Raw genomic sequence first — 60,948 nt, 5'->3', positions numbered from 1 at the left:
ACGATCGCCCACCCATCCCCTATGCTTAAAATTATCACTGTGACGTTTGAGCGGTTAGAAATTTGATTATTTAAAAAAAAAGAAATATTTGGCAACCCTGGTCACTTCTGAACTGCTACACCGGCAAATGCATTAGTTGTTCTGCGAATTCTACTGACGTTTCTACTATCTGGGGCAAACGAAGCTTTTCTCAGCTGAAACTTATTTAAAGGTATGTACGTTCTACAACGCTTCAGTATTGACATAATGACTGAGCTACGATATCCCTTGAGCCGGATAGCGTTTCTGCGCTTGTAGTGGAGAAAATCGTTATATACAAAATTTGCAAAAAAAAACACCAAAAATGGGAATTTGATGCAAGCTGCATTAATGTATATTGTTTATTTACTAAAGTAATATGTGACGCAATAAGCAAAACAACTTGTAAAAAAAGATACTTTTTCAACGAAATTAAATTTTTTTTATTGAATGAATTTTTCAACGAAATTAAAAACTGAATTTTTTTTAGCTCGATTTCAATAGCCAATCACAAAAAATAGCTTTACAAACAGGCCAATTTCAACGTAGATCATGCCAATCATATAATCGTAGTCGTAATTCAACCCAAAACTTAAGAACGAAGTTGTAATAAGTTTGCATTTGAAGCTAGACTACGTTGTAAGCAAGTCATGTTCAGAAAAGAAAATTGTTGAGGTTCATTGGTGTTATTTTGCTCTTGGTTGAACGCCATAAACAAAACACAGTTATCCACCTCATCGGAATTACATTATAGCATCGACAAAATTTCCTAGGCACAGAAGTGAGCGACCAATCGCAAAACTGAATTACAATGACGAGTGTTTAATAAGGAATATGACAACGGCTAGCTTAAACTATAATGTTAACAAAGTCCTTCATATTGGTAGCACTTTCCGACACAAAAATTAGTGTGAAGACCTAACTTCAGTTGATGTTGAATTAATAAAAGCAATTGAACATGAGCGAGTTTATTTAAGTTGGCCTCCGCTGGGTGTGCAATGGATATAAAGTTACACAATCGATTGACTAAGGCAAGTGGAAAAGGTTACCAACAACAATACTGAAGAGTTTGGCGATTGATCGAGACTCAATATTCAGACATTTGTCGCATAACGATATCAAAAATAAAGGACAGCGATATGAAATACAGTAGAAAACGGTAAATTCACAATAAATTCAAACCACCTTTTCTTTAAGGCGGTATTTGAGATAGTGTACAGTAAATTGCACTTATTTTACTACGAAGGTTAATAAATTCAAAATGGCTAAGGATGAAGGTTAGTTTTAATTTAAAAAGCAAATTCAAACTACATATCTTATTAAATCACACTGTGTTGAAGCTTTGTCCATTGTCAAAAATGTCATCATAGTCCTTTCTCATGCCATCAGATGTTTGGCAATAATCAAAAAATATTAAGAGTAAGAAAAATATGCCATAACATGGCGATGAAGAAGTGTGTTGGCAAGCCAATGCAAACAAAAAGTAAATCAACAGTATGGGACTTTCCAGTGAACATCACTTGCCTGTGGTTGTTACGTATTAACAACTGCTTCCACGTCACTTGAATCATCAAAACTGAAAATAAACAAACCGAGTTCAATGATTTAGCATCCTTGGAAGACTAATTAAAGGTAATATGTTTGTGCTAAGGTAGATGCTGCTGAATTCAGTCGATTCATTACCAACTCCAGCATAAATATTGCCTTTTGTTAAACAATAATAATGCTTGTTTTTATATAGCGCTGTATCCACCGCAGAACGCGTTGCTCCTCAGCGCTTTACAAAGCAGACAGTGTCAATGCAGCCGTATAGAGGCGCAACTGAAAATACTTGAAAGCCATTGAGTGAAATGAAAGCACAGCACACCCTTCGTTTGGACCACAGTGCAAAACAAAAAGTAGACACAAATGAAGAGATCGATTACATTGTGACAAAACAATGACAAACTGTTCTCCTCAAAGGTCAAGCAATGTTTGCATTGATTTCAGCCTTGTCAGCAGGTGTAGTTTTCATTCCTACACAACTAACTGCACTGTTTTTGTTATACAGTATCTGTTTCAGGAAAATTTGGATGTATCCTTTCAATTTGCCCTAATGAGCAAAACTTCGGTCGGTCATGTATTCAAGAAATATTTTAACCCCTCACCGTTTGAACTGGTGGAAGGGGTAGTATGCATAATGTTTGCGATGTGATCAGAGTAGAGTTGGAAAACACACAGAGTTGTTTATCATGAAAGCATGTGACATTGAGTTAAGTGCTACATAAAAGTTAAGTGTTAGAAAAGTTTCATCACTTTAAACTTCATCATATACTTTAGAGACCTACGATAAACAAAATTATCATAATTTATAACACTACTCACTCAGGGTCATCCCCATGATAAAGGCAATAGCAACAATAAATGTCGCTAGAGAGCTCATATTGATGGCGTTCATCCTCTTCCGTATGCTCAGCTATGAACCTCTGGATTTCAGTTTGAGGCGGAAAGTCGTTCTTTTGCCATTCCTACATAAAAGAACATCTAAGAAACGTATCTTTGCAGCTGATTTGTCTTGATGCATTGAATTGATTGGAACAATGACACCAATAAAGTAGTATTTAACAAATAAACCTTCATTTACATTACCATTGGAATTACACGATATACTTACGATGTAATTTTGTCAATTTACATACCTTTATCGTTTCATAAGTTTCGAGTATAACAGCTAGGAAGAGACTGAGAACCATGTAAATAAACAGAGCTATGAAGATGTACAAGTAGATCTAAAATAAAGAAGGAGGAAGCTTATACCAAATAATGTCAATACAACAGTAAGAAAACAAGCCTAGTAGAAAACGGTACTGCTATTTTGCATTCATCAAAAACGTACAACAAATGAAATGTTTTCGTTCAAAGGAGGGCAATCATTTGTTAAACTCGACGTACCGGTATTCAATAATAGATACATGAAAGAAGGCCTGACCTGTGAAAAGACCCAAGCAAGACTGCTTTTTTTATTCATTTCTTCAAACGTCATGTACATGTCGTCACCGTTGATGAGAGAAAATAAAGCTTCTGACGTAACAACCGGGCTACCAAGTGAACAATAAACAATGAACAATGTCACAAAGGTTTTGGTTTTGTCAATCGGATTTTCTTTAGAACAAAAGAACACTACAAAACTACTAGTTTGAGCTAAGAACCAGATAACAAAGAAACATAGTGTTAAATTGCAACCAAAGCTGAAATTGCAACATCCGGGAGTTTTGGCTGACATGGTCGTGCGTTTCAATGTGAAGCAACTTACTTTCTGAATTTGTGATGATAAGGTCCCAACACCACCCAACCACAGAACATAAAGCCTAGATACAGAAGGGATGCACAAACCATAAACCTGAGCACATGAGGGAGAGATTTCTTCATCGTAAGAACCAGAATCTGCAATAAATAAATAGTCATCAGCGCGCAAAATTAAAAAAAGAATGGACCAAGTGGCATGAAACAACTTCACCCAAATCAACCAGCACTGGTGAAGAATAGAAAAACATAACAAAACCTTAATGATTAAAAATGTGCACCAACAGTTTAAAAGTGCAGTACGTGTATTACAGGTCACAGTACGTGTGTAGTTAATAAGCCATCACAGAATGGATATTATATAAAAAGGATAACTATTAACTACGTGTTTCAACTTACATTATACTGATGGAAGAAGCCGACATATCTCAAAACGCCAATCCAAACGCATAAACACCCAACCCCGAGGAACAAACTGCATTGGTCGTAGTTTATCACACCCTTCCACTGACGATAAAAATATTTTAAACAAATTTACAGGATACATGGCAAATAGTAGACAAGAAGTCTTGTCAACCAAATAGCGAATTCGAACTATCTTGTATCAGTAATAACTTTTATATGGAACACTGCATCATGGCACCAATGTCAAAACGTAAGAAGGGCACAATCGATTGTCAGTTTATAAGTTTTTAATAAATCATTAACTGAAAGCAACTGCCGATGTGCGAACAATGAAACGAACATACGCATAATTTCATATCGAACTATTACAAATTGACTCAAAAGTGATAGCCTACCTCCATTTCAATAACAATTTTTGTCACAGAACCAAGAATAGTGAGCAGGTCGCTGACGATAATGAGGAAATGCCAGCCATTGAAAAATTCAAGCTTTTGAGTCCACACCAATTCCTTTCTCTTACGTCGCCAATAATACTTTTGGAAAGACTAAAACATAAACAATAAACATGAAAAAACATCAGACACAAATAAATAAAATTGTTTGGTAACAACAAAAACAGAACTATTTGAGTTGGACTTGACAATCGTTAATTCTGGAAATTTAATAAAAAATTTCAAAATAGCAGTATACTGTACAAGTGTACAGTGTACAACTGTACATACATAGCAAATATTTGGCCTTTCAACACAAGACAACTCGCATGAAAGGGAAAAACAACAAGTATTAAATCAAGCTCACCTTTCCAAGATGCCACCCTCTGCACAACGATCTAACGCAAAGTAATGCGGATACAAAGCACGTCAAAATAATGATAAGATCAAGAATAAGCATCAACACAACAACAGGCTTCGTATTCAAGTTTCCCTCGTACGGAGGCGGGGTGAGTGAGAACTTCAAGTCCATGCTTTGTAGAATTTTGCCGCTGTGCGCCGAGTTGTCAAACTTAATCTAAAACAGGTCAGAAATATTAAATTGAAGCACTGATGAATCATGCTCATTATTCTGCCCATGGAACATTTTTTCATAGATAATGCAAATAATAGTGGCAATCGGTTTCAGTGGCAAATATCGTACTGTAAATCCATGCAGCAGCAACTGCTTCGAGATTATATATATAATATAGAAATAGATTGATGGATTTTACGTTACATACAATTGCTAATCAAATCGGCAAACCTGTTCTTCTTACATATCTTGAACGTCTACAAAGTGCAGATGTTAGTTAAATCTATGTAAAAAAAGAAGTGCCTAGAAAGTGGCGAATGGGAAGCCGCGAAACCGAAAGCCTTTATCATCATAAAGCATAGCAGTGTAAACAGAAACCCTCAGTAGACCTGTAAATTTGTCTGTGCAAATGTGCCATGATTTGTTTATAGTAGCCTATCACATGATAATACCAGGTTGAAAATACAAACGTCATTCTAAAGAGCACGTATACTGTATAAAAATTGATGTTGCAACAACCAGTGCGAAGTACAAACAAAAAGATTCGTAAATAAGTTTGTTCACTTCCCGTTCTAGAACTTGGTCAGTGAGCTGGCCTGGTATTCCAACGGTTCATAATAGCCAAAAAGATACAGTTTGTGCCAAGGTAAGATCTTTCCTCGGCGACCAACAAACAAAGTTACTTTAACGATTTTTTTAGTATAACATAATAGCAAAGAAAACAGAGATAATTTCATTTTGGTCTGGGACTAAAATGCAACCTAAACCACTCTACATCGTTCCTAAAAATAGCCATCAATATCGTAAACTCCTAATCAACAGGCCAGCCAACGTCTCGACTTGGAAACGCAAACTGCGACATCAGAACTACAACTTTGCAAACACAGGAAAGAAAACTTCTTAAAATATGTTTAGAGTTGGAAATTGAAACATGTCTGAAGACAAAGGTAACGTTAAGTCCTGTTTTGCAAACAATATTGTAAAAGTATATCATCTGTATGATTGCTTTCATCAAGCGATTGCAAACTGCCGTACAATAATTCGGGAAATTAAGCTTCGACATAAGGAAATCTTGGGATCCTATAAAATAGACGAAACACGTAGGCTACTAGAAAATATCACACACTAAACGTACAAACTTAGCAAATTGATCGTTCTCACAACACAATGATTACTCAATAGTCAATAGGCCTACTCAACTGTGACAGTGATGTTGTATAAATCCGCTGAATGGAAGCTGTGAGACGACATCATTCGGACAGTTCGTATGCCAAGATACATCTGAAGCGTGTTCAGTCTAACAAGAAGCAGTAATTAGCAATTCGATGTTTTGATTTACTGGCCGAGCTAATTTGGTTAGTCAGCCCACAGAAATTGCCACTAAAAACACTCGACTTTTCGAATCTACAGTTTAACATGCTACAAAAAGTAAGTTAAGATAAAACTTATTAGTTAAGATAAAACTTAATGCAAACGTTTTAAAGATAAGGATTTATGAACACCCACTGAGTGATCAACATTGATGTCAAAGAAATTATGCAGCAAAACTTCAACAAACCTTGAAAACTCTATTTGAAGCAATGAACCATTATTGAGTGGGATAAAATCTCGATAAAGCGAAGACATGTTCTCATTTTTAGTCCAAGGCTTCACACAATAGCATGACCTAAAAATATTGATAATGCAAGGACGGTAGTGTTAATTCATAAGCTACCATACCTTGTACAACAAGAAAATAATCATGCCACTGTATTCTTTTTTTTAATCACCTTAGATCGAGAATCTAATTTCCAACTACTGACTTCAAAATATGGGAAGCATTCAAAACAATCATTACATTAGTAACAATTCCCTCGGAATGGCCCGTTTCGGTGAGTCCGATTCGGTGAGTCCGATCCCTTAACTGAGGATTTTTTTCAATTTTTTTTTTAAATTATTGGGTACCGTAGCCTAATTATCATTGCCGTTTTAGGATTAGGGGTTAGAGGTTAGGAACTCACCGAATCGAACTCACCGAATAGTAGCAGACCCCTCTTCCCATAGGCGTAATTTCGGGGGTGCGAAGGGTGCTTGAGCACCCCAAAATGAAAATCTGAGGTAACAATATAAATGCGAGAGCACCCCTGGGCCCTGGTTTGCATACAAAATACACCGATTCAAATGGAAATTTGCATTGCTAAATAACGTTTTTTTTTCTTTCTTGAAAGTCGTTTTACCAAAGCGCAATATTTTCAGTGTTTTACATTTGTGGGTGGCACGCAGCGCCACACATATCAAAGGCAGACATGATTGTAACAATTAAGCACAAACACGCGCACTGCGTCAAGAAGTGCCGTTCGAGAGAAAACAATTTGTCTGGCTCCGGTTGGAAATCGATTGGTTTCCCGTCGATGCAATATGTAACGGCGAAGCGGCAGGGGTTCATTTGTGACGCAACAGATAGTTAATGAAAGAAAGTTCAACGATAAAGGAGTCAGAGTCGAATAAAATCTCATTTCAAGCTAGTTGTAATCCAAATCAGTTGCATCAAGAATCAGAGATTGTATTTCAGATACCAAGTGTTATTAAGATGAAAAAAACAAATCAGACAAGCATTGCAGGTTTTTTTGCGCCCAAGCGGCCTCGCCCAAGCGCTAATGAAGCAGCAAGTACAAGTAGTAACCCAGGTTCATCAGCTGACAGTTGCGAAAATCAAACGGAAGTAGATACGCATAGTTTGCCCGATATTTCTCCTCTCACAAAATTTCCGGAAGTTATGCCAAGAAACGACAACGGAGATCGATCCGCGCAAAAAGAATGGTTTTCTCAATATAACTGGTTAAGACTAAACGATGATGGAAGCTGCTACTGTTCCTTCTGTTACTGGGCCACTGCGAATAAACGTGTCAATGTCGGCACATCAACGCCATGGATATTGAGACGTTCAGCATGGAAAACTTTTCGCAAAGGAACCTCCTCTCTAGAGAAGCACAAAAATTCAGATTTACATCAACAATCAACAAATGTTCTAAACGTAAGTTGGCATAAGTGATAATTGCCACCACTGGTGGTGGTAGTAGTAGAGTGGTATAGTAGTAGTAATGTCGTACGGTATTGTGGTAGTAGCCTGGTGGCCCACCAGGCATATTAATACAGTTAAAAGACGCTCAAGTGATGAAGTTTTGTAATCAATATGCGGAGAGGCCTCGTCAAGATGAATATCAGCGCAACATATAAAAAATAAGCTTGAAAATTAACTGTAGGCTACTATTAAATATTATTGTTTTGTACAGATCAGCCTCAGTGATTCACACAACCGTGCACGAATTTGCAGTCGCACCCAAGAAGAGCAACGCAAAAACAGGGTTGCATTATCAGCTATTTTTAATGCTATTCTTTTCTGTGGAAAATCATGTACACCATTACGGGGACATGGCGATGAAAAGATTTCATCCAACATCTGGAATCTCCTGAAACTCCTTGGGATTTATAACAATGAAGTAATGTCTTACCTATCATCAGATGCTTGTGATAAATACCTTTCACCAAAAATTCAAAACGAAATAATCAAAATTATCGGGGACAAAATTATCCGTCAAGTGATCTTTAACATCCGAAGTCAATCTCTGGGAGTCAATAAGTTTTACAATATTGATAAGTACCGTACGTATTTTCCATTATAGCCGATGAAACATCGGACATTTCCAACAAAGAACAATTAAGTATATGTTTCCGTTACTGCACAAGCTCTTTAGAAAGTGATGAAGTTTTCGTAGGTTTTTACGAAACACCGAAAACAGATGCGGAATCCCTCTATAGAATCATCAATGATGTTCTTTTGCGGTATAACCTCAACTTCAATCAATTGAGAGGACAAGGGTACGACGGAGGGAGCAATATGGCAGGGAAGGTAACCGGTCTTCAAAAACGCATTGCCGATAAAAATCATAAGGCCTTGTATTTTCACTGTAGTGGCCATCAATTAAATTTAGCTGTACAGGATGCCTGTCATAACAACATCATTGCCAGTCAAGCGATGACACTCCTGAACGCAGTTATAAATTTTATACGAGATTCACCAAAACGTTGGAGTATTTTCAAGGGAATATTGGCGACAAACTCCGATCCTAATATAAGCAAGATGAGTCAAATCAAACCACTCAGCGATACAAGATGGGTGTTAAGATTGGACGCCTTGAACTGCTTTTTGAGCCAATATCCCTCTATTCTGGAGTTTTTAGAAGAAATTGGGAATGACATGTCACAGTCTGGGAGCATTCGCGGTCGAGCTGTTGGCCACTTGCTAAGCTTGGAAAGATTTGGCAACTACTTTGGACTTCGCTCGCTACAACATCTCTTCCAAACTATTCACCCAGTTCACAAATCTTGTCAAGGTAGGAACGTAGTAGCTGGTGATGTTAGCGGTTGGATGGAATCGCTTGTAGAGACTCTGACTGCCGATAGCTCTTCTGCAGATAATGCTACATCATTTTACGAAGAATGCAAATCATATGCTTGTGACTTGAGGTTAGATCTCCCCAAAATTCCCCGGCAGTCTCGCAAGAACTTCACCGTTTCAGAAGACGAAATTGCTGTTTTCTACTCAAACGTCTACAAAAACATTCTGCAAACGGCGTCAGATGCAATCGTTAGCCGTTTCCCTTCTTTATCATACCGAATGGCAGATTTGCTACGAGAGCTGCTAGAGAATCCCACAATGAAAGAAGCCGATGTTACGAAAGTAACCAAATTTTATGATGGTGACTGGGAACGCAAGGATTTGCTGCGTGAACGCAAACAGTGGTTCGCTTGTTGCAAACGTGACGGTGATGTTGTGACAGTGAACACGCTACGTCAGAAATTCATTGCACAGCCGTCAATGGTCGATATAATGCCAAATATATATGCAGCTTTGGTAACTTACATTGTTATGCCGACTTCTTCCTGTGAAGCCGAACGTTCCTTTTCGTTATTACGACGCTTGAAGACCTACCTTCGCAGCACTCAAACGCAACAACGACTGAACAATTTGGCCGTTATAGGTAGTCATCACGAATTGGCGGAGAAATTAAACATGGAAGAACTTGTCACGGAGTTTGTTTCCAAGACAACGACCCGCAGAAACAAATTTGGATGTGATTAATTTATAGCAAGCCGCATTATAAGGCAGACGTGAACAAATTAAAGTCGAATATATTTCAATATTCAATGTAAGATCACTTTCGCCTTGCATGTAATACTTGTTTTCATTTCTATCTGATCGTTTGACATACCGCTGCAGTCTATTCGATTACACATATGACAAAGTTATCTTCTTTTATGTTGATTCGACGTTTCATGACGTAGGCTGCAGGCCTCGAAATTCCGGCGGTCATGGCGGACATGACCTCCGGAATGACCTTGAATGTCTGCCGAAGCCGACTCATTGGTCGGTCGTAAAGGACTGCCGCAAAATTCTTGACAAAAATAGAGCTAATGCAGCAAAAATATATTTTAAATTTGAATTGTTACAATTGTTTGTTTAACGCGAACAAATACGGAGCTGAAGCAATTAATAGTACAGGCAATTGCTTTAAAGATCACATTAGACTAGCGTTGTTAACGAGCTGATGGCAAAAGTAGCCATTTTTACATCATTTCAACGCTTGCAATGTTGCCTTGAAATAAAGTTGTCTGAAATTTCCGGCAGGATATGTATTCTAATTTTAACAATTAGGATTATTGCGTTACATTGATCGTTTGTTAAAAAGAAACGTCACAGAGAAGCAAGTCTCAGCTGGGTTCCGCACGTGCTCAGGCGAATGTGGCGACCTTATTCACGCTGATACTGATAGAAATTTAACACTAACACCATTGAGGGCTAACACTATTGCGCATTTGTCTGGACGGCCCTGAGCTGGAGATTTACGACTTCGCGCCAGCAGTAATCGCTTGGCACAACGATTTTATAACGCGAAAACCACGGAATAAGTGATCGTAGTTGCTTTTGTAATAAGGAAATTTGGATTGTTGTTTTCAATTGTGTTTATTGCGTCATTACACGACTGTCATTAACGCACTGATTTATTTGCAAGCAATCTGCTCCAGTATACTTCAGGGTCGGTTAATTAAGCCATCAACCATTGCAGAGTTATTCTGTTGTAGAAAATCTTCTACAAACACGACTACACAATACTGTAGTGTAATTTTGTGCAAAATCTACGTATGCAAAAAATATGTCCGGTTGAGATATTAAATGTCCGCTGAAAGGGCCAGTCCGGCAGGACATGCTTGATCGCCGGAAAAAAGTACAGATTTCGAGGCCTGTAGGCTAAACAGTAAACATGGTTGAATTTACTATTAGATGGAGTCATTTGTTTTAACATTTTCCATCGGTCAGGTTTTCAATTGATTAGCCTATATTGACAATTTTCATAAGATAACTTAGAGCACCCCTAATTTCGTCAAATTTTTAAAAAAAATTACGCCAATGCCTCTTCCCTATGGGTAACTGTGGCATATGTCAAAAAAACCAACAAAACCAAGTTCATGTAGTGACGAAAGTTGGTCAACTATAAAAGTGACACAGCTACACTTCCAACTTCTTCAAGCAGAATGTGTCTGTTGCTATCTTCCAAGATGCACCATTTATCATGAAACATAAATGACGCATCACTAAAGCTAGCAGTTGTTGTAAGTACAACAAACGTAAGTCCATTCATGACATAAGCTACAACAGCAACTCACGTATTCTTATCTTTGACGTCTAAATCAAAAACATTGTCATCTATATTTGCTTTAAAATGAAGATATTCTTCAATACACATCAAAATAGGGTGTTGATAGTTCTCATGACTAACAGTCGAAGATATTGCTGACATGTTGCATCTATCAGGAGCATTAACTAATCCAAAGCCATAATTTCCAAGCAACACCTCTTCAAATTGTGCGTACTGCAATACACAAAATCATTTAATACAAATAGAAAAAAAATTGTATATCATATATAATTATATAGTGTGTAAACTTCACAAAAGATTTGAAGTCACTTGTTTAGTTTTAAACTGTAGGCCACAGTTCGAACATTTGCAATGAAATTACCGTTGACAGTAGCACTGCATTGATAAGCTGGTAGGCTATCTCTACCGTTCTGTTTACTACCTGCTGTCGTATAGAATTTACTTCATTATTAACATCCTCTTTTGTATAGAAATGTGATTGATTGCCCAACAAATAAACTTTGAAAACATCCTGGGTGTCGTTCATAAAACTGACCAAATCTTGATTCTTTTGCCCAAAAATGATCAACTAAAAATTAAGAAATGACACTTGAAATAGGAAAGTAAAAAATGATGATCAAATAAAACTTATTAAATCAATCACAACAACATGAAATATGTCAATATCATACTTTTTTATTATAAAACTGAAATTTGCCGAACTTAACAAAGACTAGTAACACTATGCTTTTAAGTGAATGTGCTGTAATGCATAGTCTACAATTACGGTATGTTTTGTGTAACCCTACTGTGTCCCCAATACAAAAAACAAAAACTGTTTACGTAACTACTCGTGCTGGTAGTTTAATTGAGTTAACTAAATAAGGTTTTCTTGTTTTGGCATAGCATATATTATTATAATGTATCATTGTTTATTAGAAAATTACAGTGCATAAGAAAAAACATTACAAGACAAGTAAAAACAAATAATATACAGAACCTGAAGAGTAACTACAGCAATTTTAAATATCTGTATCCCAAGCTTGAATGGTTTCCTCCTTCTTGTTTTATATTTTTGGCAGGGATTCATAAAAAAATAACGAACTTCATTGCGCATTCGAGTATCCTTATTCACAGCATGCCTGGTGCAAGTTGATGGTGAATTGCAGCTAAATATATATGTATACATCAAATACTGATTTCAAGTATAAAATAAAAGATTACGGTAATATTCCTGAACCTTATCTATTTGTAAATTGACCATTTCATGCAATAGTACAGATATGAAAAGTACAATCTTGCGCATTTTCTACAATAAATAAAGGACGAAATGCAGTTTTGTAATAGTTTAACGAATATGGATGATGAAGCTGTGTTCTGTCAGAACTGTCAAGTCAAGACAGCAGGGGCATAGTTAGAGGGGGGCAATATTATAAATAAACATTTTATCTTCTGTTACAACATCACTTGATGGAGTTTTACTATGAGTTTAGGCTGAAAGTACTATTAGAATAAGCAATTCTAAGGTATTTTGTTTAAAATTTTCTCCTCCGCTTTTGCCAACTCATTGCCTGGGTCACTCACAAGTGCAACACGATAATACTTATTTGCTTCTCTCTACTAAACTTTTTGCTGACTACGACTCTGCAAGGCAGTATGAGCATATTTTGACTGGACCAGAGAAAACAATGCTTTGAGAAATGAATAAGTTTAACATACTGAAGTGCATTAAATAACATAAAATTATAAGCCTATTGGTGGTTTGATTATCAAAATAATTATGATTGACTGAATTTTTATTCTCGGACTTTTGTTGAGAGCTTAATTCTGGCAGTCTCATATACTTATAGAGGTTTTGAACCACTGGAGCAGGCCCAGTTATCAAAATTGACAGAGTACATATAAACAATGTAGATGAAGATGATAAATTGTTCTCAAGATAAATAACTCTAATAGTACCTCAGATAATCTAATAAATAACTCAGATAAATTGTAACTGCATATCAAGATTCTAGAATCTAGATATAATGTCTAGGCCAGTGGTTTTCAACCTTGTTGGTGGAGCGGAATCCAATGAAACATTCCAAAAGCTCGAGGAACCCCTGTTCAATAATTTAATTGCCTTATGCAAAAAACATCATTTGATTAATAAAATTAAATTAAAATACCAGTGGCATAGCTAGGGAATGTGCCGCCCGGGGCGGATTCAGGTTTTGCCGCCCCTTCAAGAAAAAGCATGTGAAAAAAAAATGTGTTTTTTTTTATCAGATTATAATAAAAAATCGTAGTCTGAAAATGCCGCCCCCAGATGTGCCGCCCCCCGCCCCCCTAGCTACGCCACTGTAAATACTCATGTTCAGGTTTATTTATGTACAATAAAAATATACAAACTGTGAAAAACCTGGGTCTGCTACTATTCGGTGAGTCCGATTCGGTAAGTCCAATTCGGTGAGTCCGATTCGGTGAGTTCCTAACTCCCGACCCCTAACCTCTAACCCTTAAACGGCAATGATAATTAGGCTACGGTACTCAACAATTTAAAAAAAAAATTCAAAAAATCATCGAATAGAGAATCGGACTCACCGAATTGGACTCACCGAATCGAACTCACCGAAACGGGCCATTCTGGAAAAACCTAATACTGGCAAAACAAAATGATTTCTAACACATTCACGGCGATTTGACCCACCTGTGTACAAACGATTAAACTGTCTGAAAGAACTCCTTGAAGCAAGAAAACATGTCGACGAAAGTTGGCGGGAAAGCAGAAAGTTAAAGGTATTCACTATTCACACCACAAGGAAACAACAAAAATTCGGAATCGCAGCGAACGTGTTAAAGTGCAGCAAATTTATACGTGCAGCAAATTTATTAATAGTGGCAAACCTAATCAATATTTGATTATATTTCAACAATATGCATATAATAATAAAATAAACTCTCGGATTTGAATGTAAACTTGCGGAACCCCTAGACTTACTGGCGGAACCTTAGGGTTCCGCGGAACCCTGGTTGAAAACCACTGGTCTAAGCTATTCAGTGATATTCACTGCAAACTGACAATAGAAGGTCTTATGAATAAATAACATATGACTAAGACTAAGTTACTTACATATGACTAAGACTAATGTAGATATCAATGACCTGTTTTAGCCTGATGCTGCGAGTTTGCTGTAGTAAGCAACAGTCATGCTGCTAATTTAGCGAAACTCAATCTATTGCATAAAACTAAGTTATTAATCTCAGTGGCTATGTATCATACTGTAACCTGTAGTGCTACCATAATGGTACCGGTAGCATGTAGAGTAGAGTGTTGCTTTAGAACAACAATCCACTTGAGCTGGGAGTCAAACTAAGATCATATCATTGGAAAGTGAGTGTCTCATCCGCAGATCCAATTTAGTGCTAAAACATAGATACTGAATAGGTAAAGTACGGCAGACGGTACCGTAGCTTAGTTAACTAGACCTATTTGATTGGTAGTGGGAACTTTATCACTTGGATTGAGGAAACTTCGAGAGGTTAATCCTGGCAGTTTCGCATAATTGTAGAGGCTTTGAACTATTGACGCAGACCTATTTACCCAGATTGACATAGCAAAGTTTCCACTTATTGTTGAAGTGTAAGATCTGTTTGGTTTGCATGCTGTGTTATGTATGAATATAGACTTATTAGTGAAATACAATTTGTATAATATGGTTTGTAAGGTCAACAACTCAACAATGACCTAAACCAGCTAAACCATGTGTGTGTGCTTAACGTACTATATATATATACAAAGAAAAAGCTGATTGCAGAATTTATTGCGAATACACCAGTTCGAAAAAATACGTTTTGTGGTTGAATTGTTGTATGTTACGGTACGGTAGTTTGTTTTGCCGTTTTCAGTTCTTTCTTTGGTTGTCATCTGATGTTTATGCGTGTGACATTCTAATATTCTGATACGCATTTCAGGACTGCTCTCCATTCAGCGTCACCTAGTGAATGGAACAATTCCTCGACAACAACACTTCAACAACAATCAGAAACTTCACTCTGACAATCTCGATAACCGGCCATGCGTCAAGAAGAGCCTCTACAAGTATTACCAGGAATAACCGATCAAGGCGTTGTCAGTCCGAGGATAAAGATTCAATACCAACCAACCAAATGCACCCAAGAGTAATTTCTAAAACTCTATGCCTATGGATACAAATACATAATAATATCTGGCACGATACAATACCTTTCTTCAAATTCATTACTTGAGACTTGGCTTGATTCAGAACTAAGGATTAACCGGTGCAAAGAATGACGAAAATTAATAAACCAATTATCATTTTTTGGTGCAGTTGTGGTGTCCGAATTTGATACTGTAATATCTATTAATTCATCATCTTCCAATTGGACCATACTTTTTTGAGAAAATCAAGCCTTGCCGACATACACACTAGATTAGCCAGGCTATGCGAAACCGACAAATTATAAGAAAATTCTTCGTCTTCACGTTTCTAATTTTGTTGAACTAAAAATAAAAGTTTATAAAAGTCAGTTTCGGTCAGTGTTACCAGATCCACAGCCACTGAAAACAGCGTCAACACACTGCGGCTACTTTGTTGCACAGTGAGATTTGATTGATGGAATTTGCTGACGACGCAGGAATTTGCTGACGACGCCTGACGCAGGCCCGGTCATCGAGATTGACAGAGTGAATTTTCCACTTATTTTTGAATTATTCCATCCATTAGATGCCGCTGAATCAAGCAGTCCTTAACGTGCGTTGCTCAAGCGCACACCCCGAGAGTGGAACCAGCGCCGCTTGATCTTGAAGCAGTGGCGTAGCCAGGAAAAAAATTTGGGGGGGGCCAAATATTTGATAAATTGAAGAGAACGACAAAGTGTTTGATTTAAGACATCGCCACCTGATGTGCAGTGGCGTATCCTGGTGGCTTGAGCAAGGGGAAACAATGAAACTGGTGGGGGTTAGAGCGTGCCGAAGGCACGCGTATTCTAGGGGGGTCCGGGGGCATGCTCCCCCGGAAAATTTTTGCAAAATTACACTTAAATAAATGGATTATAGCGCTTTCTGGAAACACTTTTAGGGTAATATTTGTATGAAATTTATTAGCAGATAAACAGCTATTAACTTATTAAAGGTAGCTCTTACACACGAACGGTCAAAATCTGCGGCTAAAACTAGAGAACACCAAAAACTCAGCTACAGAAAAACCCAACAGAGTAAGCCATTCTGAAATTGCTTCCACAAATTAGTTAAAAGAAACTTAAATCCAGAAAATTTTGCGTGATTTACGATTTGCAAAGTTTATTGGTGTCTTTCTGTGTGTCTAAAACAAGTCCTTGGGGTGTTAATAGCCAGATGTCTTGGAAAACGTTATAAATTTCTGCAAATTTTATTATATTTTCAACAAAGGGCTCAACTTCTGAATCCAAACTTCGAAAATTTGGGGGGGGGCCATGGCCCCTTTCGCCCCCCCCTGGCTACGCCTATGTCTTGAAGCAAGGCCCAATATGCGGCGTAGAATTTGCGGCGTATGCGTACATCTCTGCAGAACAGTATGTCAGAAGAGACTGGCCAGCAAGAGACTTATACATCCAAACGATGCATAATTGCCACCACTTCATACGGGATTTCATATAAAATTGGGCTTAATGAAGAATTTCGTTAAACAACTGGAGAAAACCAATTCCAATTAATTCGCATTTCTCTGCAACAAGTTTCCCAAAATAAGCGAAGAAAAAACGAAACAAGGTATCTTTGTTGGCCCACAAAGCAGGGATGGAGGAACCACGTGGGCCTCGTGGGCCTGGGCCCACCTACTTTATTTTCTGGGTGGGCCTGGCCCACCCACTTTTGAAAGCCAAATATTTTTGAAAAAGTAGCGAAAGGTTTGACCAAGATAACCTGCAGTTTTATTGTGATAGGCCTATAGAGAAAGTAATTTTAGCTGCAACTTTGTCTCTTAAAGAAGGCACTTAAACCAAGCTAGATGGGGATATTGTTTGAATGTTAAACTATTTTGTAAATATGTAAAAAATATATACTGTTTTAATGCTCAACCCTGTGGTATTGTTGTGTCTTGCCTGACTTTGATGTTAATTCTCTCGAAAACGAACTCAAGCTGTTAAAATAGATAAAACATTTACGTAAATCTATCAAAACTGATACAGTTTTACCTGGAAATCCCTATGTTTAATGCTACTGCAAAAAGGTATTTTTCGTACCACAGACTGGTGAAAAATTACTTAAAATGGAAATCAACCGAAGAGCACTTGAACCATAGGATGAACAGTTGAACACATTAACAAAAACTTGATCGATCAGGTTGATCTCACCTCAATTTGCCAAGAATTCATTGCTTTCAATGATCGTATTATTAACCTTTTTAGGAAAAAATTTCAAGTGTAATACAATAGTAGTCACCTATATATTGACAGTTGAAGGAACCTTGTTGTTGTTTGATACCAGTAGGCCTATTATATTTGTATATTGGTGGTGCAACTGTTGTGTATGCACATAATACTGCAGGCTGTTACTCCCGGATAACTTCGCTAACTGTTAAATATGAGTATATACCAGTACCGGTACTCCTGGTATTGAAACTTTGAGGTAATTAGCTGTGCATTGTTGCTGCCAGTATTATATTTGCATATTGGTGCTGCGGCTGTTACATATGCGCACAGCCTACTGTATAGGCATAATGCTGCAGATTATTTATCCCAGGTTGTATTGTAACTGTGTGTGTATTGTTTCTTTTTTATTTGTGTGTTCATCGCCATATTTTGTACAGCACTATAAAGCATAGAGAAATAAAACATAGTAACCTTAGGGAACGTTCAAATATTACGTAACGCTTTTTTTCCGAATTTTTGACCCCCCCCCTCCCCCATGTAACGCCAACGTAACGCTTTTTTCAATCCCCCCCTCCCCCATGTAACGCTTTTTCACTACGAATTCAGCACAAAAAACTACCATTTCGTACTCGAAAGCGTTACGTAACGTTTTGCTTGAACCCCCTCCCCCCCGATGTGACGCTAACGTAACGCTTTACATAAACCCCCCCCTCCCCCTCGAAGGCGTTACGTAATATTTGAACGTTCCCTTAACGGGTTTAACATACTTTATTACACACAAAAAACGTAACATAATTAAAATGAACCCAAACGTCTTCGACACGTATGTGTGTTCTCCAAAATGTAAGGCATCTGCAGCTAATAAGGCCCGGCCAGTAATAAGGCCCACACCCTGGATCTCCGTTGTTACAAATCTTTTAAACAAAATTGGAAGGTCTAATTGCTGCTATGGTGAATTGAGACTAACTGGTAAAGTTTTACAGCCTAAAGTTGAGAACTTTTTGAGTTGTGGAAAGTTGAAGTTTGGGGGGACTGAAATTGAGTGGTTTTATTAACTTTCACATATTTTAGACTGTTCTGCAGTTCACAAACCGCTTTGACTTTCGTTTTTTTTGCATTTTATGTGAAAGATATGTGCATGCTGATGCAGTAAAACCAATAAATTTGAACTTTTTTTCTAATTAAAGCAAGACTGACAATGATGATCAGACTAGGCTAATTTTGGTAATGAGGCCCATGGGCCCCTGGGGTAACGTTGTGCACCCCTGGTTAAGAAAGTGAGGGTTAAAGACTTGAGTGACCTAAACAATTCTTGTTACACCATTAATCCAATTTGTTGTTGCAATGGAAATATCATAATTTCAGAATCAAAATACTTTATCATCCCTACCATATCTAAAAACACCATGTCGCTTTTTAAAAAATGGAGCATTGGGCGGGGGAGGAAATAGTTGTCTCTGTGTACTTAATTATTAGTTATGTGCCTGTGTTGTCGATTAGAATTTGTTTTGTGGTGTTGTTATAGTGAAAATACACCTTTTCCATCACTTTTGGTGCTAATTCAAACCGGGCCTTATTCACAACACGTGCATCTAATAAGGCCCGCTTGAGATTTTTTTTATTTTTTAATATTTTATAACCCCTTTTACTTAGAAACTTGTTTCATAGATATGTTGTTTAGATAGACCCAAAGTATCCTCATTCTAAGTTTCGTTCAAAATTATGCAGTATTTAGAAAAATATTGAGGTTTGAAAATTAGCGGGCCTTATTAGCTGCAGGTGCCTTATAAATGATATAAAGTATTTGGAGTGCAGTAATGCTAAGGGGGTCTGAAGTTGGATTGACTTTGACTGCTGTGCCCACCTACTTTTAAAATGGTTCCTCCATCCCTGCCACAAAGTCGAGAAGTTTTGAAAGATCCAGATTTTGAGAAAGCGCTAAATGCACTCGAAATGCGTGCTTGGAAAGCACTTGAGTAGTTGTATGCAGACTTTTTGGGCAATAGAATGTTACCTTGGTTTAGGGAACGTTCAAATATTACGTAACGCCTTCGAGGGGGAGGGGGGTTTATGCAAAGCGTTACGTTAGCGTCACATCGGGGGGGAGGGGGTTCAAGCAAAACGTTACGTAACGCTTTCGAGTACGGAATGGTAGTTTTTTGTGCTGAATTCGTAGTGAAAAAGCGTTACATGGGGGAGGGGGGGGGATTGAAAAAAGCGTTACGTTGGCGTTACATGGGGGAGGGGGGGTCAAAAATTCGGAAAAAAAGCGTTACGTAATATTTGAACGTTCCCTTAAGGAGGGAGTTCAAAACTTGCTTAAAACTAGGCTTAAAACTTACGAAGATATGGACTGCCGCATGTCTTCAAAGATGCATTTTCTTCACTCACATCACCCCAAAACGATTGATCAATGATCATGCTACAATAATCGACTGACTGACGACGGTTTTGCCCAGTTACCTAGTAGGCTATAGTATACGCTGTTGTGCACCAACTAAGCCTGTTGAGCTTACTGTTTGTTGCTCGTATGAAGCTGTTTAAGATCGGAAAACACCGTGTTTCTGAATTGTATTTTTGAATGAAATGCAATACATTCTATCCCCAATCAATAGTGCCAATTTCAGTAAAATCCTCTGGCACTACTTTACATAAAATCATACACAACCGCAAAAGATTTAACCTTTATTGAACATATAACATGAAAAGCAAAACTAATCGTTGTGTGTCTTCAACAGTTTTTCCAAAACGAGACATTGATCACTTCTCAATCACAACGCACAAGCAATTCAACTGAGAAAAAAGTTCTGCAATCCTATAACGTCCATCAAAACTAAAAACTCGTGCTGGTGTGAATCGCTAATCATCCGCAAATGTATTACGGGATTGATCACGGTTCGGATGATCTACGATCTTTTTGCTGCTAATTATAGCTGTTCGTTGCTGCTGCCGCTTTACAATGGGATCTTTCAAGTTGGATGAAGATCTCGGTAAAGGCAACTGTGGTTTGCTCGCCACGAGGTGAGAAAATGTCGATTCTGTGGCACCCTCTCCCACTTTTGAGTGTCCACGAGAAGTGGAAAGAACATTGTGAGTAAGTGGAGAAGCGGTAAGTGGAGAAGGAATGCTTTTTTGGATCGCCATAAGAGCCTTTATGGTGGAAGTTGCCTGAAGCGGCGCTGCAGTGTTTGGCTTTTCGTGATATGAGTCCAAGGAAAGATTGGGGAGACTTTCTTTGCCATGTGGGGATTTGGCAGCAAGAGGTGTACTGTAGTATATTCCAGATGAGCTAAAGTCGGACATATGGGGATGCAGAACTTGCGAAGACTGACTTGGTGATGTGGGTTTCAGTACAAGCTGCAAAGAGGAAACAGTTAACTGCAAATGCAGTTCGTGCAATTTTATAAACCATTATTAAAGGTAGCTAAATTTAATATAAAAACCAATTAAAAATACATTTACCCTAAAATGGAAGTTATTTTTCGTAGTCGTGCAAAACATGTAAAGATGCTTTGTGGGGAGAATGCAAATAGGGTACAACGTAATATGTTTGAAAAGCATTAAAGCAACCTGTCTCATTTTTCCTTTAGTAATGACTTTGTGAATGCCTGTAGAGATTGGAGTAGTATCACTGGACACTGCACGGGAAATGGTACTGGAGTCGAAAAGCTGCAACGTGTCAAAAAAAATAAAGCATAACTTCAATGGGCAAGCGTATGTGACAAGACAACTGGGTACCAATAACATAACATGGCACGGATATCACAAAAATAATCTTCCAAGAAAACAACTTGATACAGACACGGCTCGAAACAGTTGGACTCTGTCTGCATTTAGCAGGCCAATGCCTTTTCAGGCATTTTTTTTTTAAATAAAAAAAGTAAAGTCTTGTAATTTTCGCGTAAAGTCTTGTAATGTGCTTGAGAGGTTGCTGATTTTTATTTCACAAAACCATTTGACGATTAGAAATTTACCTTACAACCAGAAGGCTGAATGATTGTAGCTGGCATCTTGACAGCAGGTCGACTGGACGACGTCAGCGTTTTACCGCGAGCGCTTGATTTTCCAGGTCCTTCTATTTCCAAGAATTTTGCCTGCAATTGCAAAAGACCATTTTACTGAATACTGAAAAGTTTGGGTGTTCATCAGGACAATTATCGTTTCTAGCACTAGTTGCTACGTTCATCTGATGAAATTGAAAGTAAAATTAACAACAAACAAGATGGTTTATTGCTTCACTGACGTTTCGCGCATCATGACAATGCGCATCCTCAGAGCAAATAACATACAAAATAAAATTTCACCAGGTTATATACTGCAGTGCGATTGAAGGCAAGAAAAAATAAAACACGCAATATTTTAAAAAATTGGCCAATGATGTGTGAGCGGTTACTTTCCACGTTAAATTACGTAAAAACTTCCAACAATAAACATAAAAATTCGAAACAGTGACGACCAACAGAAAAAAGTGCGATTGAAGGCAAGAGAAATAGAACACAATGTTTTAAAGATTGGCTAATGATGTGTGGTTACTTTTGACGTTAAATTACGTAAAAAACTTCCAACATATTTATTGTTCCGAAAATTTACCGGAGCAGTGGTGATGGACTTCTTTCCTTGCTGCCTGTGAACCACAATAATACTCGGCTTCGTCGCACCAGATACTGAAGTCAACGTCTTGGTAATTCGAGTGGTGCCAGCTATCCGGGTGACAATTGGCAAGCCTGTACAAAAATAAACAACCATATAAGTAAAACGTGAATTGAATTAAACTTAAAATTATATCAAGAATCTTCTGAACGGTAACTTTAGAACAATTTAACCTTTTTCGTCTTGTAATATCTCAATGAGGCAGACAACCTGGTATTGTTATCCTTACCAGTGTTAATAATAAGAGAATCAATGTTTAAAATGCAATGAGACACAGTACACTTGAATAACTTACAACGCCCTATCTCGCAAAAACGTGGGTGCAAGAATCGTCGATACTAAACATCAAAAATAATTTGGCTCTTGTTTCCACCTCTCCTTGTAGCACGAATGAACTGTGCTATGAATAAAAGTGTCGACAAAACACTTCATTGATATTTTGAAACGCAATACAACCTCTAATATCCATTTGCTACAACTCCGATGTCACAAGAACGAACAAGGATCCGTTATTAAAATGCTTACTTTTCGGGACGGAAAATGGCCTTGGAGTGACTTTTATGATGCTAGCGCTACTGATTTGCACAGGAGATGGTTTAACGTTTGAAACCACTTTGGTGGGGCCTGGCGTGCTTGGCATTACAGGAGAAGAAGCTAAAGCACAAAGTCCGGATGCAGCAGCACTAATGCTTTCAGGAAGATCGCCGACTGGATTCAAAACAAAATCTTTCGATGATGCACGGGAATTAGCAGTTCCAGAAGAGGAAGGCGCTGCAATCAAAACAGTTTTCTTTGTAATTCTACACTTAAACAAGATCAACAACCTCTTCCGAAAAATAAATTACTAAGTAACTAGTTAGCACAAATATTTTTTTAAGTTTTTACGTGATTTAGGTTGAAAAGCCTAAGGCACAGATGGTCGCACTCGCAAAGACCACTGATGATTGTGTGCGCATGCAATTCATCTTATGAAAACCTGTTTGAAATTTACCTTTGACTGATACATCCTGTTCAGGACGCGCAAGTTGTAATCCATTTCCATGTTTGTCTTTAAGTGACTTTGTGTATGACATGACGTTCGGCAGTGGCGTCATCAAGGGAGATATCGGTTCTAAAGGTTGAATAATTCTTTTCGTTTCCTTCGTGGTATCGTAAGTAGGTCGCAGTGGACCTAATGGAGGTGGAGTGTTGGACAAGCACGTACTTTGAGGATGTTTAGGTAGAGCATCTGAAAACGCTACGTATTTTTAAGCTGGACTGCATTATTTTCGATCACCCAGTTGCCATTTTTACGTCACTACCACGTAGCCAAAGTTGAGACGAAATAAACAAATCAGAGGTTAAACCGACGCACACATTGAAACACCCAAAATAGCATAAACATTGGATTATTATCGGTTACCACCACACAACACGCACCGTTCTCAAGAGTTTCTTACTGTAAGTTCCTAGTCTCATGAACACCAGCCTTCGCTTATATAATAGGACAACTGGAACTACGCCTACCCGAATAGGCAGTGAGACCGACGTCATTGAAGCGTTGCGACCCCATAGAAGTGAGTGACTTCACTTGCTGCATCGGCTGTTTGGGGCAGGTTGAGCGAACTATTTTTACTTTACCTGAGAAGTTGAAGTTAACATTATTCCATGTTTTGCAGGATTAAGTTGGCGTATTCTTGAGCATTAGTAAAGTATTGAAAGAACTTAGTAAAATTTATTATAAACTCAATGGGCATCTTATACACAAAGTTGCATTAACAACCAAGTTTGAAACATAACATTTAAGTAGACTTGAATGTTTTCTGTTTTCACAAATTATTTAAAATAGTAAATTTGCCTTTGTCATCTTTTAAGAACAGTGCATTCCAATAAAACAGAAAAGGTCTTATAGTGGCCAAGTGCAAAACGAAATCAACTCAATGTGTAGGAAAGATGACAGTCACTGTGTTATATCGGGGGATTTATTAAAATCGGCTTTGGTATGTTTTACCGATAGCTGAGAAGAGCCGAGACTTTTGTTCGGCAGTAGATTGTTGATTGCTAGACGAGGATAGTTCCGCTTGAGCAGCCACTTGCGACACAATCGTGCTTACCGGAGCGAGACCTGTAATAAATCCTGACGTAATCTTTTACACAACGTTTTTCATTGCGTTGTTTTGTGTAGATTGCTTCACGACTACTATCTCTAGTTTAAATCAACAACAAAGCGATTGAACTTCAAACGTGTTGAATAAAAGGACAGTATCAAATTTCTCACGTTAAGTAGCCTACTGTCTTTTTTAAGAAGATTCTAATACACATTTTGTGCATTTTAAAAATTAGTTGCTATTTCTAATAACATACCGGATTCGACGTTGCAGTGAAGCAAGTTCTGGGATGGGGAAAGCAGGGGTGCTTCAGGGTAAGAGAAAGGGTGATTTTTTGTTCCCATGTTGTCGCTACTCATCAACACGGGGTTTTTCTTCGTTGCGTTTGCGCCTGAAACAAGAAGATGGCGTTTGTTGTATCAGAACAAAGCTGAGGTTAAAAGCTAAAGAAACTTCAATTTCAACAATCAAGCAAAAAATAGTTCCACCTTCAGCATGGTATGATTTCAAACTATCAATAGCAGAGAAAAGCAGCCATTCACTCACTTGACATGTGAAGGGTTGGTCGAAACACTCTCTGTGGCAACAGCGCACTTTGCTGCTGGTCAGACGCTTGTGCAAATGCAGGAGAACCATTGTCAGGAAATGAATGTTGGTTTGATGAACTCAACGGAGGAAACGATTTCACTCGTGACGTCACGCCGGGCTTTCTAGAGCGGACTTGATTTTGATCCAACAAGCCACTGTGGTATTGAAATGATGAAGTTTCTTTCGCAGAGAGGATTCGCGCTTTCTTGTCGGACGGTGGGAAATTGTATCTAATCAAAACCTCAAAATTGGAATTCAATTAATCTAAAGCATGTCAGAGCCCAGTAAATCAAAGTTTCAGAGTGCACTTGCAATCTAACAAGAAAAAGCGATACCAGAAGTGAAAATGAAATCACACCAATTACGTTACCGTGTTGATCCCAGCATCGACTTGTTGAGTTTTCTGGATGTCAACGGAGGCGACGGACGTTGCAACCTGCGTTTGCTTCTCCCTTCGTTCGTCACGTTATGCTTGGTGGCCCAGGAAGTCTGAGACCGAGAGGGAAACGACCTACGAAGCATTTACATTACCAGTCAGCCAAGTTTGCCTTTTAAGTCGTTTCAGCATTACTACACGCTAATCCGATGTAAAAATGGCAACTGGCCGGACACCGAGACACAGTGCTGCACAATCAATGGCCACAATTAAAACATTTTAATTCATGCTCGGTTTTGGAATGCAACAACTTCTTGATGTGTTCGCACTCGTAGTCGCGGGACATTAACAGCAAACTTTCATCAAGCTAAACTTGCATCAAGCAAACCAAACCACCCAGCACTGCAGTGTATAACCTGCGGCCGTCCACAATTCATTTAAAATATAGGATTTGGTGGCCGCTCTAGCCTATGTTGAAGCAAAACAGGAGGAACCGAAAAGATAAGTCATAATTTGAATGGTGATGTCACATAAAGACGATTGTTACTCAGTAAACTAGCATGTCTTTACTCTTTCCTACTTACTCCATCCTGAAACAATTATCGTGAATTATTGCAGTAAAGCAAGAGAAATAGAAACGAAACAGACGTTACGCTTGATCGAGCTGATCAGCGAAACGGCAAGAAATAAAGCAAATAGATAGTAGAATATTATACCATACAAAACAAAAACTTTCACACATCTCTGGCGTTTCTGGTGGATTTTTTAACCTATGTTAATAATCTGAATAAAAGTCTGCAAGGAAAAGCAGCAACAGTTTGTCTTAGGTACAAAAAAGTACTGGGTTTTTGCAGTGATGTACGCGCATACAAAAAATATTGACGCCGTCAGCGTAAACGCAAGCGTTCGAAAAACCATACGCCGTATGCGTCAACGTAACTTGTAAAAAAAGTTGGCGGCGTCAGCGCATACACTAGCGTAAACTCATTTTGTTTGCTAGGTGCCCAACATTCACACGGTATAAACCACGCGAAACAAACAAGTCTTATTTTGAATTTCCACGAAGAAACACAAGCATCTGAAAGTGTTCATCTGACAGTTTGCTGCGTTTTGGTTTCAATATGTCTTTGCCCATTGAAAACATTCTTTCAACTGCAGCGCTGAAAGGTATTGGCGTGTTGTAGCAAAAAAAAGACATTAAAAAGTATGCGTTGAAAATGCTATGCTACGCGCTAAAAAACAGCGAAAATTTTACGGCGTAGCCTCAAGCGCAAACTATCCAAAAAAATGTGGCCGTAAGCGTTAGCGCAAACAAAAAGTCTACGGCGTAGAATTTGCGGCGTATGCGTACATCTCTGCGTTTTTGTGACAAATGTCGTCTCCCCAATAGTCATCACCAGCACTCCCAGCAGCGTATTTTTTTTTCAATTTTGAACAACTGACGGCTCTGATTGATAGCAATAAAATTTAAGCTGACACTATTCCTATTGAACTTTTTTTCCGAAGTTCTCGATGCAGTGTTGCAGCATTTCTCCAATCGCTTTCAAGATTCTAAAAATTTCAAAAACATTAGCACTCGTTGCTTTTCCACATTTGGTGGAATTCGAGAGTTGTCCATTTCATCTTCAAATGGAGCTGGTGGAGTTGAAAAATAACGAGCAGTTAGTGAAGCGGTTTAAAAACGAAAAAGATCTGCTTGACACATGGAAACATGCAGTTGAGTATCCCAAGCTAAGAGAGCTGGCAAGAAAAAACTCTTGTTCTTTTTGGAAGCACTTACGCGTGCGAAGCAGCGTTTTCAAAAGTCAAGCACCTTAAGAACCAGTACCGAACCAGATTGTTATTGTAATCTGGAGTCTTGCCCGACTCTGAAAGTTCATCTGCCAACATACAAGACCAAGGGAGTAGTTAGTTGAATAAATCCTTCTTCTGTACTAAAGTAAATATTGAAATAAGTAGAACTCACTGGGGGCTGTACTTAAAAGAAATAAATACATTGCAGCCGACGATAGCTAAAAGGTTGTAGACCCCTGCCCTAGCACTTCAATCAAACGATGGATTTAGTACTTAGTATACACAAGCATACTTTCTTTGTACAAAACATCTGCAAATATTTTAAGGCTAAACATGAGTATATGGTCTGACTGTATTTGTTCATGATTCATCAGAGTAACTAGGACTTACGTATTGGGACTTCCAGCAGCGTACAAATGCTCAGGGGGTACCGGTGTATGTGGGATAGACGGTTTCTCATACTTTTGATGGGTACTTTTCTTGGTTTGGCCAGGTGCGGATTGAAATACGTCTTGTGGTGATTCAAGCGACATCTTTGAAGCAACAGATTGGCGATCGGAGAAAGGAACAGTAATAGACGAGGGACTGTTTTTATTTGAAGATTTAAATCTCTTTGGTGAAAAAAGCTTTTCCTGTTGATGAAGGGTTTGCTCTCTGGAAGTTTGAATATCTCCAGGTTTGTAGACTTGCTTGATTGAAAATGAAGAACTTTGATCCTGACTTGACACACTTCTTCGCCGCTTCTTTGGTACAGAGCTAGTTGCATCTAAGTCAGGCGTTGTGGTTGAAGGAGATTTTTCTGTTTTGGGTTCTAATTGAACAATGGTACCACTCGGCAAGTAAACATAAGAATCTGATGCACCATCCGCTTTATTAACTTCACCATTACCTTCATCAATAGCTTTGTTTTCTTCGTTAGTATCTGGAAAAATAAAAATAATTATAAACTTTAGACTGGAGCATATCATGCAGTAATATGGACATGAGGGGTGTGAATTAAATATTAAGAACATTGAAAAAAAAAAAAAAAAAAACATGGGCTCACGGATGGAGATCATACCAATTAAGCTGGAGCCTGGGAGTCATATTGTATCAATTGTGATTAATTTGACGGGGCAAAATTTGTGTGACCTACCTATTAGCCTTCACCTGACTGGTGAAAACCCGAACACTGACCCATTACAAAGCAGTATGTACACAAAAACCATCTCATAAGTTAGTAATTGTGCGGTACCTTCCAATTACTGGTCAGTGCAATAACAATAAATAAACTTCACAGTTTTTATGCAAATTCTTAATATCCAAGATATGAGCTTATGGCATCACATAATATACCATGCAGCCACTAATCAAAAATAGCAATTAAGTGGATTCTACCTGACAATGATTCAATCAAATTATTCACTTCTTCAAAGACATGTTTGTACAACTTATTTTGAGGATTTTCCGGAGGATTAATTTCTAACGGTTCATCTCGTTTCTGTGGTTTTTCATCTGCAACAAAATAACAGCTTTTCATTCTTTGACAATGACATGAGCTATTCATTCGATAACAGTAAACTTACAACAAATTATGTGATGAAATTAATATGTCTCTGTGCAGTATTGCTCAATAAAAAGGGAGACCAATTTTTTGATTGTGGGAATCTCTATCTCCAGAAGTTTCTTTGCAAGCTAAATCCTGGTAATTTAACATTTTTGCAGAAGCTTTGAATCACTGATGCAGTACTGGTCATCAAGATTGACAGAGTGAAGTTGGTGCTTGTTAATTGTTAAAGTGTTGTTTTCTGCAACTTTTTCTATCTACTAGGTTCCGTTGAATGAAAAGCAGTCCTTAAAATGCCTTGCTCAAATGTATCAACAGATAAAATGCATCAGTTGCAAATAGTGGTTGATGCGGCATGCAGAGTCAAAAACATTCTGAAAACACGTACAAAAGAAAAATAGGTAATACTAAGCAAATGTGGAATTTTTTTAGACTTCTATCTAATTCCCACCCCAAGTGCCCACTATCGATGTTACAAAGTTTTCAATAGAAACAACATAAAATAAGTAATAGCTACATCCCTTATGTAGCAAGCATCATCATTTCATAACCCCTCCCTTATAAACGATTTATTAGTAGAACATTAATAAAATTTCATCAAATAGGTACAATGAGTATACAATGAGAGCTTACAATACCAGGAATAAATGTCTATTTAGTTTCAATGTGGCCGGCTGGCCGCCCTTCACTTGGATAACTCTCTCAACTCTTTATCAGAAGTTTTTAACCAAGGCATGTAGCTCATCCTGGAGTATTTTGGCCCATTCCCGCAGGAGTGATTGCTTCAGAGCATCAACACTCGGGTGAGCAACGGAATAGGCCTTTGCCTCCGATAACAACCACACACAAAAATCCATGAGATTCAAATCAGGCGATGAGGGAGGTCAAATCTCCTTGCTCCAGAATCTTAGAAGTTGACGTGAGCATCAGTCTTGAGTCTTTCTTGAGGTGTGGGAATGTGGGATGGTGCACCAACTGCACAATCTTGTTGGAATGTGAAGGGATGATCTTTGTAATTTTCTTCATCTATTCAAGGGCTGGTACCAAAATACTATTGATAGAGCGATCTACATTGATTTTAACCCCTTTATTCACAAAAATCAGAGGAGACTTCCAAGCTTTGAAGATGGCAGCCCACACCATGACAAAAGACGGTTTTTGACCAGGTTGTCGGTATTTTACCCAACCCCAAAAAAAACGGGTGGGTTTTTTCAAAAAACCCACTTAAAAAAAACCAAAAAAAACATAAAAAACCCAGAGCATCATATTTGTCCAATTTTTATGATGATTATGATGATGATTTATCAGAAAATTGAAAAAATGAACCAAAGTACTACAAGGTACCGTACTTAAAACAAACTTCAAATTAGGACTTAAGGATGTGATTGTGAAGGAAATTTCCAAGGATAAATTGAAAACACAGTGGATATTTCTGTACACAAAAATCACGTAATGCCACTTTGTATTACACTAAAACTCATTTATGCAAGAATGCCTCATAGTTAAACAGCCCTAGTGCATTATTTTATTGAGTTATGCCAGCATGTAGGACTGTGAGTGAGAGGCACTTCATTGGTAAAAAGTAGTATTTGAGGTGAAATAAGCATGAATCTACCTTTTTTGCATCTTTTTTAAATAAAACCCAAGTTTTTTTAAAAAAAACCATGCAGGTTGGGCTTTTTTAAAAAAACCCGGGTTTTTCTCAACCCTGTTTTTGACGGCGGTAAACTGTTCTCACAGAATCTTTAATATCTGCTGAAGTGTTTGCATTAATTCTATCATTCTTATTATCGAACTGAGCTTCAATTGTGAAAAGTTTTTCATCTGAAAAATGATCTTTTACCCTGCTATGCCTGCTTTCAGTTCTTTGAGAAAAATCTGTGCTCTTTTGTGTTTGGAGAGGTGTAAGGATTAAGGAACTGTCGTTTTCTCATCTAGCAAGAAGACAAGTTCTAAAGATCCTTTTCCACAATGGTTCTCATTGAAGTGTTGCTCACATTCATGTCTTTGGCCCTGGGTTTTTTTTTGGTCATTTACCGGTCATTGACCGATTTTTTAGCAAAATGTCCAAAAAAAATATAGTCAATTTGGTCAAAATGTCCGAAAAAATAGATAGTCAATTCGATCAAAAGGTCTGAATTGAGTAATTGACTATGTGCACATTTTGGTTTGTATCAGCCACTTGAAAGGAAATATTTTCATCAGAAAACATGACCGAAATAAATAAAAAATGACCGAATTTTTTCAAGTCAGTTCGGACAAATGACCGAAAAGTTTCAGCAAAAAAAAAACAGCTTTAGCTATTTGATGGATGGATCTGTTTGGGTTTCTCATCATCCTTTCTCGGTCTTCCACTCCTAGGATGATCTTCAGATGTACCACGAAAAACTTTTCTCTTCACTTGCATTTGCAACCGTTTTACATAAATAAGGCAAAGTCTCTCACACATTGACAAGAAATATTGCTGATGAAAGTTTGCAAAACATCTGAGTTTGACCTATAAAAACTCGAAGACTGACTCTACTGTAACGTCCGCTTTGTCTATTTGATTGCTACGTTACAGTGACGTATTTTGTTTGTCGTTGACCTTTGCTCTATTGAACTGCCTGGTCAGTTTCTTCTGTCTAGATTGCTTCCAACAACACGACACATGAATTTGAATTGGTTTTCACGTGTTCTTTTAATGTGCGTTTTTAGACAATCTTTTCAACACAGGTAACTTTGAGATTTCTTAAATTTGCGACCGTCTAGAGAAAAGCAATTTTGTAGAATGAAACAAAAACGATTGACAGTACAATTACGAATTCCCTTTCTCAAGGATTGGCAATTATTGAAAAACGAATAGGTCATAATGGTTGTATAATTCAATGAAAACTGACGTTGTATCGTCGACTAATAAGTTACTGATTTAGCGAAAACAGACCACAGGTGCCAAACGCAGATGCGAAAGAGGCCAAACATTATAAAAGAGAAACAAAAACAGGTGGCTTTTTTAGTACAGTGGTCGGCAAAAGAGCAAAAAGCCAAATATTAACAAACGAGTCACAAAATGAATGCAGAGGGCTTAAATAAGAAATTTGGCAGTAACATTCCCTCCCCTTTAAGGCCTCGTACATTTGTTCAAATACACAGCACAGGTATAAACAACATGAGAAAACAAAATCAGCACAGATTTACATTGGTTTTGCAGGAACGATCAAGCATAACTTTTGAATTGGTCTGACAATCAAGGACTGTTTGGTTTGAACGCTAACGCTACGGACAATGCCATTTTTGTCGGGAAACGTTTGAATTACGCGACCCATGAGCCAATTGTTTCGGGGTGTGTTATCTGCGATTAAAACTATGTCCCCCACAGTCAGATTAGGAGATTTTTTGGTCCACCTTTGTTTTTGCTGGAGCAAAGGTAAGTACTCTTTTACCCACCGTGTCCAAAAGACGTCGGCCATGTATTGGATTTGTCTCCAGCGTTTTCGAGAGTAAAACTCTTTTTTTGTTTGTGAATGAGCCTGGAGGAAGGTTTATTTGCTGTTTTAGAAAAAAGTAAATGGTTCGGTGTGAGAGCCTCCATGTCATTAGGATCGTCTGACGATTTTGTAAGTGGGCGACTGTTAATAATGTTTTCTACTTCACACATGAAGGTAGTCAGCGTTTCATCTGTTAAAGTTTGGCGTTTACATATAGCTGATAAGATTTTCCTAATGGATCTGATTTGTCTTTCCCACACACCTCCATGATGGGATGCACTTGGAGAGTTAAAGATCCACTTGATGCTTTTCTGTTTGTACCAAGAGGAATACTTACCCAAAAGATCTTCCAGAAAGTGGGATTCGCATGGGGTTGCAAAACACGTTTGCTTTGGTTGTTTAATTTCTGGGTCATTGTCCACGACTTCGAGAAATTCTGGTTGCTTAGGCCATTTCGATTGTGGTTTCCATAGAAATTCAGGGCCGTTTTTCCATTGATTGCATTGAAGAAAGTTTGGAATTGAGAGACCCCTTGAAGCATGATTATATTTAGCTGCTTCTGAAACATTTGCTGTTGAAGCCAAGCAATCGTCTACGTAGAAAGACTCTTTTACTGTATCTACAGTAGTTGCACTGAAAAGAGATGAGTTGTCCTCAGCTGTGCGTTTTAAAGCAAAGTTCGCACAACTTGGGGAGCAGACAGTGCCAAATATATACACGTTCATTCGGTATTCTTAGGGGCGCTTCTAGATTCCCATCTTTCCACCATAAGAATCGGAATTTATCACGGTCTTGTTGAGGCACCTTTACTTGATGAAACATAGACTGTATGTCTCCTTGAATAGCAATTGTTTCACGGCGGAAACGAAGAAGAACGCCGACCAGGTTATTTGTGATATCTGGGCCTTGTAATAGAGTATCGTTGAGACAGATACCTTTGTATTTGGCAGAGCAATCAAAACTACTCTGAGTTTCTCAGGTTTTTCTGGATGATATACACCATGATGTGGAATATACCAAGTTTTTCCATGTATTCCAGGGACATCGGTAACGTTTTCGGCGTATTGATTCATGATCATGTCATCGACAGACCTTTTATAGTCCATGTAAAAATTAGCGTCCCTTTCAAACTTTCGTTTCAAGCAATTAATTCTTTGGAGAGCTTGAGATTTGTTAAAGGGTAATTTTAGGTCCGGATTTCGAACGGGCAAGTCGATTTGGTAGTGCGAGTCTTCCAAAAGTTTGATACTAGAGTTAACAGATTTCATGAATTGAGCTTGTTGAACAGATAATTCGGGTTTACAGTTAACAATTGAGTCAACAGCGTCAAAGCACATGTCGCACATTAGAGTTTTGGTAAAGAAATTTTTAGTTTTACTTTGATCCTGTTTGCTGTTAGGACAATTCACTAGCCAGCCAACGGCCGTTTTGATGGCATAATAGCCACCTTTTGCTTGTATTACTTCTTGTGGTTGGAGAACGTACGGATTGTCATTGCCGACAAGGAGTCCTACCTCTGCGTCAACATCGGGAATCGAGATGTTTGCAAATTCTGGAAAGTGTTTAGTGTCTTCTAGGGTAGGAATATCTGTATTTGAAACAGGAATTTGAAAAGTGGAGTAAAGAGAGCTTAGAGAAATGTATTTGTTTTCGTCAAAATCTGACATTTCGACATTTGTAACCACCTTTACCTTGTTACGTTTGCCAGTGTTGTTTAGCGTGATAGTACAAATATTAGTTTCTTGACAGTCGGCAATTTGTAACTTTTCTATCAAATCATTTGTTATGAAAGAGGTTGTACTTCCACTGTCCAAAAACGCTTGTGTAGTGATGGTTTGATTACTACCTTGCAGGCGAACCTTTACTGGGATTATAGGAAGCAGACTGCGAGAATTTGCTCGTGTGTTGACAAGCCCATTGCGTATTGCATGTGTAGGTTGATTGATATTAATTTTTTGAGTTGTTGTGTCTTTAGGTGTGATATTTGTGGTGATTTGTGTTGCATCTGGGGGATGCAAGAGAGTAGTGTGGCGTTCAGTGCATCCTGGTTTTAGGCAAGGGTCCTTCCTTTTACATTGATATGCCCAGTGACCAGCATTTAAACAGCACTTGCAGAGTTTGTTGTCGATTACAAATTTAAGCCTTTGGTCAATATTCATCATTCGAAATTGTTTGCATTGATTGAGAAAATGTTTATCTCTGCACAGATGGCATGTCCTTTCATGGTTCGACGATTTTATTTGCGTTGCAAAGGTTACGCTGTTCCTACGTTTGGAGTTGGAATCATCGAATTGTTTTTTAGTAGATTTTAGAATATCGCATGCCAAGTTGGTCGTTTCTCTCGTTTTGCGCGAGACGTATCGTGAGAGATCTGAAAGGCTTATTTCTTGATTTCTTTCATGCAAAATTACGTCAACTTCGCGTAACCAGCCAGAATACCAGCCACTTGGCAAGCGTCTTATTATTTTTGTTATGGTATCCATGTTGTCCATTTTCTGCAAGTAATTCATGCCAGACAAAGTACATATGCAGGAAGTAAGTTCCGAAGAGAACTTGATTAGAGAATCCTTGTTAGAATTTTGAAGAGATGGGCCGTTTATGACGGAATCAACACATGCGCGAGCTATTTGAAATTTTTGACCGAAGGTTTGTTGTAGCAAAGCTCTTGCTTTTGTGTAACCTTCGTGGGGAAGCATGTATTGACACCCTTTTACCAAAGTGTGCGCAGAGCCTTTGGTGTATTGCAACAGATAAAAAAGTTTACGTTTAGGCTCTGTGAAATTACAATCAATTAACGTATCAAATGCGTCTATAAAACCACAGTATTCAGCAGAATTTCCATCAAAGATTGGGGGTTCTACAGACAACAGTGGGGACGGGTTGATAGTAATATTTGGAATTTGTTTCGAGTTTACTGATTGATTATTGTTTATTTGATTTAGTACAGGGGTCTGGGCATACGACGTACTCGGCTCATGTCTCACAAACGATTTATTTGTTACTGTTTGTGAAGGATTAATTTTGTTTGAAACGACAATAGATTCGTGAATGTTAGACCTGGCTTCTACGCCACTCAACGTTAATTGGGATAACATAGGATACACAGAATTATTGTTTACATTAGTTGCTAAATTCGATTGAAATTGTCCGTTTATATCAACATTGTCTTTAGACATTTTATAGCGCTCACCAGCATCTTCTTCCGATTCTTCCGAAAGTTGGGCAATTGTCTCTTGGAGCTCTGCCTTTAGTTTAGCTTCCTGGACTTGTTGCAGGAATTTTCTTTCTTGTTCTTCACGTAGCTGACTTTGTTTTAGAACCATTGTTTCAAATTCTGCCCTTGCTTTCGCTTGCTCTTGTTCCAACTCGCAGATCCTTTTTTGTGATTCCAATCGAGCTAATATTACCGCCTTCTTAATTTTAGCGCTCATTGTAGAGGAGCGGCTTTTGCTGGAAACTTTGCTGGTGCTGTCGCTTGGGTGCAGACTGCTATTTTCTGCTTGGTAGAGCATTTTTGATTGTGATCTTGTTGTCACCTTTGATGTTTGGGGTTCTGGATTTGTCGATTCTTCGGCATTTGATTTAACTGCCACGTCTGTCTCCTTTACAGAATTTGTTGCCATTTTCTTGACATTCAACTTCGCTCACTGTCAACAACGACGACTTTCTTGATTTGATTTGTCTAAAAACTGAATGTAACGTCCGCTTTGTCTATTTGATTGCTACGTTACAGTGACGTATTTTGTTTGTCGTTGACCTTTGCTCTATTGAACTGCCTGGTCAGTTTCTTCTGTCTAGATTGCTTCCAACAACACGACACATGAATTTGAATTGGTTTTCACGTGTTCTTTTAATGTGCGTTTTTAGACAATCTTTTCAACACAGGTAACTTTGAGATTTCTTAAATTTGCGACCGTCTAGAGAAAAGCAATTTTGTAGAATGAAACAAAAACGATTGACAGTACAATTACGAATTCCCTTTCTCAAGGATTGGCAATTATTGAAAAACGAATAGGTCATAATGGTTGTATAATTCAATGAAAACTGACGTTGTATCGTCGACTAATAAGTTACTGATTTAGCGAAAACAGACCACAGGTGCCAAACGCAGATGCGAAAGAGGCCAAACATTATAAAAGAGAAACAAAAACAGGTGGCTTTTTTAGTACAGTGGTCGGCAAAAGAGCAAAAAGCCAAATATTAACAAACGAGTCACAAAATGAATGCAGAGGGCTTAAATAAGAAATTTGGCAGTAACATCTACATCCACTTGGAAAGCAGTGCTTTTAAGTACAACTGCAATTATGTTTCAAGGCCTTGTTTGCATTGTTCTTACCTGAGTAAACACAAAAACACAATATCAATTAACTGATTTTTAAAGACACGAATTAATATTAACAGATTTTTTTATTTTGACTTCCTGGCATGAGAATATGGCCAACGAAAAGAAGCTCTGGTAGGCCATGTTTAGTAGGGTGGAATGAAAAAAACTTTTTTTTGAAATTCAAAAAAAGGGGGGTCTGGATCCCTGACAAATTGGCAAAAAACAACAACAAAACTGGTTTCGGGGAGTTGCACCCCCTATTGGCCGTGCTACCCCCCATTTTATGGGGGCTTACCCCCAAAATTGTCAAATCGGCTGTAACTTTGGAACTGCTGGTGCTAGGAACATGAGTTTGGTATCAAATGATGCAGAATCATAATGTTTCTATCTGCTCTAAGAAGACTTTTTGCCTTAATCTCACTAGAAAAAAAGTTATGACAAAAAACGCATATTTTACGATGTTTTAGACAAAAACGGTAGCACAAGCACAAGATGATGGGTAAATGCGCATGCATCTTTCAGCACTTCGTCATCTGAAAGAGCAGCTCTAAAGACCAGTGCAGTAGGTTATATGCTCGGAATGGCCCGTTTCGGTGAGTCCGATTCGGTTAGTCCGATTCGGTGAGTCCGATCCCTTAACGGGGGATTTTTTCAATTTTTTTTTTTAAATTATCGGGTACCATAGCCTAATTATCATTGCCGTTTTACGGTTAGGGGTTAGGAGTTAAGGTTAGAGGTTAGAAGTTAGGAACTCACCGAATCAGACTCACCGAATCGGACTCACCGAATAGTAGCAGACCCTTATATGCTTACTGCACTGCAACGATCTCCCTCTACGATATATATTTACAAACTTTGATAGGACAACAAACAGCCCTTCATCTTTTTCTGGAATCATGGGGAAAGAATTGGGAGGCAGCATTTCTGCATGGAAAGTTGTCCAAATCTAATCAACCCCAATTCCAAATTTTCTGTGTTGCCCAACAGTGTGATTGATAACCTTAGTTCTGACCAGTATTATGGCTACAGAATATGTTGGGCTGTTATGCTTGGGCATGTTGATGAAGACTTAAAGTTTTTGTCAGTCGGGGAATTATGTCATTTAAGGTGGCAAACACTTGTTTGTAGGCTACTTTGTAAATACACTTCTGCGATCAACCCTTTCAAAAGTTTCATGATCTTGTCCGAGTACTGCATCAAGGTTTTCTTCCCATCTTAGTCTAAAATAAAACACCACAATTCATTATCTAATGAGTCAAAAAACTTCTTCAACATGTCGCAAAGAAATCTATCCTTCCCAAACCAAGAAGTAAAAGAGATTTCTAAGAAGGTTTTGAAACGCAATGCATTTTTCAATCACCCTGAAAATGTCATTGTTGGTATGCTAGGTGATGAAGACTGCCAATTATGAAGAGCAGCAGTCCAACAAATCCATCCGTTACGTTCACAAGCTCAGAAAAAGCAAAGAAAGAATCATGTTGGCTCCTCACAACAAGCAGAAGATGAAAATCAAAAGCTGAGAAAGGAAATTTCACCAGCGGTGCCACCTGCAATACGCAGATTTCTTGTTCCACAGCTTAATACTAAAGCAAAATTATACCGCCAACTTGTGAAGCTTGGCACACTGCATAAGTCTGAGCCACTTATCATGAGATCGCTAACATATCAACAGCTTGACAATGTCATCGACTAACCTCTGCGGCTCGATTATCCTTGCCACATCCAAGTGGTGGAGCGTCATGTCAAGCTTTTGATTTGTTGTAGCTTTTGAAAAAAAGGTATTGGCTGATTTGTCAGAAGGTGCAATCTCGTCAACTTATGAAAGGATTCAACAGCAAGAAGGAATTCCCACTAGATTGACATGTTCACCTTTTTGGTTGTTCTCATGTAGTACTGGTGGCCTAGCACATGCAGCAGTATGAATCATATCAATCTGTGCGCTGGTATTTCCTTGACAATGATTTCATGGCAGATCACAGTCTACCCATCACCAATTACGTCTACCAATTACAGTATATGCTGTATAAGTGTATATATATGTCATGTTTTATGCACCTACACTTTGAACAGGTGTCCAGTTAGTAACCTCCATGTCGTGCAGTAAAGTTGTTACTTGCAACTGTGTGTAGAGCTGAGCGATATTACGATACGATATTTTTTCGGCAGCGATATTTATTCACAAAGCTCCGATTTTATCGTTTATAAATGTACTGAAATTATAGCAACATTTTCGCATGCGAAGTGACACAGACATCGCATGCGCAGACAACCCAGTGTGTGTGCATTTAATTATTTACGCATTGCGAGCAGTCTTTGTGATTACGCAATCCTGCTTATTGATTCCCACGTGTTGCGTTGTTGCGAAGGATGAAGTCCGGTAAATACAATAGGAAACTTGCAAGCTGACTGAATTTACGTAGCATAGCGTAGCGGTCGTAGCATAGTGTAGCGGCCGTAGCCTACGGTAGCTACAGCTAGGTAGTTGCTTTATTTTGTTTTGCTACTCACAGCTGCATCTCTATTTTGCATTAAAAACTATCAACAAGGATAGCTGCATCTGTACATGGTGGCGAGCTAATGCACTGACTTTTCCTACACTTGCAAAAGTTGCAAGAAAACGTTTGTGCATTCAAGCCACCAGTGTTAGTAGGAAAAGGGTGTTTTCACTTAGTGGCTCAATTGTTTCCAAGAAGTGATCGTGCCTAAAACCTTGCAATGTCAACATGCTGACATTTTTGTCCAAAGATCTTTAGTTCGCCACAGTTTTATTTTTGGTAATATCGTATCGAAATTATTTTACCAATATCGCCCAGCTCTAACTGTGTGTATACATGACGTGAGCACTATTTTGTATTACCAGTCACACTACTGTACCGTTAGACCATAGTTGCCCCTGCCAACATGCTCTCAGTTAACCCTTGTATTCTTTACGTCATGTGTACCATATATTATGCATACTATGCTGTATATTTATTGCAAATTCAATAAGCAAAAGTATCCAAGTCATCTGTAACCTGCATATGCAGTACAGCATGCGCATTTACCCATCATCTTGTGCTTGCGCTACCGTTTTTGTCTAAAACATCGTAAAATATACGTTTTTTGTCATAACTTTTTTTCTAGTGAGATTAAGGCAAAAAGTCTTCTTAGAGCAGATAGAAACATTATGATTTTGCATCATTTGATACCAAACTTATGTTCCTAGCACCAGCAGTTCCAAAGTTACAGTCGATTTGACAATTTTGGGGGTAAGCCCCCATAAAATGGGGGGTAGCACGGCCAATAGGGGGTGCAACTCCCCGAAACCAGTTTTGTTGTTGTTTTTTTGCCAATTTGTCAGGGATCTAGACCCCCCCTTTTTTGAATTTCAAAAAAAAGTTTTTTTCACTCCACCCTAAATTGTTTAGTCAACAGAAAAATAAAGGAGCTTAAAGGTCTGTATAAGTATATATGATTAGTGTGCATCGGTGCGAAGATGACTGAGTGATGAGGCCTATCTGTGCGGTGAAGCTTCTGCTGCAGGATGGACAATGGACATGGCAAGGAGATTTTCAAATACACAAATTTTTAACAGAATTTTTAATTCGGTTGTCGTGAAGAAGCTCTGGTAGGCCATGCTTGGTTACCGGAAAAATATAAGAGCTTAGAGGCTTGTAAATAGAAAACTTTGAAAAACCTGGCAGTGCTATTTCTTTATTTTCTTTTAACAATGAGCAAGCTATTTCGTCAGCAAGCTTTGTATATGCCGTTATTGGTGTTGGTCGATTTAGAACTCCAAATAAACGCTGGCCTTCAATATGCCAATCCAGCTCACAGGGATTTCCATGAATTTGATTTGCAATTGACGACAGCTTTTCATCATTTACAGCACGCCGAATCTGAAAAGTAAACTTTCCTAATTGAATTTTAAATTATAATAATTGTTTAAATGTTAAAGTAAAACTTTTCAAGAATAACACAGAGCACAAAATACACAAATTTCTTGCTATTGCAAACAAATAGTTTTCTGCTTGGTTTACTTACAACATGCTTAAGTATTGTATTTCAGGCTAGTATAACTAGAGGTTACAATGCATTTGAGTCAATCGTTAATCAAAGAAGATTTTCATCTACAATGAGGCGTAAAATAATTGAAAAATGTTTCTGTAATTATGAGCAATGTGTAATACAATGTAGATCAGAATAACCAGACTCATTTAACCGCACCTTTTAAACTCATGAGTAAATATTTTTAGTAATGCTTAGGCAACTTAATAAATTGCTTTCCAGAATGTTTATTGCTTACTTCAGCTTTGTGTCTTTCAACTGAAATACCAAAAATTGTTTGAAGCTGTTTCAAAACATTCTTTTTCTCAGCAGTGAGCCCACCCTCAGCCCGCAATGCTGTGACAGTTGCAGCATAAGCTTCAAGTTCATAATGCCTCAAAGCCAGTAACCCTTCATCTTCATCCACATTTACATGGGTATTGCATCTTTTTACAGACATGATGAGCACCAAATCTTACTATATAAACCAGGATAACCCATGCAATAATCCACCATATTTAAACAGGGATAGAATTAGTTCATGGCGACTTATATATGGTACACACTTCACAGGCCATGCTAACATGCAAGCTTCAGGTTTGACTGGAGGCCGACCTATTATGCTTGATTGTACATAGTCAAAATGGGTACCTCTAGATACCCTACATGTTTTTAACTAAAAATAGCAGGCCTCGAAACTGAAGGCGACCATCGCGGCCATGGCCGCGATTAACCTTCAAAAACCGACATTTTGTCCGTCGAGTCTCGCCCTTCCGTCGGCCGCATTTGTCCGCCATGAAGTTCCGAGAAAATTTTACGCAAGCGGCCTTGTGAATAAAGTACTTTGCCACTTATAATCACAAAGGATTAGAAAGCAGTCAAAGCACCCGATAAATCACAATACACACTGTCTATGCTTGAATTGTTAACATTATTGATTGACCAAGCAGCTGATGTCTGACATAAGCAGAATGCAAGTGACATCACAATACACTTTATTGATGCGATATATTCAGTCTTTGAAATTAGCGTCGGCAATAAAAATGCCGAGGCCACACGAGCGCTTGTAAGGTTAGGGTTAGACATTCCTCCCAGTCGTTATTGCACAGCCATAGATTTGTTCCTTAGTCAACACCCTGATGGATCTCCATGAAAAAGAAAGAGGCGTGTGGATTGGTATCAAAGCCCGAAAGCCGCAAAACGTGGACGCTTCATTGAGAACGGCAAAGACGGTGTAGATTTACAGCCAAGTGATGAGCCTCTTGATGTGTCTGATTCCAGTGATGACGCGACAACCTCATCCTCCGATACAGCATCTGATGATTCCGATTCTGACAGCTAGTTCTTTATCAAACAGACTTTGCGTTGTTCGCAGTATCCTAATTGTGCCGAAATTATGTTAGTGTATACGTAAATCGAGGCAATCTTCTCGCAGAGAGCTATTAATTTGTTGCCGGTACCTGGTTGAGCAATTGACGTTATTTTATGATAATTCAACGTTGCTAGATGTCGACATAGGCGCCGACTTTTCAAAAAACCTTGGGGGGCGAGAAAGGTGATGACGTCATAACCATAACGCTATTTGATTCAACTAAAATAGTCTTTGATTAAGCTAATTAGTGTCTTGTTTATATTGACACCTAGATCGCAAACCGAATTTATTAGAACCGCTGTTTGAAACGATTAGTTTTACGTATGCTGTACGCCTAGTCGTAACAATTTTAATACTGTATTGTGTTTCTCGGCAGTCGGGTGAAGCAAGAACTCAGCGATAGACACGTGTTTCGCCCATGAGGCTGGGCTGATCAGCACCGCACCACAATTTTGATATTGTTAGGTCATGATTGAAAGTTGAAACAGTTGGAAAACAAGCCGATTAATTTCCTTTTCGTGCGAGTAAATAACAACAATCAAGACAGTGAAGTTATCGAAATAAAACGCAAAAAAATCATGACTTTTTTTGCTTTTTATTTCGATAACTTCACTGTCTTGATCGTTGTTATTCACTCACAGGGATGCCCAAAGTAGAATTTCGAATCCTTGAGATTCGAATCCATCCAGATTCGAATCTAAAAACCGCTTTTTTATCGGGTAATTGGATTCGGAAATAATACGGAGAAAAGAAAAAAAAAAAAAAAAAAAAAATTTGAAAAAATACGCCTGCAAGTCTTGCAACAAAGCAGACTTCTCACTTTTGCACAATTTAGCTGCAAAATACGTGGCCATTCCAGCAACATCAGCTTCTTTGGAGCGATCGTTTTCAAGCGCTGGGTTGACTGTTGGAAAACTCAAAACAAGGTTGACAGGGCAGCATCTGGAGGAGATAAACGTTCTACATTGCAATTCATCACTGTTGTGAACGATTGAGAACTTGTTAAAATGATAGCTTTGCAAAGCTTCTTTTTCATGCCGTTATGTGTATTTTCTCAATAAAAAGAAAAGGTTAAAATTTACGCCAACGATTCTAGAATAGGATTCAAAATTCTAGATCCGAAAATAAATTCTAGAATAATTCTAGAATAGGCAATTATTCTACTTTGGGCATCCCTAAACACGAAAAGGAAATGTCGCTTTGCTAAATTGTCGGCTGCGTAGCCGAGTGGTGAGAACGTTGAGCGACGTCCGAAATGACGTGGGTTCGACACCGTTCCAGAGCACGCTGCTGTGTCTCGGCAAAGACACTTAATGGCAAGCCAAAATAAGGGGAGCAGCTGACTCGAACAGTCATCGGACTATATGTCACTTTGCTGCTTCCTGTCGTCTGTTGTATCACAGTGTACTTTATGTAAACCGGTAATAATTTTATAGGAGGACTTTATTTATAATATTATGTTATCGCAATGGGTGCAAATAAAAACACGATTATTATTATTATCAAAGCGTTAACAACGGCGAAATGTTTTCTCTTCTGTTTTTTATCGAAAGTCTTTATAGTCTTTTATCGAATACCGTGTACTGTATACTCGAGTATAGGTCAAGATGTTCGCAAGTGATTTTCACCTCAAAAAGGCAGGTTCAACTTATACACGGGACAAGCTCGGCAGTTTTCAAAATAAACACATTTTTGCTGCGGCAAAATCATTACCGACATAGATTACGGAGTGTGTAATGGCGTCGGCCGAACTAAAAGTTTTGAATACGTTTATTTGCCGTGATTCAAACTTAATTTTCAAATTTAATGATTTCTTGTCCATTCTAAACTTTATGCACTTGTGGAGCAATATGCAAAGCTCACGAGACAAAACAGCGAAAAAAGCTATTTTATGAGATCAATTTTTTCACTTTTGCTTGTAAGATATAATCGTTCTAATTACGTAACATTCCATGATCGTTGAAGTCGATGTCAAATCATCGCGGCCGTATAAAACAATAATGTCAGGTTAGCTAGGTGATAATAGCGGTTAGAAAGGTTGTTTATGCAGGCAATATTTGCGACCAAGACCATTAAACACTTTTTCTTTTATCGGTTTTCGATTTAATTCTCACACATTGCGGATAAAACAATGCGTTCTCTTCAATCATAATCAGGAGTGGCCTAGTGGTTAGCGCGTTGGGCTCGCAGTCGAGAGCCTGCGTGTTCGACTCCAGCCACCCGCACTTGCTGTTGTTTCTCTGGGCAAGAAACTTTACGATAATTGCCTCTACCCAGTGATCGATTTCGAGTAATGGGTAGTACCAAATTTAAGTCATAAATAGAGTAGACAACCGGAAACAGACATTGCAGTCGGCTGCAGCGTGGGTCAGGTGTACGTCGGAAGGCGTACACCGATGCATAGCGCTCAAGTCCGCTTTCTTGCAATGCAGGATAAAGATAATAAAACAAACAAACAAAAATAAAACAAAAAAAAATCTCACAGCGGGAAGACCTCGTTGAAAATAGCGCGTCTAATTTAGCTGGTTTACTTAATATTACAGTGAATAGTTACGTTACTCTTCCAGCAGCGTAAGTTACTCTACCATCTACTTTGAAATTTCCATACCGTATGAGAAAGTCATGCGAGCAACAGCTGTTTTGCGGGCAAGAGCAACGTAGGCTATTTTTCGCTTTCGGCATACTTTAAGTCCGTTTAAATAATCTAAATCTCTTTCACGAAGTGTTTTATCTTTGAAACACCACTTGTCTTGTAATAACCATTTTTGTTGCCCCTCAACCATAAATTTACGGGGGGCGCCGCCCCCCGGAAGTCGGCGCGTATGGATGTCGAATTAATGTAAAACAAACGTAACTTTCTTATTGGGCATTGTTGTTACGCAATATAACCTGCCGGGAAAATTAAATCGATTTGTGCTGACTCGAACGTTGAATCAACCCAAAATTAACTTACTTTCTCCCCATGAGTTATTTAACGTGAATTACTGTAACAGCGTGCGACGTGCGTATCTTGTTGCTCGCTTTATCGCTACTTTTGGTATTATTACATCACAACAAATCAAACAGTGCGGTCGTGATAGACTACTCTAGTATATTTTTTGTTTCTGCCGAAGTAAAAATGCACTAATTTCAAAGACTGTATGTTGATGCGTGTCAAAGTTTCGATGGCCACCATGTGCTTGTGATTGGCCGCCGAACAGCTTGCTTCAGTCGGACACGTTTGGCCGCCGGAAAAAAAAAGCTGTTTTGAGGCCTGAATAGTATGGTACTTATTCTATTGAAGCAAATTGGAATTAGTGGAAATCAAAAGATTAAAAAAATACAACAAACAGTAACTGCTAAAAATTTTAACTGAGAAACAAAAGTAACACAGGTTTTCCAGGCAAAGGTTGCGGATCTGGCCACCTTTAAATATTATCGCTATTTTCAGAGATTGGCGGACATTTTAAGAAGTTGTGAGACTACAATCTTAACCTTGACCCCCAATTATATATACCGTAACCCTAATCGTAAATTAAAAAAGTAGTCCAAGTGGAACTGGCAATTGTTCACTGACAATAGGTATTTAGAGGTACCGGCCAAATTCACCAACATTATATTATAATAGAAATTCGAAGCGACTTATGTGTATTTTGGTCGGATGTATGGTAGGGTGCATCGTCTCCCCCTTTTTTTTGAAATTGGTTTCGTAACATTGAGAAGTGTGTTCCACTTCAGGAAAAATTCAGCCAAAAAAATTTTTTTTGGCTGAATTTTGGGTGAACCAGGGTCAGAGGTCAACCCCCAACAAAAATTTTTAGTTTGCAAATATCAGTGAGCAAAATGGAACATTATTCCAAACTGACAAAAATTTTAAAGAACATCAAGGAAAATGAGCCACCCTACTCTACAAGTATGCGAAACTACACCAGGAATAACCTATCAAGGCTTTGTCAGTCCAAAGATAAAGATTCAAAACCAACCAATGTGACTTAAAATCCATACCAATGTCATTTTGAACTTGTGTGCACATTGCACACTGAGTATAATTAAGGTATAACCGACTTCATGTCATTCATCGGCAACATGTAAAGAATAAAATTAGGTACGGTAAGTTTCTAAGTTGTTTTCTTGCTGCGCCTGCAAAAACTTTGAATCCAGTCCTCAAGATTGCCAGATGTTTTTAAGATTTCCAGCCCAATTGCTACTGAAAAGTAGACATAAATGCTGAAACCAGTCCAAAAGCAACCAAACAAAGACAAATTTCCCATTATATAGACACAGTTAAAAAAACGATAGCTCAATTGGTTAGCGCGTCACTTCTGGAACAAAGAAACTTCAAGATCAATAGCGGCGCTGGTTCGACTCTCGGGGTGTGCGCTTGAGCAACGCACGTTAAGGGCTGCTCTCCATTCAGCGGCATCTATTGGATGGAATAATTTCCCGGCAACAAGACTTCAACAACAATCAATCAACTTCACTCTGTCAATCTCGGTGACCGGGCCTGCGTCAGTAATCCATAAGCCTCTACAAGTAGCCTATGCGAAACTGCCAGGATTAAGCTCTGCAAGAAGCTTTCCCAGTCCGAGGATAAAGATTCAATCAATCAATCAAAATGGTAAAAATGAAACAAAACCAAACAAAAAAATTCGACTGGTAAGCTAAGTAAGGTTTTACCTTTCTTTGCTTAGTGGTAACGACTAGAACATCACACAACTAAGGCGAAAGTGAAAATTGAAAAAAGAAAACTAATAGTTAAAACATCGCACTCTCGAGCTTTTTGGCGCTAAGAGTAACTACTTTCAATTCTCTCATTTTCGCAAACCATCATTTTTCCCGATTAGTTTTCTTGGCCGTCTTTAAATGCAGCAAACCTCGCAAACGTAGCAAACCTAGCAAACGTAGCAAACCTCGCAAACCACAAAGTTGCCAGATGGTATTTTTTTTAATAGTATTTTTTTTTTAATTTTTTGGCGTTTTATTTATTGGATGCCTGTTTTTTAAAACCCTTTTGATCATGTTATTTGTGTAGTGTTGATGTTCTATTTTCATCAATAAAAAGATATCAAAATCTCTGATTCGTTGGTTATAGTTAGTTTTGATATAAATACGTTTAAAGCAATGCCTATGAGATCAACATTTGTGAGATATTAAAAGGTAATATTAACGCAATATTTGGTAGTCAGACATTCAGAAACCGAATGGATGGATAATTCGTTACTGGGCATTCACCACCTGTACATTTTCGGTGTTAGGAATAGGTTAAGAGTCCGGATAGGAAAGATGAGAGTGATAATTGGTAAATGATGTCCAGGACTCCAGGTGGTAGTGGTCACAACGGTAAACCCAGGGATATCTAGAGAAGGGGATATGAAGGCTCGCAGCGATTGCCTTATTCTCGTGACACTACCAGGGCGGTAGTTTGTAGTGCTTTAAACATGTGGTTCTTTTTAAAATCGTAGAAAGTTTTGTAGTGCAGCTGGTACAATGAGCTACAGAAGACGGTTAGTAAATGTTACATAGAGCATATTTAAAGAATGCTTGTTTACAAAGACAGTTAAAAAGTTACTAGTAAGCCGGTTTTTTTTAACAAAGTCTTTGCAGTAGGCTAGATGTAAAGCAACTATAGCCTATGGGTAGTTGAATTAACAAGTAACCATGAGCATGCAGTGAGCATCCAGGCCTGATGCTAATAGCGCAATGCAAGTTATTATAACAAGATTTATTAAACTACTATCGGTGCCAATTGTCATTTTACGATAAACACAGATTATTTACGATAAACAAAAGCCCTTCTATTGTCAGACGTAATAAAAGCCTTCGTATCCTCTTCTTTAAATATCCCTGGGTAAACCATAATCTCTTCGTGGGAAAATTGTAACATAAGATTCTCGGAACCGTTCGTCTGTATGTAGGCCTAACGACCGAAAGAAACATTCTTCTGAAAACGTCTATTTAAGAATTGTATTTCTGTAAAAATAGCCTCAAGGCCGTCGAAATCGGGACGCAACATTGCACGCCAGTAAAACTTGTCACTACAATACAAATTACTGAGATAAAGATGGAAATTTCGTCCAGCTGGCAAGCACTAAGCAAAACAGTTAAATATGCGACCAACTTTTCAAGCAACAATTTTAAAATGACGAGAATAGATTGCAATATTTCAAACGCACGTAAGCAGCTTCTGTGACGTAATAATGATAAGCATTATGAATTTATTCTAGCACCTGTTAAGTTTGGCTTACACCATATCTCGTAATTCAAGATTTAACGATGATGTAATGTTTCAACAGGTGTGACAAAGGTGATGCAATCTTTGCTTATTTCTAACAACAGTCCATGACGTAAGACGTCAGGTTCAGTAGGCTAGACAACGGTTCTATGTGACGTTTGATTTAAAAATTGTCCGTAACAGGTAGGTGTGTAACATGTACCATGTTTTTAGCTAACAAATTTATATTTTAACATTTGACCGAAATTTATCATTATTGCAAAATGCATTTCAATGCTGTAAATTCAAAACCTAACGTTCTCACAGAACATAAGTCAAGCTTCCTGTTAACAAACGCCACTCACACAGAATCTAGCTCAACACATCTGTATTTCTAATGCGACATAACTATGAAACCGGTATAGCGTTTCCCTTGATTCTTACGATAGCTATTATTGATGAAAAGGCTCTACCGGTATATTATGAAGTAAGCGGGGAATTGAAAAATGAACAGACTCAGAGAAACAGAACCGACTGAACGAATTCGAAAATAGACTAGCAACGCGAACGGACTGAACTTTAGAACGAGAAGGTTAAATTCACGACTGGGGAATGTCGCTCTTCTGACACCGGTCGCAATAAATTATATTGATTAGAGATATTTTTTCAATTCCCGAATAGCAAATTTGTAACACTGATTAATAAAAAATGTTTAATCCTATTTAATTCGTTTGCTTTTTTGTAGGAAGTCATACCCCTAGACTAGACAGCCAGAAGCCTAAATTATCCTTTTTAATTAGAGACTTAGAGTCTCTCAATATTCTTTAAATTATTTTTTTTATTTCCTTTTTATAAACAAATTACGACAGTAAGATAGACAAATCCCTACACTAAAGGGGCTTCAGACACGTAAAAACCCTACAGGTGTCTCAGAACCGACTAACTGACAAGCAGTGTTTTGGCTGGACAGTGAACAAAGGAAGTAAACCATATTATTGTAAAATATGTGCTGATTTTGTACAGCTTACTATTCCAATAAAACAACGTTGCTTCGACTGGCTTCGACATACCGATGCTACTGAAAAAAAATCGAGATTAAAATAGCTTTAACTGAGATTATAATAACTTTAAAGTTGTATTAGCACCTTTTTAACTTAAATAACGTCAAAAATAACTTCGTCTAGGAAGAAAATTTTGAAAGATTTTCGACAGAGAAAAATGGGATTTTTCAGGACAAAAAAGGAAACTGAAGAGGATTTATCAATTGTCAGAAGTGGAATTTGAGCTGGATTTCCGGAGTAACCGGAGACAAAGTCCGGCTGTTTTTAACCGGAGCAAAAATTTTTGTCCGAAAACCGGAGTGGAAGCGAAGTTTAGTGTTAAATAAAAATAATCTTTTTTGCAGAAACAGACAACAAATTTGTAATCTTTGTAATTTAAGTTACAAATTTTCCTGCTAACAAAGAAGCACTTTTTGCACTGCGTTAACGTTTTTTACGATTTTTCAGTCAAGGCCAAGTTGTTTTTATTGACGAAGTAAAAAAAATTACTATTACTGTACACTTAGCCTACTAAGTTACTCTGGTGTAACTGTGGGTAAAGGTTAGTTTTATTTTGTTAAGATTTTATTTAGTCCTTGGCTTGGTTATAGTTGGTGTAGCCTACTATTCAGTGTTCAGTAAATTCGTTTCTCTTGTATGTGAGTAGCCTATTTCGACTTGCAGCTCTTCCGTGAGATTTGTTTCCAGGGTATTTAGGCTATATATTTATAGGCTACTGAGTGATTAATTTCCTCATGCATCTAACTCTATGTTATGTTATAACTTATAAGTATTAGCGTTTGCAATCGCATTTCACAATTGCGTATAGCCTAACACTATAAATTTGATTACTTACGAATAACTGATGTAGGCTATGTGATTCTCCAACATATTGATAAGCACTGGCTAGTGCAGAGATACACTTCATCGCAAAAAAAAAACAAGATGCGGAGCAGATGCGAAATGAGTTTAGCTCAGATGCGGATGCGGAGCCTGAAAATCTAGCCTCCTATCATCTCGATTAGATCCTACTTAGCAAATGTCCCTAACTTAACATGCAAATGTTTATACCTTACTTGGCGCAGTTGTTATTTTTGTGAAGGTAGGCTACTTAATTCTATGATTTTATTTTCCAATACGTAATTTTTTCATTCAAAATTATGCTTTTCGTTTCATGGCAAGTGACAGGGAAGGTATAAGCATAAGTGTTGTAGCCTACGTAGAAGGCTATAAAAATCTGGATCGTGGTTCATGTTTTGCGTTTGGAGTCAGATTGGAGTTTGGAGTCAATATTTTCAAAATATTTGAAGCAGAAGTGGATTTGGAGTCGCGGACGTAAGAGTGGAGCAGGAGTCCATAAAACCTGACTTCGTACACCTCTGATTGTTAGTTAAGCTGAAGTGTTACCAAATGTCCCTGCCAAATGTCAAAATTCCCAGCCCAATAGCAAGCAAACACTATCCTAAAATACACTGGTCATTGCAAGTGCCAAGTTGAAACCAGCCCAAATCTACTGTATTTAAACTGAATAAGGGGCCATATAGCTAAATTCACGAAAAAACACTTTCGTCTGGCAACAAAAGCGATAATTGTAAAATTTTGAAGATAATCTGATCACAAGCCGGCAAAACGCCGGCTCGAGTTTTTGGAACAAGTGGCATTGTATCTCTGGTACTGGCACAAGTATCTCTGATACTAGCACAACAATCGTCTGCACTTTTTAGAGTTAGGCCTACTACAAAGCTATATTTTTTTACTCTCGGGATCGAAATGTGAAACTTTTGGTTTATGAAAGCTTCAGGGCTGGAAACACGTCAAACCGCAATAGTCCTTTGCAGAGTTGTGCTCAGCAATGACACACTGAAACCTTCATATCCAAAGAGATAAGTCGGTCTAAATCTAACACAAACATCTTTTCCTGTTAATGCTGCCAAGTTAGCATATCGATCACGCATAACTTGCATGCTTCAGTTTAGTTAGTTTTTATTTCTAACCATCACAATTCACAACGACCAACAATACGTCAAACATAGCAGATGTTTAGAAAAAGATAGAAGCTACAAAACACGAACGTCACAGCCTAATTACAACGTGCTTGCTGCCGAAACAGGATAGGCTAATCTGTAATAAGTTAGCCTATGGTAGCTCAATTGGTTAGCGCGTCACTTTTGGAACGAAGAAGCGTCAAAATCAAGCTCTGGTTCGACTCTCAGGGTGTGCGCTTGAGCAACGCACGTTAAGGACTGCTCTCCATTCATCGGCATATCTAATGGATGAAATAATCCCCTGGCAACAAGACTTCAACAATCGGAAACTTCACTTTGTCAATCGCGGTGACCGAGCCTGCGTCAGTGATTCAAAGCCTCTACAAGTATGCGAAACTGCCAGGATTAAGCTCTGCAAGAAGCTTTCCCAATTCGAGGATAAAGATTCAATCAATCAATGGTACGGTTGCAACAAAGTAGGCTTTCTTTTGGGTAAAGGTTTAACTGACATATTGTCATGTTTTGCTTGAAACTATAAGCCTATACATGATAGCTAAATGGAACATTCTGAATATTTTATGGAACCTCACAGATTCATAGAACCCACTTTGGAATCTGTTACGGCCAATCTCTATACAAATCAAACGTCATATAAAACCGTTCAGGTCTACTGAATCTTACGTCATGGAATTTTTCCTAAAAATGAGCCAAAATTGCACCATCGTTCGTAAGACTTGTGTCAAACCTGTTTAAACATGAAATATTGCATCATCACCTTTGAACACCTGTTTGAATTGCGTGACAATGTCTTTCACTATTACGTCACAGTAGGCTACTGCGTACGTGAGTTTGAGATATTGATATCTATTCTGGTCATTCATTTAAAATTGTTGCTTGAAGAGGTTGGTCGCATGTTTAACTGGTTTGCTTAGTGCTTGTCAGCTGGACGAAAATTTCCGTCTTTTATCCAAGTAATCTGTTCTGTAGTGACAAGTTTTAGTGGTGTACGGCATTGCATCTCATTTTCGACAGCCAGGTGGCTAATTTTACAGAAATACAATTTTGAATAGACGTTTCAAAGGAGTGTTTCTTTTTCGGTCATTACATACAGACGAACGGATTTGGGAATCTTATGTTACAATTTTCCCACGAAGAGATTATGGTTTACCGCTGTGACCAGAATCACTGCTGCATAAGAGGCAGGTAGGCTATTGTAAAAACTCAAAAATTATGCATCATTGGTGACTTCACTTTTTACATGGGCTACAACAGATAAAATTAATGGTCTGCAAAATGAATAGTGCTACGACATGGTGTCCGACGTTTTCTTCGTAAACAGTTCTTCGTAAAGCAATTCTTCGTAAGCAATTTTTCGTACAACAATTCTTCGTAAACTTAATTCTTTGTAAAACAATTCTTCCCAAAGCATTTATTCGTGCATGCAATGGCGATTTGATGTATACGAAGAAATGCTTTACGAAAAATTCTTTTACGGATTTCATTTCACCAACAACTGTTTACGAACAATAATATTGTTTTACGAAGAATTGCTTACGAAGAATTGCTTTACGAAGAATTGTTTACGAAGAATTCGCCTATAACCCTACGACATGTTTCAACCATCGGCAACAGTCATGGACAGGGCCGGATTAAGGGTACTGTAGGCCTAAGGCTGTTTACTAAAAAAGGGCCTATTTTTGCAAACCAAGCTACAAAAAGTAATAAAAATACATACATGAAAAATTGAAATTATTTACTGCAAAATAACATAAACATCACAGAAAAATGGCTAATAATGGTCAGAATTTTAAATGGGGGGGGGTTTTGACGGTCGGCGGGCGAAGCCCGTCGGCGTGTTTGCCTAAAACGACTACCAGCAGCGGGGGGGGGGGGGTTGGGCTCTCCCAGTGGCGTAGCTAGGGGGTAGACCGCCCCGGGCGGCACGTCTGGGGACGGCACTTTCAGACTACGATTTTTGATTATAATCTGATAAAAAAAACGCATTTCATTTTCATATGCTTTTTCTTGAAGGGGCGGCAAAATCTGGATCCGCCCCGGGCGGCACATTCCCTAGCTACGCCACTGGGCCCTCCCCCAGAAAAATTTGAAAAATTACTTTGAATTTGGTGCATTCTGAGAGCATTTTCAACAAAAATGTGGGTATGAATATTCGTGTAAAATGGTGCTGTCCGGTGGCATAGCAAAAGGATAAGATCGTGTTTTCTTCGGCATTTTTTGGAAATAAAGCTAAGTCTATGTTTTCAAATTGAGATATTTGAATGTTTGGTATTGGCAAAACTCGCTCTTTTAATGCAGTTTCATAAACTTTGTTTTAGAGACATAAAGAGACTGAAAGCATCAGTTTCAATATCGTAACGCCACACGCGTGCCAAGGGGGGGGGGGGGAGGGGGGGTTGAAACCCACTGATGATGGCGCATAGGCCTAATTGGTTTTGGACACAAACACAATTTTTTATTGTCAAATTTGAAGCAGATGGAAAAGATTTTGAAAAGAAAAAAATGGATAGTAGGTACCTATGGTAATGCTTCACCTAATGACACTCTAAATCAGGGGTTTTCAACCTTTTCCCCACCGCAACCACCTCAGGGTAATCAATGTAGTCTCACGCCCCCCCCCCATAAAAGTACCGTATTCAACAAAAGCATGTTTAATCCAAAATTTAACCAAATTTGATTCTGAATCATTCTGAAGCATAAATTTCATGCCCACATCCAGTTATGTTTAGTTTTGCTGTTCCAACGTAAACTTTCGAAACGAAAAACGTTTTTTGCGATATTATCAAGGCTTTTATTACGTTTCCTCCGATTGTTATTTCCATTTTCTATCAATCTTAGCTAGATGATAGGAGAGAAAGTAATGAGAATACTCTACGTTTTTCAGTGAGATGGTTGGCGCTGCATATTTTTCAAAGTTTGTCAATGCGTGCAAGTGCACCTGTTGCTGAAAGAATTTTCAAACAAAATAGCCGACACTAATTTTTTTCAATTCCATTGAAAACGATATTGAGAAATCTATATTTTGCATAGGATTCTACATACTTTTTCTTTTTACCATAGCATTGTTACTGGTTAATTTTAGTATGCACAAAACAACGTAGGCTACAAGAACTTTGCGAAAAATATCGAATGCTTTCTTGTAGTTAAAGCCTTTGCAACGTCTGAAAGCTTAAACGATATAATAACCTCAAAAAGAGGAATGGGCGATTGCGAAAAATAGCCCTGCTCTTGAGGCGCTCGAGAGCTATTTTCTCTGACGTAACGCGCGTCACTTCACTGACGTCAAGTCGAATTCTAAAACCTTCCTCTCCAATTCACAAATACCACGTGCTCTCGGAATGCAGTCTTGTGATCAATTTTTGCTTTATGTCTGAATCGCGTCCCTACTGGACTTCATCGACACGTAGATCTACTGTTGTGTTGCGTTATATGGTCGCGTGTAGAGTTTGCGATGCTTGTGGCTGCGCCTTTCCAATCAAAACTAGAGTTCTTTTTAAGAAACTAAAACTATGACCCCTGATATAGATGTTGTAATCAAGGATGTGGCTTGTAGAAAGTAGCTTGTAGGATGTAACCTGTAAAATGTAACTATGAAGCTAGGATTCCAGATGTAACATGTGAAATTCTATTTGAATAAGTTAATAATGTAGTACGCCAGTATGTTGAACTAAAGTTTCGGTAGTGGAGTTATTAGTCGTTCGGTGTTTTCATTTTTTGTGTGTTTGGATTCTGTTCGTTGGAAGTTAGAAGTCGAGTTAATACATAACGCAGCCTTGAAGAACTCTACTTGTGATCAAGCATTATTCTGTTAAGTTCAGTCGATAAACAAGGCAGTAAAGAAGACGACTTCGTGTCCCGGTCATTCCTCGCCAGCTATGCCCAGGAATGTCGCCGTCCTCATTGACGGCTGTATATGAGCGCGCGTGTTGACTACAGCGTCCGCTAGCCTACACTCTAAACTTAATTTCGGTAAAAGTGGCACCTACGTGGTTTTGAAAATGGGCTCTTCGACCATATGTAGCTTATTGTCTCAACTCAGTCATTCATTTTCAAGCAAAACTGTAGGCTACTGTACTGGTATTGGATCTGTATCACTATATCAGCCTTACAAAAATTGAGGGCCGAATTTTTCCAGGCCCAAAGGCTATAGCCTTATTAGCCTAATGGTTAATCCGGCCCTGGTCATAGATGACGCAGGGTCAAAGCCTGGTTAAAACCATAGTATTCAAAATACCATTAGGGAACGTTGACTGAACGCTTAACGAATTTGATGAACACGTAGGCCTACAGTAGGCAACAACATTATTTTCAAAAAAAAAATCTACGAAACGAAATGAATGGATCCGAAAACCATTTGCGTCGACTGCTATATAGTCTGTTGGCCTACATGTAAGCCTAATAGACGTAAAAATCACGCTTAATTTGAAAGATAATTTGTTGAAGTAATCAATCTAAATCTGTTTGAGTTCAACTTATTCACAAGTCACAACCGCATTTAAATAACTTAATACAAAGGAATTTATTTTCACACGAGTCAGTTCAATCATAAATAGCTAAAAATTGATTTCGATCAGCTAGCAGCTAGATCATCTTCAGTTAAGCTTATTCAAATATAATCTATTTGAGCTAAGCTTATTCAAATAGATTCTATTGAATAAGCCTGAAGATGATCTAGCTGTTTCCTGATCGAAATCGTTTTTTAACTGTTTATGATTGAACTGATTCGTGTAAAAATAAATTCGTTCGCATTGTTTAAATGTGTTTGTGACTTTGCTCATTGTCAGCTTCTTTTTTTCATTTGAAATGTGTAACTGTGATAGCCTACGGCCAGGGGCGCCGGAACGATTTTTGAGTGGGGGGGGGGCAAAATTACGAAGAAAGGGAACTTTTGTTTACTAAAAGGCCAATTTTTTTTCAAGTTTTCATATAGATTAGCATTGTCACTATAGACAATCAGCTCACTATGTATTGAGTAATGATAGCCTACAAGTGTCCGGTATACAAAGAAGGGCATCATGCTATGTTATAATGATGTAGCCCAACCTACCGTCAAGCCTGAAAGCAGCCTGCGGCCATGGCCGCTAAGTAGTGCTTGAATGACCCCCGGTGCGGATGCAACCTAATTCGTACCATGAACAATTCGTACCGTCAGTTCGTACCTTGAAAAGATCGAGAAAAAAAATTAAAAAAAGCCGAAGTCGCTGATCGCAGTTTCCGCAAACATTTAAAAATTTTCCGCAAACAAACAAAAACTCTTAGGATCATTACCATAAATTTTAAAATGTTTACGGAAACTCCGAACCCTAAACCCTAACCCTTTTAAAATGTTTTGCAGAAACTGCGATCAGCGACTTCGGCAAACTTTTAGGATCATTACCGGAAATTAAAAAATGTTTGTGGAAACTGCGGAAAAGCTGAAACTGCGATCAGCGACTTCGGCTTTGTTCTATTTTTTTCTCTCAATCTTTTCAGTTTGTTTGTTTGCGGAAACACCCTAACCCTATCCCTTTTAAAATGTTTGCGGAAACTGCGATCAGCGACTTCGGCAAACTCTTAGGATCATTACCGCAAATTTTAAAATGTTTGCGGAAAAACGGAAACTGCGATCAGCGATGTTCTATTTTTTTCTCTCGATCTTTTCAGTTTGTTTGTTCGCGGATACCGATACGATACCTAACCCTAACCTTTTTTAAATGTTTGCCGAAACTACGATCAGCGACTTCGGCATTTTTGAATTTTTTCTCTCGATCTTTTCAAGGTACGAACTGACGGTACGAATTGTTCATGGTACAAATTAGGTAGCACCCGCCGGTGCTACCTCCTCAATCGGCCAAGTTTGGCCGCCGGTCTCTTCTAGCCAATTATTTAATTTCGCAATAGAATGATCGTGAATTAACTGTCGAAAATATGTAGTATCAAAGAGTGACGCAAAATTAGGTCAGCGCGTCATAATCGCCACTGTTGTATTGTGCGGGAATCATTGTTATTGATAGAATATATCCGAATACTGAAAAGTTTGGGTGTTCATCAGAATAATATCCGTCTGCGATCACCAGCGCGGTAAGTTTTGTTTGTAACTCCCGACGTTTATTTTAACAAAGTCTTAATCCGAAGTGCTAATTTACATCGGCTGGCAATATTGTCGTTGTTATGTCGATTCGATGTTGTCGGACATTGAATCGTTGTTAAAAAGAAGAACTAGATTAGTTGACATCCAAGGAGAAAACATTTTTTGATCATATTTTGCAAAAATTATGCTTCTTTTAGTAATGTCCTTCACATCATTGAAATACTTATTTTATTACCTTGCCGTCATCGTCAACACAATGTGTTGACGATGTCGAACATACACAACACAGTGTGTTGACGATGTCGAACGTTGTTTTTCCTTGCTAAACAGAATTCTAGGGGAGTGGCGAACTTCTTTAAAATCAGCCACATTGGAGACACTCGTGCGAGTGTCGTTAGATGGTCCCGCAGTAGGCTACTGGATTACAATCCCGATAAAGCAGTTATTGCGTGGTGCAACGATTCTATTGCAGAACGTCGCCCAGGCCCAGACTTCAACAACGCTAAGTGATCATTTTAGCATTGTTGCAAGTTTAATTTTATTTACTTGTGCTATCGTTATTTTTATTTTATATTTGGCCTCTGTGGGACAGCGCAGCGGGTAAGGCGCTCGCTTTCCAATTATGCAATCCTGGTTCGACTCCCGGCTTATGTTGGTTGTTGACAAACACTGCTCACCTCTACCTAGGGTGTAATAAATTGGTTGGGCGTAGTTGCCGAAGTAAAGGCGGCCGAGAGAAAGGAGCTGGCCACCCTACTCTCGTTAGTGCCGATGGCTTAGTTTAATGAGAACCTTATCTTCTCATTCCCCGATGCTTGGATTCAAATATGAGACTTACCTTACCTTATTTTGGTCTCCAAGCACTCAGATTTGGCCACCGAGAAGGAGCTCTCGGTAAGCCACGATGGCTGCCCCCCCAAAAAAAAACGAGTTTTAAGGCCTGTACTGTGTTGCAAAATTTTGTGCCGTTTATAGGCTATTAAGTTATATTGAGGCAAAAATGAAAGATTAGGCCTATAATTAGGCTAAAAGCGAATAGCAGAAATTGTTATATTGCAAAATGTGCAGTAGATTACATGACTTTAAAAGAGCACCATTGTCCCCCCTTCCCCTCCATCTTCACAAAAATTGAGGGCAGGGGGGGAATCCGCCCCCGCTTCCGGCGCCCCTGCCTACGGCCCTGCACTAACTGGCGGGATAAGAAGACCCTGGTCGATGCGCTGTATCAAAAAGGCTGAGTTGCATAGGCTTATAGGCTACTGGCTTCTGATCTACAGTCTTCTTTGCTGTGATAACCTGTATTGAAAAGGTTGGTGTTTCTTCATTGATGCGAAGTCATTGTGAAAAAGAAATGGGCTAGATCAGTGGTTTTCAACCTGGAGATACAGCGAACCCATGGGGATCGCAAGACGTTTTTCGAAGGTCGCAAGATGCTTGAAAATTCGGCGTGTCTTTTTCAATTCCTTTTTGTGAAAAACAATAAAACTTGTGTTTTTTCAAAACCTTACGGCAGGGGTTCTTAACCAGGGGTGCACGCACCACTAAGGGGTGCGAGACCTGTGCCTAGGCGGTGCGTGGATACTGAATTATCAAGGTTTGTAATAATATGACGTAAGAAGCAAAGTTGTTTTACCAGGTTTCAACAAAAATTTCAAACTGTAGCCGACTATTACTTTTCAGCCAATCCTAGGGGGGGGGGGTGCGAGAACTGGTTGGTAATTTCAAGGTGGTGCCGACAAGACAAGGCAAAAGGTTAAAAGCCGCTGCACTTACGGGATTGAGTATTTGTAATCTGTAGGTCGCTGCAACAGAAGAAGTGTTTTGATCGGCCGGTGGACACTTTAGGCTAACATAGGACAATTTTCCCTATGAACTAGCTGACTGCAGTCCTTGTGACCTTTTTATCACCGAGCCAGAGAGTTAATTATTGCTTTAAACTTTGTTTGGTAATTACAAAAAAAAAGAGTAGGCTAATGGTCGGGGTCAGAATCGAACTTAAGTCATCGACCTGACTGCTTCCCTGACTCTCAAACCTCTACTTAGGCCACGCGGCCGACGACGAAACGTTCACTTAATTTACTTTTTATCAAAAGTGTTTCGAAAATAATGCTCAAATATCACGCGCATGAGTCACATAACTGCAATCAGCTGAGTTAAACCTTGCCTTTTGATTGGTTAATAAACCTCATCTGCTGCAGCGACATGCAGATAACAAATTCCGTACATTTCCGGATTAGGCCCAGTCCGCCTACGTCACATTCACATAGTTTGATCATGGATTAAGGAAACTCAATGATTTCCACGATGCACGATCCATGCTTTTGCTGTGTGTGTGCACTGTGCAATGAAGCGTGACGTGCGTGCAATGAGTAGTTACAACAGCTTGGCTACTCTCGCTATATCTAAATAAATAAAGCGAAATCTGATGTGTGTAGTGTGTGCACTGTGCAGTACCAAGTCAGTAATGAGCTTTGGTTTCACGCATGATATCAGGCTATTAGTGGGATTACAATGACACAAAAAAATCATCAAATTGTACTTATCACCGGTGCTTCTCATGGTATCGGAGCAACCATAGCAAAAGCGTTTGCTAAAAATAGTGCAGCATTAAGTTTAACGGGAAGAAACGAAGAAGCACTTGCTAAAGTGGCAAGTGATTGCAAATCCCTTGGAGCAACTCATGTGATTCAAATAATTGCAGATCTGAGTGATAAAGATGGAATAAACAAAATTATTCAGAAAACTATGCAAGCTTATTCTAAGCTAGATGTTGTGATAAACAATGCTGGGTTGTATCTGGAGGCTCCACTGGAATACACCAAGTGGGAGGATTTCAATTCCATGTGTAGCGTCAACATAAGGGCTCCCTTTTTTCTCACTAAAATGATTGTCCAGTATCTTGAAAAATCAAAAGGAAATATTGTAAATGTGTCAAGTATAGACAGTCAGGCCCATTATACAGATTCAGTAGCTTATGGAATGACAAAAGCGGTTGTTGATCATTTTACTAAAACCGCTGCATTGGAATTATCATGTAAAGGGATTCGAGTAAATGCTGTCAATCCTGGCATGGTTGAGACTAACATTCTTGCTAATTTAACACTTCAAGAGGATGTAAATGAATATTTTACTCGTCAAGAAAGTATGCACCCGCTTGAAAAAAGAAACATTAAAGCAGAGGAAGTAGCTGATGTTGTTTTGTTCCTTACCTCTGATTCTGCAAAGATGATTACTGGAGTTTGTGTGAATGTTGATGGTGGCAGAGTACTAACAGGACAATAACCTAACCTGCAACAATATTTGCAACGTAGGCTAGGCCATGCCTAATCTATATAGCGTAGCCTATAGGCCTAAACCTGATGCGATAGCTAATTGTTATCAGAGATGTACATGTACGTATACGCCGCAAATTCTACGCCACATACTTGCGGACAGGCGCGGATCTAGGAGTTTTTTTTGGGGGAGCCAGAAAATTTGAAAATGAATCAAAAAGTAATAAAAAGATAAAACAGATATGAACAATCAGTGGCGTAGCCAGGAATCTGGGGGATTGACGGCCGACGGGCGAAGCCCGACGGCGTGTTCGCCAATGCGACACCCAGCGGCGGGAGGTCTGGGGGGCCTCCCCCAGAAAATTTTGAAGAATTACTTTGAATTTGGTGCATTCTGAGAACATT

The 60,948-nt window shown here is 38.5% G+C and overlaps 3 protein-coding genes across 4 annotated transcripts; 1 reads left to right on the top strand and 2 right to left on the bottom strand.

Annotated features, from left to right (window-relative positions):
* Nucleotides 1-371: 371 nt before the first annotated feature.
* On the bottom strand, nucleotides 372-15,861 carry LOC145770374 (mucolipin-3-like). The gene is made up of 14 exons (XM_082582005.1): nucleotides 15,613-15,861; nucleotides 12,388-12,556; nucleotides 11,830-11,976; nucleotides 11,416-11,621; nucleotides 6,269-6,376; nucleotides 5,911-6,007; nucleotides 4,504-4,713; nucleotides 4,101-4,250; nucleotides 3,700-3,807; nucleotides 3,311-3,441; nucleotides 2,987-3,095; nucleotides 2,697-2,786; nucleotides 2,383-2,525; nucleotides 372-1,594 (listed from the first exon to the last, which is right to left on the bottom strand). Exons 1-14 carry the CDS (start codon nucleotides 15,777-15,779, stop codon nucleotides 1,552-1,554), a joined length of 1,878 nt encoding a protein of 625 aa, XP_082438131.1. The 5' UTR covers nucleotides 15,780-15,861; the 3' UTR covers nucleotides 372-1,551.
* Nucleotides 15,862-20,410: 4,549 nt separating this feature from the next.
* LOC145779763 (uncharacterized) lies at nucleotides 20,411-41,069 on the bottom strand. Of its 2 annotated transcripts, none has more exons than XM_082591406.1 (15): nucleotides 40,856-41,069; nucleotides 40,247-40,448; nucleotides 28,611-28,727; nucleotides 27,624-28,155; nucleotides 25,434-25,574; nucleotides 25,022-25,293; nucleotides 24,732-24,866; nucleotides 24,379-24,504; nucleotides 23,895-24,008; nucleotides 23,380-23,616; nucleotides 22,914-23,159; nucleotides 22,329-22,462; nucleotides 21,713-21,832; nucleotides 21,309-21,407; nucleotides 20,411-21,095 (listed from the first exon to the last, which is right to left on the bottom strand). In XM_082591406.1, exons 1-15 carry the CDS (start codon nucleotides 41,054-41,056, stop codon nucleotides 20,598-20,600), a joined length of 3,174 nt encoding a protein of 1,057 aa, XP_082447532.1. In that variant the 5' UTR covers nucleotides 41,057-41,069; the 3' UTR covers nucleotides 20,411-20,597. The 2 variants fall into 2 exon arrangements, with proteins under 2 accessions (XP_082447532.1, XP_082447538.1); XM_082591412.1 differs by having other exon boundaries at nucleotides 24,379-24,492.
* Nucleotides 41,070-59,782: 18,713 nt separating this feature from the next.
* Nucleotides 59,783-60,553, top strand: LOC145781696 (3-oxoacyl-[acyl-carrier-protein] reductase FabG-like). The gene has a single exon (XM_082593369.1). It carries the CDS (start codon nucleotides 59,783-59,785, stop codon nucleotides 60,551-60,553), a length of 771 nt encoding a protein of 256 aa, XP_082449495.1.
* The last annotated feature ends 395 nt before the right edge of the window (nucleotides 60,554-60,948 follow it).

The sequence above is a fragment of the Aplidium turbinatum genome, chromosome 1 (assembly GCF_918807975.1).
Source record: "Aplidium turbinatum chromosome 1, kaAplTurb1.1, whole genome shotgun sequence".
NCBI lineage: Eukaryota > Metazoa > Chordata > Ascidiacea > Aplousobranchia > Polyclinidae > Aplidium > Aplidium turbinatum.
The sequence above is the reverse complement of the archived record's forward strand: the minus strand, read 5'-3'. Positions and strand labels throughout refer to the sequence as shown.

Excerpts from the sequence above, each read along its gene's own strand:
- LOC145770374 (XM_082582005.1), bottom strand. The coding sequence starts at position 15,779 with ATGGTCCAATTGGAAGATGATGAATTAATAGATATTACAGTATCAAAT. Across the intron at positions 6,008-6,268 it reads CTTCAAATAGAGTTTTCAAG|ACTGAACACGCTTCAGATGT; the intron begins GTTTGTTGAAGT and ends GCTTCTTGTTAG. Across the intron at positions 3,808-4,100 it reads AAATTGTTATTGAAATGGAG|TGGAAGGGTGTGATAAACTA; the intron begins GTAGGCTATCAC and ends TTTTATCGTCAG.
- LOC145779763 (XM_082591406.1), bottom strand. The coding sequence starts at position 41,056 with ATGTCTGTAAAAAGATGCAATACCCATGTAAATGTGGATGAAGATGAA. Across the intron at positions 28,156-28,610 it reads TTTGATTGAATCATTGTCAG|ATACTAACGAAGAAAACAAA; the intron begins GTAGAATCCACT and ends TTATTTTTCCAG. Across the intron at positions 21,833-22,328 it reads AGTCCATCACCACTGCTCCG|GCAAAATTCTTGGAAATAGA; the intron begins GTAAATTTTCGG and ends TTGCAATTGCAG.
- LOC145781696 (XM_082593369.1), top strand. The coding sequence starts at position 59,783 with ATGACACAAAAAAATCATCAAATTGTACTTATCACCGGTGCTTCTCAT.